A 53932-nucleotide genomic window follows, 5' to 3' on the forward strand; every position below is an offset into this window, starting at 1 on the left:
AGCTCACTTAAACAAATCCTTGCTGGTACTTTGCTGGGAGAATGCACGCTGTCCTATTCGGTACTGATGATTGCAGCTACGGAAATGCATGAGAGTTAGAAACCACATAACCACCACAGCCTGACCATATTAATAAAGGCCCTGGGAAGGCACACACACTAACGGGGAGAAGCAGTCAACTGAAGAAGGCATGGCCCCCGAGGCAACAGAAACCATCCTTATTCACATTAATAGATGTGAATTGTTAGGTGAAAACTACCTCATTGGTTCCAGTAGCCCCAGAATTATTGTCGTTTCACATTTTTAAAACTCAGCGCCTGAAAACTTTGTGTCATGTGGCCGTCAGTCTCTACATTCCACTCCTGAAAGGTTTCGTTTTGCTGTAAGAGACGATAGGTTTGTCCTGCCTCAGCAAACCTAAACTTACAGAAAAGCATAGTGATCGCTTCATTTTCGTGATCAGCACGTATTAGATGTTTGATGGCTGCAGTGTTTGTTCTTAGCCATTTCTTGTGGGTTTCTGGTCTCATTTGCATTCTTAAACTTTGAAAGCTAAGAGTTTCAAACATTTCAGGAACGCTGAGACATTCATGGGGGAGTAGGTGAAATACCATGAATGAGAAGGGTTTTGTAAGCTGAGATTATTCTTAGGCAAGATTTCAGCAAACAAATCTCACTTTTTGTGAAATACACAAAAAGTGACTTACACACCTCTTTTTTTCTTTTGCTCTCATGCTTGTACCTCCTAAATTAAAAGACTACAAAACATATCAGATTTTTTTAAACGACTTTATTGGATCCACCAAATGAGTGGATTTGAAAATTCACCCATTTCAAATGTACAATTCAGTGATTTTTCATCACCTCGCAGTGCAACCATCTCCATAAAACTGTGTTCGAATGTTTCATACCTCCCCCACAAGCAGCGTATCAGATTTAAATTCAGTCAGGTAGCCAGAGTGGGATTATTTGTAACAAACTCCAAATCTAGGACAATGCTGAACCGGTATCTAAGCAAACAGGCAGATGGTGCAGGCCTCCCGGGGTTATTCAGTAACCGCATTAAAACTTTGGCATTAAGTGGATCTGGGGCAAAAAGGGAACTTAGTGCACACTGAGGCCCACAGCGCTCAAGAGCATGGAATATTGCCCACTTGCCTGGAAACGGAACTACCAGTGAATCCCCAAAAGCCTGGCAACATCACACTCTGCTCCAGGGGAGTACTTTTCAGGGGTTTGCTCAAGTTTTGGTGGGGAGGGGAACTAGATCCAGTTCCTTCCAGGATTTCTTGGAAAGGCACCCAAGCTGCCTGCTATGCTCCATATTCCTCTTTGTAGCCCATTATCGTCTCCGGACAACGTAGCGCTTGAACAGGACACGGAGAAGCGAAAGCAGATTCCGCAGGGCCTGGGAATAACCATATCTTATTTTCAGGAGTGGAAGGTGCGTGCACAGCAGGGAGAATGAGCTATTAGGATTAGACCACGGGTCTGCTGGGCACACACACATTTAGCCATGGAGGGTGGCTGGAATGTCTGTTCCAGCCAATTATGTAGAACGGCTCGCCGATAGCCACAGGGCAGGGCAAAAGGGTGAGAGGTGTGTGTTCGGAGTCATTCTGAGAAAGCAGTTCCAGAGGCTGGGCTCGATCCAGGTTTTGTGGGGCCTGAAGCTTCCTCAATGTTGGAAACCCTCTTTAAGGAAAGAAAAACAAAACTACTAATACAAAACTAGGTAAAGTGAATATTTACTTGAACAACAAATTACAAAATTTAAGAAGCCAATCAGCACCACAAATATCACAAAATCCAGAAGAACAATGCAGGGATTTTACTAATTAATTGCCTGAGGCATTTCTAAATACTTTGTTCCCTTTATTTTCTGGCTGTATACGCCTCTTCACATAAGAATGATTCTGCAGTATAATCTTCTGTGGAGAGAAGAGAAAGATAATTCTTTCCTCAAACATGATTAATCAAATACTGTTTTTATTACCAAAGTTCAGGGGAGTTTCAGCTTCCTCACTTGGTAATGTTAGTCATGTAGATCTTTAAGATTCTTGTCCGTTTGGGAAAACTTCAATGAACTTTTCTTTCACTTACAATCCATAGCTTGTAGGGCATCTCAAGCTTTCTTGTGCAGTGCTGAATGTTAAGTGGTCTTTGAATCAAGGGCCCTCGTTACCCAGTTGGTTGTGATGTCCCTGTTGGGGTGTATTAAAATTTCAGGCTATCTTTATATGTCAGGTCCAGCCTGTTGGAAGGGAAAACAAAGGCCACAGTAAGAAAAAATGCAGGCCGGCACTTGGGGCCCCAGGCTGGGCCACACCCAGAGATTCATTTGCGTTTCTCCTGTGAGGCAGTGCATAGTGATGCTTTGTGCTTGGAGAGGGAAGCATGAGCTCCCGGCCCACGGTGCCAGGGAGCGGCCTCCACCATCAACCGTCTGGAGACCAGGGCAGGAGGGAGCGAAAGAGGAGGACAGAAGGCAAACTGAGGACCGTGCGGTGGGCAGGGCCGGGCCACGCGGTCAGGGATGGTAGGACGTCACCAGCAGAGGCCTGGATCTGGATGGATGCCTTCTAGAGTAGACAGAGAATTGAAACCTGGCACAAGAGTATTTAGCAGCAGATCCTAAACAAAATGCTTGCCAACTGGGCTCTTGAAGGGGGAAGCAGCACTGGGGAGAAGAATTCTAACAGCAGTCATGCCCGATCACTTGTCCTGAACTGAGGATAAGGAAACTAACAGTGTTCGTCTGCTCGGGCTGTCGTAACAAGGTACCAAAGAGTATGTGGCTTAAACAACAGAAACGGACTTTCTCACGGTCCCAGAGGCCAGGGGTCCACGGTGAGGACTCTTCCTGGCTTGTGGATGGTCACCTTCTTGCTGTGTCCTCACATGCCCGAGTGAAAGTAAGCTCTGGTGTTTCTTCTCATAAGGGCACTAATCCTACCATGAGAGCCCCACCCTCGTGACCTCTCCTAACCCAATTATCTCCCAAAGTCCCCAACTCCAAATACCATCACACTGGGGGTTGGGCTTTCGACACATGACTTTTGGGGGAGACAGCATTCAGTTCATAGCAGCATATAAATGAAGGAAAGGGTAAAGCCCAGGGAATCACAGGGCTCAAACGAGTTGGGGAGAAGTGGAGTCACACAGGCAGTGAGAGCCAGTCTGGGGAGCTAGCGGGTGGGTGAGCTGCCCCCCTCTGCCCATAGGAACAGCACAAAGCCACACCACAGCCACAGCGGCCCTGGCCCGTCCACCACATGCTGCCTCAGCGCATCTGGGTCATGGGAACAGCGCCAGCCTTCTGCTTGGACGAACTCAATGACCAAGCTTCAGAACAATCTCCCATGACGATGCAGTGAGAGCCCTCCACCAGAGGGCATGCAGCCTGAGCCACTGCCCGTCAGCTGAGTAGATGGCTGAGCCGCGTGGCTTTCTGGAGCACACGGAAGCCCCAGAGGAGGAAGAAGGACATTCGCAAGCCCAGCGCTAAGCTGCTGAGGCCAGAAATGGGTCACTCTGGAACCTGTGTGGGATGGACAAGTACCGTGCCTCACTGCTTTAAACATAGACTTGCTAGGGCGCCTGGGTGGCTCAGTTGGTTAAGCGTCTGACTCTTTTTTTTTTTTTTTTTTTTTTAATTTTTTTTTTTCAACGTTTTTTATTTATTTTTGGGACAGAGAGAGAGACAGAGCATGAACGGGGGAGGGGCAGAGAGAGAGGGAGACACAGAATCGGAAACAGGCTCCAGGCTCCGAGCCATCAGCCCAGAGCCTGACGCGGGGCTCGAACTCACGGACCGCGAGATCGTGACCTGGCTGAAGTCGGACGCTCAACCGACTGCGCCACCCAGGCGCCCCAAGCGTCTGACTCTTGATTTCAGTTCAGGTCACGATCTCACGGTTTGTGACTTAACGCGGACAGCACAGAGCCTGCTTGGGATTTTCTCTCTCTTTCTCTCTCTGCCCCTCTCCCCAGCTCATGCTCTCTCGGTCTCTGTCAAAATAAATAAATAAACTTTAATAAACATAGCCTTGCTGATAGCCATGGCTCTTCTGTCCAAACTAGGTGATCAACCCACAGGGCTACTGTGAAAAAGTGAAATAAACTATGCATATGAGCTCTTAGCCCTGTATCTAGAAGATTCCGCCAGTTGGGAGCAGTGAACGGTGCTGCTGTTGAAAGTTCCAGGGTGGTGATGGGGGACCGTCAGTGGTGAGAGGTGTGTTCCGCTCTGTCGGTCCCCTCCGACCTCATTCCCACTGTGATGGAAGTGACTCAGCCACACGTGCCCTGAAGCGAGCAGTCACATAGGAGACGTACGACCCCTCAGCTCCAGGGCTGAGAACCACAAGGTCAAGAGGGAAAGAGAAGGAAGTGCAGCATGAGGGAAGGCTCAGGGGACACGTAAGAACGAGGAGTGCACAGAACAAGGTTTGGCGGACGGAACAGAAGAGGGGTCCGGTCTCACAGGTCGTGTGGGCTGTTAGGGGGAATGGGAAGCAGCCCTGGGATCACCAGAGGAGGCTGGAACCTGAGAAGGCGGGGGGAGGAGGGCTGAGCATGGGAATTAAAAATGCTTGAGGAGAAGCAAACAGGCAAACAAACCAACAACGATCATCTCTAAGGTGTTAAAAGAAAACATTTTCAGGCATAGTATTTCATGCATTCCTAAGCATATTCCCGTTAATTTAACATACTGTTCTCTCTGGGTGATGAAAGGCTCAGAGAGGGTAGGAGAGTCCCTGAAGTCACACAGCTCACTGAGGGCAGAGCCGGCCCGGGAAGTCTCGCATTTAGCCTGAAATGCTGTACAGTTCTGCCCAAAAGCACAGTGATGATCACCCCCCCCCCACACACACACACACACCACCCCCCACCACCCCAGCACCAGGGCAGGTGACTTTATAAACTGTAACTTGCCCCACTTGGCCTGCTTCCTTTAATATGTAGCCACGTGCTGGACTCTGGTCAGCGCAGCAAGGGCAGCGAGCCCCCAGGCCAGGGGGCAGCCCAATCTGTCACGCTTCAGTAAGAGCTGCTCAAGTGACCACTTGGCAATGGCATTTTAACTATGAGCTGCTTTTCGGGCTCGGCCTCAGTCTGGATCCCACATGACTCTGCAACAGCAAGTTGTAGGAGACTCAAAACTGGCCTGTAGGCTGCATCTCTGTGAGCACTGGTGGGCTCCCAGGAGCTAACGGCCAAAGCACCACGGACGAGCCGGTCCCCAGCAGGCCCGCCCAGCTGGTCACCTGCAACACAGGCATCAGGCACTGAGGCAGGTTCTGAGAATGCAGAGGTATTTACTACACAGGCCTTGGCCTTGAGGAGCCCAAGGCAGAGATGCTCACAAATACCACGTAGCCGGGGAAGCTCAGAGGCGGGAGGTTCAGCCTGCGGGTGGGGAACTTGGGTGGACTCTCCAGCCGGGATGGCTTGGGGGGTGTCAGCAGGAACTTGCAGAGCTGAGGGTGGCGGTTTTGGTTGGAGAACCATCTGGGGGCTCAGAGGTGAAAGCAGACCCCCGTCTGGCCAGCCCATGGAGCGTCCCCTGCACTAGAGAGGGGGCAGCAGTGAGAGAGGAGCCTGGCCAGCAGCATTGACCAGGAGCTGCTGAGTTAGGATCATTCTGCAGAGACGGCATTAGTCAGGACGCTCTAAGTTGCGAACATCCCAAACCACGTCCAATGAACAGAGCTTAGGGGGGCAGAGGTGGGGTTGGCCTTCAGGGTGTTGGGGTGAAGCCTGGGCGGGCCCCCGGAGGTCCCCTCATCGCAGGTCAGCTTCTCCCCACAGCAGGGCTGTGGCTGCTGCTGTGCACACGCACCTTCTAAGAGTTGGCCGGGAAGATGGCTTCTGTCCCCAGGCACAGTGGGGACACATACTCCTCCCTCTCCCTTCTGGGCAGAAACTCCTTCACAGGTGGCTGGCGGAGCCTTGTGCCTCAGGGTGGTGTGGCGGCTGGCTCTAAAACACAAGACAAGGAACTTCTCTAGTTGGATACGTTTGACCCCTGAAACAAAGTCCCACAGGGTGGGTGGCTTCAACCATAGACGTTCGTTCCCTCACTTTTCTGGAGGCTGGAAGGAAGTCCACGAGCAAGGTGTCCACAGGGTTAGTTTCTTTCTGAGGCCTCTCTTCTCGGCTGGCAGATGGCCATTCGTCACTGTGTCCTCACATGGTCTTCCTCTGAGTTGTCTGTGTCCTGTTCTTTTAAGGACACGAGTCATACTGGATTACGACCATCCCACATGAGCTCATTTTACCTTAATTCCCTTTTAAAGATCCAACCTCCCAATACAGTTACATTCTAAGGTACAGGGGGTTAGGACTTCCACGTATGAATCTCGGGGGGGGGACAGGAATAACAGGGCATCCGAGGTGAATTGTGACTAGGAGGTAAGAATGCACATGATATCAATTTCTAGTGCTCACTGGGTTCTGTCTTTGTGCCAGACACTGTTGTAAGACTAAGACCTTTTCATGAAGTAACTAATTTTATCCTTGTAACAATCAATGAATTACGATTTCCCAATAAACTTCTGACATCCATTAAAAAACAAAAAGCAAGGGGTGCCTGGGTGGCCCAGTCGGTTGGGCGTCCAACTTCGGCTCAGGTCATGATCTAACGGTTCGTGAGTTCGAGCCCCACGTTGGGCTCTGTGCTGACAGCTCAGAGCCTGGAGCCTGCTTTGGATTCTCTATCTTCCTCTCTCTCTCTGCCCCTCCCCCACTCATCCTCTGTCTATGTCTCTCAAAAGTAAATAAACGTTAAAAAAAAATAAAAAACAAAAAGCAAAACCAAACAAAGGCTCAGATGTAGGCAATGGTCTTGGAAGAGAGCAGGAATGGTGCAGGCAGACTGTTCATTTTAATGGTCCATATTCAGCACGTACATTGACTGCCCTCCTTAAAGTACACTGCAAAGTCATATTCCTTCTTGCCCAATTTTTTTTGTTATAATACCTGTTAATCACTTTCATCAACAGATATCTATGGAAGATTTACTCAGTACTGGGCAGAGAGCAAGAAAGTTAGAAAACTTGCAGGTATAAGACATAATCCTGTGGGCGAAATATTTCCATGTTTGCTTGTATATGGATAAAGAAACTCTGGAATGCTATAAAAGAAACAAATAGCAATGGTTAGCTGAGGGTGGGATGGGGCCCATGGTAACAGGCCTGGAGGATTGTCACTGTATCCCTTTTTGTAGGTTTTGATATTTTCTGAACCATATATCTGGATGGCCTATTCACAAAAATTAGGTTAAAAAAAGTTAGATGTGGGGCGCCTGGGTGGCTCAGTCGGTTAAGCGGCTGACTTCGGCTCAGGTCATGATCTCGTGGTCCATGAGTTCAAGCCCCATGTCGGGCTCTGTGCTGACAGCTCAGAGCCTGGAGCCTGTTTCGGATTCTGTGTCTCCCTCTCCCTGACCCTCCCCCGTTCATGCTTTGTCTCTCTCTGTATCAAAAATAAAAACGTTAAAAAAAAAATTTTTTTTTAAATAAATAAATAAAAAAGAGTTAGATGTGAGCTCTGCACCCCCCCTGCCTCCCTCCGCATCCCACCAAGGCATCTATAATTTGTCACTTTTAGATCAGGCTTTAACTGGGGTGGCTTAGTCGGTGAAATGTCCAACTTGGGTCCAGGTCATGATCTCACAGCTCATGGGTTCGAGCCCTGTGTCGGGCTCTGCACTGACAGTTCAGAGCCTGGAGCCTGCTTCTGATTCTGTGTCTCCCTCTCTCTCTCTGCCCCTCCCCTGCTCGTGCTCTGTCTCTCTGTATCTCTCTCTCTTTCTTAAAAATAAATAAACATTTAAAAATTTTTAAAAAGTGATAATAAAAGATCAGGCTTTAACTAACAGTGAGGTAAATCTAAAATTATCCCACCTTCTTCACCCAGTAGCCTCAGAACGTGTGTGACTGGAACCATTATCCTTGCTTTGCAGGTAAAAAGCTGAGCCCAAGAGAGAGTGTGTGCACTGATCACTCAACACGGGGGTAACTGAGCCTAAACTGGGGGCCTGATTCTCCGATTTCTAATTTGGGCCCCTCCTCACCACATACCTAGTTGGTCCTTAGAGAAAGAAGATAATGAAAGATACCATCATCATTCATTCAACAACTACATTTTGAGTCTCTGGCAAACAAAATGTACACGGTCCCTGACTTTTGGGGGTTTATGTTCTAGGGGGAAAAACAGGCAGAGACTCAAGTGAGCATATCATTACATGTGGTGGTAAGTTCTACAAAGAAGAAAAGAGATGCACTGAGCAGGGGAGAAGATGGTGGAATGTAGGAGGATCCCAAGGTCACCTCAACCCACAGACACATCTGGAAAACACGCACATCAGTGCAACAAACTCAGGAAATGACCTGAATCCTGACAGAACAGACTTTCTACGGTTACTCGCAGAGAAGAGGTGAGAAGGGTAGAAGGGGCAGAAACATGGTCAGGAAGCAAACTTCTGAAAGGACTAACCACAAACAGGAGGGACGCCCCAAGCATGGAGAAAGATGAGGGGCCGACCCTACACCCAGCATCCCAGACACAGGGGACCTGCTCTGGGAACACAAGTCCCCATAACATCTGGCTTTGAAAACTGGTGGGACTTAGCTTTGCGAGATTTTACAATCAGTGGGGCTTAGCTCTAGAAGAGCTGGAGAGTGATAGGAAACTGAGTCCCTGCTCTTAAAGAAAAAGCATAACAAACAGCTCTACCACGATCCAGCATTAGAAGCACTGTTTGAAAAGCACTTGTGGTATATGTGAACACTGATTTATACTAATCTCAGAATGTGTGCTGGAAGGAAAGGGATCTTTTGGAGACTTCTCCAAGAACAAAAGAGCTGGCGGAGGTCATTTCTCCCCCATCCAACCCCCGCGTGGATAGACTGACACTTCCAGAAACCAGCGTGAACACCTGCCACCCATCTTGCCAACACCACAGCCCTGCCCCAGTGTTCTCCTCTGTGTCTGCTCTATCCAACTCACCTCACTCAGCAGGTGTCCCCCCAAAGTGGCTCCTGCTACAACACATCCTGAAAACAGCTCCGGTGGGGCTCAGTGCCACTCCAAAGCGACAGCTGCCCTGGGGACAGGGGAAGATGACCTCACACAACACTATGACTGCAGCCCCAGCAGACAGGTTAGGGGCAGGACTCTGGTCTGACTGCTGACATCACCCGACTACAAGCCCACAACAGCCCCAAGCTGGCCCCTTAACAGCACAGGCTCCAAACCTTGCCCAGTGTGCCTATGAAAGGCAAAGTGTGCCATGGCAGGCGACCAGCCTGAAGGCAAATGTGGCTCAGTCACAACAGCAGGGTGCACTCAACCCACACAGGAGACACCCCTGAAGCACGTGGTTCTGGTGAACAGGGGACATTGTGCTACAGGGCACCCCAGGACCTCTTCTTCATAAGGCCACTGCTTTCAAGATCAGGAGACACAGCTGATTTTCCTAACACATAGAAGCAAATACAGAAAGTTAGACAAAATGAGGAGACCAAGGAATGTGTCCCAAATGAAAGAACAGGACAAAACCATAGCAAAAGAGCTAAAGAAACAAAGATAGGCAACATGTCTGATAAAGAATTCAAAGTAATGGTCATAAAAATAGTCACTGGGAAAAAACAAAAAAGGTAATCACTGGACTTGAGTGGAGTGGACGATCCCAGTGAAACAAAGAGAAAGAAAATATAAAAAAGAATCAATCAGAGATGAAAATTTCAGAGATGAAATTAAATACATTAGAGGGAATCAAACAGACTAGAGGAGGTGGAAGAATGCATCAGTGAGCTGGAAGACAGTAATGGAAAGCAACCATGAACAGCAAAAAGAAAAAAAAATAATAAAAAATGAGAATAGGTTAAGAGAATTCAGAATCATGCATAATAACGTTTGTATTATAGGTATCCCAGGAGAAGAGAGAGAAAAGGGGGCAAGAAATTTATTTGAAGAAATAATGCTGACAAATTCCCACATCTGAGCAAGGAAATGGATATCCAGATCCAGGAGGCACAGAGAGCCCCCAACAAAATCAACCCAAGGGGATCCACACCAAGATAAACAGTAGTGATAAAGAGAGAATTTTTAAGTATCAAGAGAAAAGAAAACAGTTATGTACAAGGAAAATCCCATAAGGCTATTAGTGGATTTTTCAGCAGAAACTTTGAGGCTAGAAGGGAGTGGCATGATATATTCAAAGTGCTGAAAGGAAAGAAACCTGCAACCAAGAATACCTAGTAAGGCTATCATTTAGAATAGAAGGAGAAATAAAGAGTTTCCCAGACAAATGAAAGTTAAAGGAGTTTATGACCACTATACCAGCCATACAAGAAATGTTAAAGGGAATTCTTTGTGTGGAAAGAAAAGGTCATAATCAGGAGTAAGAAAATTAGGAAAAGAAAAAATATCACAGGTGTAGTAGATTAATCACTTACAATACCACTATGAAGGTTAAAGCACAAAAGCAGTAAAATCAATTATATCTGTAAGAATCAGCCAAGGAATTCACAAAAAAGCAGAATGTAAAGTACAGTATCATATACATAAAACATAAGATGGTGAGTAAAAATGTAGTGTTTTTAGGTGACCACCAATTTAATACAGACTGCTGTATGCATAAGATGTTATATATGAACCCAATGGTAACCACAAGTCAAACACTGTAATAGATGTACAAAAAATAAAGATCCAAGCATATCAATAAAAAAAGCCATCAAATCACAAAGGAAAAGAACAAGAGAAGAAAGGAATAAAGAACTAAAAATCAACCATAGAGCATGTTACAAAATACCTATAAGAACATACCAATCAACAATCACTTTGAATGTAAGTGGACTAAATGATCCAGTCAAAAGGCAGGGTGACTGGATAGATAAAAAAGCAAGACCCATCTATATGTTGCCTACAGGAGACTCACTTCGGACCTAAGGACACATGCAGCTTGAAAGTGAAGGGATGGGAAAACATTTATCATGCAAATGGAAGCAAAAAGAAAGGTGGGGTAGCAATATTTATATTGGACGAAATAGACCTTAAAACAAAGACTGTAACAAGAGACAAAGAAGGCCACTACCTAATGATAAAGGGAACAATCCAATAAGAAGATACAACAATTACAAAAATTCACGCACCCAACATGGAAACACCTAAATACATAAAGCAACTATTAACAGACATAAAGGAAGAAATTGACAGTAATATATAATAGTAAGGGACTTCAACACCCTACTTACATCAATGGATAGATCATCTAGACTGAAAATGAACAAGACAACAGTGGCTTTGGACACATTGGAACAGATGGACCTAACAGATATATTCAGAATATTCCATCTGAAAACAGTGGAATACACATTCTTTTCAAGTGCACATGGAACATTCTCCAGAACAGACCACACATTAGGCCATAAAACAAATCTCAGTGAATTCAAAAACACTGAATAAAGAATTCATCATGAAACTTTTCCAAATACAACAGTATGAAACCAGGTGTCAATTACAAGAAAAAATCTGGACAACACACAAATACATCAAGGCTAACTAACATGCTGCTAAACAATTTCTTTCTATGAGGAAATAAAAAAAAAACATACATAGAGCCAAATGAAAAAGAAAACACATCAGTCCAAAACCTCTGGGATGCAGCAAAGCTGTTCTAAGAGGGGAGGTTATGGCAATACAAGCCTACCTTAAGAAGCAAGAAGAATTTCAAACAACCTAACCTTATACCTAATGGAGCTAGAAAAAGAACAACAAACAAATCCCAAAGCCAGTAGATGGAAAGAGACAGTAAAGATTAGAGCAAAAATAAATGAAATCAGGATTTAAAAAACAACACAACAGATCAATAAAACCAGGAGCTGGTTCTTTGAAAAATTAAACAAAATTGATAAAACTTGGACTACACCCATCAGGAAAAAGAAAGGAGTAAATTAAATAAAATCAGAAATAAAGGAGGAGAAATAAAAACTGACAACACAGAAATACAAAGTGTTACAAGAGAATACTATGAAAAATTATATGCCAACAAATTGAAGAATCTAGAAGAAATGGATAAATTCCTAGAAATGTGTAACTTTCCAAAATTGAATCAAGAAGAAATAAAAAATTTTAACATACCAATTACTAGCAATGAAATCAAACCAGTAATCAAAAAACTCTCAACAAGCCAAAGTCCAGGACCAGATGCCTTCACAGGCGAATTCTACCAAACATTTAAGGAAGAGTTAATACCTATTCTTCTCAAACTATTCCAAAAACATAGAAGACGAAGAAAAGCTTCCAAATTCATTCTATGAGCATTACTCTGACAACAAAGCCAGATAAAGACTCTATGAAAAAAGAACTACAAGCCAGTATCTCTGATGAACATAGATAAAAAACCCTCAACAAAATATCAACAAGCCAAATTCAGCAATACATTGAAAAACTCATTCACCACAACCAAGTAGGATTTATTCTAGGGATGCAATAGTGGTTCAATATTCACAAGTCAATCAACCACATTAACAAGAGAAAGGATAAAAACAATATGATTTATATAAATAGATGTAGAAAAAGCATTTGACAAAGTACGACATCCACTTATGAAAAAACTCTCAACAAAGTAGTTTCAGAGAGACCACACCTCAACATAATAAAGGCCATATATGAAAAATCCACAGCTAACATGATATTCAATGATGAAAAACTGAGAGCTTTTCTTCTAAGATTAGGAACAAGACAAAGACATCCACTTTCACCATTTATTCATCATAATACTGGAAGTCCTAGCCACTGCAATCAGACAAGAAAAAGAAATAAAAGGCATCCAAACTGGATAGGAAGCAAAACTTTCACTATTTGCTGATGACATGCTACTATACACAGAAAACCCTAAAGACTCCACCAAGAAACTACTAGAATTGATAAATAAATTCAGCAAAGTTACAGGATATAAAATTAATGTACAGAAACCTGTTGCATTTCTATATACACTAATAATAAAGTTGCAGATAGAGAAATTAAAAAAAAAGTCCCATTTACAATTGTACCAAGAATAATAAAATATCTAGGAATAAACTTAACCAAGGAGGTGAAAGGCCTATATTCCGAAAACTATAAAACACTGATTTAAAAAAATTGAAGACAACACAAATAAATGGAAAGATATTCCAGGCTCATGGATTAGAATAATTAACATTGTTTAAAAGTCCATATTACCCAAAGCAATCTACAGATTTAATGCAATCTCTATCAGAATACCAATAGTATAAGGGCATCTGGCTGGCTCAGTCAGAAGAGCATGTGACTCCTGATTCTCTGGGTTGTGAGTTCAAGCCCCACATTGGGTGTAGAGATTACTTAAATAAATAAACATTTTTAAAAATGTTAAAAAATACTGAGCACATACACCACAAAACTAAAATGAATGATACTAAAATCTGTATGGAACCACAAAAGACTGAATAGCCAAAGCAATTTTGGAAAAGAATGAAGCTGGAGGTATGACAATCCCAGACTATAAGATATACTACAAATGTGTAGTAATCCAAACAGTATGGTACCGGCACAAAAATAGACACATAGATCAACAGAACCGAGAACTCAGAAATAAATCCACAATTATATGGTCAATTAATCTATGATAAAGAGGCAAGACTACGCAATGAAGAAAAGACAGTCTCTTCAGCAAACGGTGTTCGGAAAACTGGATAGCTACATACAGAAGAATGAATCTAGACCACTTTCTGACACCATACACAAAAATAAACTCAAAATGGATTAAAGACCTAATGTGAGAGCTGGAAATATAAAGTTCCTAGAAGAAAACATAGGCAGTAATTTCTTGGACATTAGCTGTAGAAACATTTTTCTAGGTATGTCTCCTTTGGCAAGGGAAAGTAAAGCAAAATTAAACTATAGACACTGCACCAAAATGAAAACTTCTGCATAGTGAAGGAAACCACCAACAAAAGTGCACCCTACTGAGAGAAGATATTTGCAAATGATATATCTGGTAAGAGGTTAATATGCAAAATATCTAAAGAATTTATACAACTCCACACCAAAAAAGCCAACAACAACAACAACTAAGCAATCTGATTAAAAAATGGGCAGAGGATGTGAATAGGAGACATTTTTCCCAAGAAGACATAAAGATGGCCAACAGACACATGAAAAGATGCTCAACATCATTAATCATTAGGGAAATGCAAATTAAAACCACAGTGAAAATCACTTTTTTTCTCTAGTCAGAATGGCTAGAATAAAAAATATAAGGAATAACAAGTGTTGGTGAGGATGTGAGAAAAAGGAACCCTCACGCACTGTTGGTGGGAATGCAAATTGGTGTAGCCCCTGTGGAAAACAGTCTAGAATCTCCTCAAAAAATTAAAAATAGAATTACCATACGATCCACTACTGGTTATTTACCCAAAGAAAATAAAAACATTAATTAGAAAAGATATATGCCCCCTATATTTATTGCAGTGTTATTTACAATAGTCAAGATGGGGAAGCAATCCAAGTGTCCATCGGTACATGAATGGATAAAGAAGTGGTGTAATACATACAATGGAATACTACTCGGCCATAGAAGAGAATAAAATCTTGCCATTTGCAACAACATGGATGGACCGAGAATCTTCTAGGAGTCTAATTCTAATGCTAAGTGAAATAAATCAGTAAGAGAAAGACAAATACCATATAATTTCACTCATGTGGAATTTAAAGAGACAAAACAAACAAACAAAAAAAGAGAAACGACAAAAACCGGACTCTTAAATATGCAGAACAAACTTGTGATTGCCAGAGAGGAGGTAGGAGGAGTTACGAGTAAAATAGATAAAGGGAATTAAGAGTACGTTTATCTTGATGAGCACTAAGAACTCTATGGAATTGTTGAATCATTATATTGTACACCTGAACTAATATAGCACTGTGTTAATTATACTTGAATAAAAACATAATTTATTATGTTGAGATGCCTTGAAAAAATAGCAAAGCAAATCTATGTCCAATGCAGTAATCTAGATGCAGGTCATGGTCACAGGTGAGTGAAGCAATGGGGCTGGCATCCTGATCTGTGACAACTGGTTTTAAGGAAGAGACTTTTAGCATGTCAACAGACAGTGACACTTAATAGGCCTAAACACATTTCTTGGGAGATTTTTTTTTTCCAAGCAGAAAATTCAAAGTTTTTTTTGTACTTATTAGCAATACTGCAGTGGACCCCAGCACTCTACGGTTGAAACCTATCAACACTAGAAAGGGAGGCTGTTGTTACAGCAGAGGCCATTCGGGACAACCAGGAGCTTATCAAGTAAATACACAAATGAAAAAAAAAAAAAAAAAACAATCGGGACACACAGTAGGGAAAGAATTTTCTTCTACTCATCATAGATTTCAGATGACATTGTATAATAAAAGCAAGATTAACAAGGCAAAAACAAATAAAACTCCCCAAACCCAAGTTTATTAACATGTATATCTCACATCTCACATGTACATGGGACAGAATAATTCAAAGATGTGGCTTAGAACTTTGGGTTCTATAACATAAACAAAGAACAATACATTTATAGAGAAATTAAAGACAGAGAGAGAGAGAGAGACAGAGGGAGACCATGAAAGGGAATAACCAGGGTAAAACTTGAAATCCAGTGGTCAGGGAAGACTCTGGTGGAATGACATTATGGTTGACATCCGAAGAGCTGCAGGGGTCTGTGAAACACAAACAAGATTGTGGGAGAGAAAAAAGTTGAGGACACAAAGGGACGGGTCATTCCATGAGTCAAAAATCTGTGGTCTTTGAACATGTCATTTGTGGGTTCTGTGTTGCCCCATTGACCATCAAATGTGCCCAGCTTGCTATCTAGTAATTTGGGATGAAAAACGAAGTAGGAGCCATGCTCCTTGGCCTCAGGAAACTTACCAGGTGGTAAGTAACCCATGAAACAATCAGAGTCAGAGAGAATCATGAGATTGGGGAGACAGAAGGAGGGATGTAAGTGGCTGTATTCGTTTGGTAGATGGTGAAATGCAGAAAACCTAGCAGGCAGGGAAAGGAAGCAGGTGGATCAGGCTATTAGAGAGGCAGAGTATGGTCTTAGGGTCAGGAATGGTTTTGAATCCCCAGTTGTGTAATGTTGGGTGAGTTCTTTTTTCTCTCTGACCCTCAGTTTCCTAATCTGGCGATTAAATCTTGTATTTTCTACCCCTTTTGTGGTTGTGAATATTAAGTAACGTAAGATACATGTAGGACTTTGGACAATGAAATGCCTGAACCCCATGGCCGTCTAGGACATGGAGGTGGACCATCTCCCCCGGGGCAGCACTTGGTGAATTTCCAGTGTTTGCTGCAGCCACGAGCTCAGCCTCCTGGTTAATAACCAGCTTGGGGGGTACAGACAGCAGTCCAAATCTGTGCCCCCTAATTAACAGTCTTGACTAAATGATAGGTGGGTTTTGTGGAAACCGCTCACAACCACTAAGGAAACCAACTGGGTTTGTAAGAGGTAATCTGTCTCTCTCTGTTTTTCTCTCTCCTTTCCCTCTCAGCAGTGGCGCTGGCCAGATCTCTCATTCAGTACAGCCATCTTTCAAAGAACTCTGAGCAGGTTCTATATCACACAGATGAATCAATTATGTCATTTATCCCAACTCATAACATGTGAAAATAGTTAAAACCAAGAGTGCAGTGAAAGTCCTTTCTTCCCAAGAAGCACCTCAAATAAATTGGGCATTTACATAAGCAACAGTAATCAAGACTCGGGTCGTAGTCATGGGCGAGTGGAGAGAAGTCTGTGACTACCCGCACCCTAAGAGGATTCAGCCATTCCTTTGATAGTTTGGAAAATGTGAATCAGTTCAACTTTAAAAGTACTGAACAATCTTTAACTGCCAATATTTTCCTCTTTCTGAATGTCAGAGTTGAAAGATCTCTAAATATCCCTTTGGTGTACACATGAAGAAGGCTCCTGGGCATTATGAGGTCATGCAGCCAGTTAGTGGCCGATCTAGAAAAGAAGACTTGAGGACCCTGATGTAGCTAAGATCTCTTTCAGCTATAGCACTCTGCCTTTCTGTCTTGTGTGAGCTCATATGCAGCCACAAGCTCTTGTAGGCTGTGATCGGGGACAAGCAGACCCCCTAGTCTGGGGGAGGACAGAGTGACATCCTCTGCTGAAGCACAGTGCTGGCTCTTGTTCCAGAACATACAGCAGGAGGTGGGAGAGGGGCTCCCACCAGATGCTGGTCTTCTTCACTGTTGTGGTGTGGCTTTATAATACCAGCTATAATAAAACTCCTCAATTTGGGCTGTCTATAAAATGATTTCTGGTAGTAAGTCTTTCTACCCTAGTCTAGGGCTGCAGCACTTACTCTGTTTTCTTATTTTCCTAGGACCGTGCAGGAACTGCATCCATTTCCTCTCGGCATCTTGTCCCTGGACCAGGTCGCTCAGTACTAAGAATATTTATAGTGGAAGGGCGGGACTTTTGAAGACTTGGCTTTCAGTCCTAGCTGTACCCTTTAATGATTTTGAGATCTCCATCAAGACATCAATCTATTTTCTAGAGCTGCTTACATTTATTAACTTTTTGTCCAACTATAAGGTATCATACTAAACACTGAGATATAAGAGGGCAAGCAAGATCCCTGCCCTCCAGGAGATTGCCCTGTGGTGGGAGACAGCCACACAAGCAATCATAACTTACATTCTAGAGTAGAGGGACTACACGTATGCTGACGATGTATAAGCAGCCTAGTTCTCCAACACTGGAACTACAAATGGTTCTATGCTGCAGACTTTAAAGGGGTGCTACTGAGGACGGTGTTTGAGGTCATGGACAGCCAGGTTAGAAGGAGCATTCTATATCTAAGTAAGGAGCTTGGGTTTTATCCCGTCAACTCACGTCACATTTGTAGACTTGAGGCAGGATCCGATTTCCCTCTAAGAAACATCATACTGGTTGGCAGGGCAGGCCTAGAGGCAGGGAAACCAGACAGGTGGTTCTGGGAGTGGAGGTGAGTTCCTGAGCCAGGACGAGAAGTCAGAAGAAAGATCCAAGAGGTAAGAGGAAACCTAGGAGAGAGGGTGTTAAAGAAATTTCAGAAGGAGAAAATTTCCAGGAGGGGTTAGAAAACAGATTTTCCAATCCTGCAGACCAGAAGTAAGCAGCCCAGGACATTCTGCCACCAGGACATGCTGACAGCCCTGTGATGGGACCAGTTCCAGGGCAGCTGTGGGCAGAAGCCAGACTGCAGGTGTTGAGAAGAAAATGGGAAAGGCAAGGCAAGGACAGCTAGAAGATCTCGGTTTCTTTACCTGACCATTAGGACAGGAGTAAAATGTGTTATGTGACTGTCCATTCAGAACCCTTTACGATCCCTTGGCTGTGGACGAAAATGTCCTGGGGGTGGATGGAGGCGACAGCTGCATAACAGTGTGAATGCACTTAATGCCACTGAAATGTACACTTTAAAAAATGGTGAAAATGGTAAATTTTATGTTGTATCTATTTCGATCTTTAACAGGTTAAAAAAAACCCAGCTTACAGAAAACTGAAGCATTCCGTACAATTTTGTTTACTTATGTAGAAGGCTTAGAAGCAGCATGCACCGGCCTTTGGCTGCAGATTTGGACATGTCCTGTAGGACATGCTGGCTGGGCAACCGGCACAGGGAGGCAGCATCTTTTCAGAGCCACACGGTTGTTTTCACCTGTTCAGACTTCCTTTGAGGTCAAGTGAGAAGCTATACACGAAAACACTGGATAACACAGTGCGTGTCAAACGATCATGAGGTACGTTATTATTAGTGTTCCCCTGATCTTACTATTTTGTATTGCAGTAACTGATACAGTTTAAGCTCATTTTTATTTTCACTGAGTATTTGAAAATATAGAAAGCAATCAAATAAGATAAAAATTAACCATTGCTTTACAACCTGAAAATACTGAATTTTATAACATGACTTTTAATAACTTTTCTTACAGTTGATATATTTATATCCATTGTTGAAAATCTGGGAAATACAGGAAATTCAGATCTCCCATAATCCCACTGTCTAGAGATCATTTGGCATATTAATGATAGTTTGTCTTTTCAATGCTCTTTAAACTATTGGGGCGCCTGGTGGTTCAGTCAGTTAAGCATCCAACTTGGGCTCAAGTCATGATCTCGCAGTTCTCACGCTCTGCCTCTCTCTTTCTCTCTCTCAAAAATAAACATTGAAAAATTTTAATTAAGCTATATTATTTTGTAAGCTGTTTATTTTACTAAATATGTTTTCTCATATTATGAAATATTCTTTTAAAAATTTATTATTATTATTATTATTTTTAATGTTCATATTTTGAGAGAGACAGAGTGTGAATGGGGGAAGGGCAGAGAGAGAGGGAGACACAGAATCCAAAGCAGGCTCCAGCTCTGAGCTGTCATCATAGAGCCCGACGAGGGGCTTGAACTCACTGAGCCATGAGATCATGACCTGAGCCGAAGTGAGCTGCTTAACTGAGTCACCTAAACATTTTAAATGACAATATATCCCACTGATGTGTGTAAAATTCTACTTTTAGACATTTAAGTTTTTAATTTTCAGAAAAAATGAATTATTTTTGTTTTTTAAAATTAATTATGATGGTTCTGTGCATAAAACATAGAAAAACAGAAACAGACAAAAAGCCTCCTGGAATCCTACCACCTAGATAGTCACTGTTAGCAGTTAAAATTTTTTTCAGTCTTTTCCTCTGTATGTGTGTGCATGCATGTGTGTGTATATTCACTCGCCAATAACAATTCTTTCTTGTTGGATACTTCAATCATCTATCATTTTTCAATATTATAAGTTATATCCCAAAGGATACTATGTAATCATTAAAATAATTTTTTTTTCCAATATATGAAATTTATCGTCAAATTGGTTGCCATACAACACCCAGTGCTCATCCCAAAAGGTGCCCTCCTCAATACCCATCACCCACCCTACCCTCCCTCCCACCCCCCATCAACCCTCAGTTTGTTCTCAGTTTTTAAGAGTCTCTTATGCTTTGGCTCTCTCCCACTCTAACCTCTTTTTTTTTTTTCCTTCCGCTCCCCCATGGGTTTCTGTTAAGTTTCTCAGGATCCACATAAGAGTGAAACCATATGGTATCTGTCTTTCTCTGTATGACTTATTTCACTTAGCATCACACTCTCCAGTTCCATCCACGTTGCTACAAAAGGCCATATTTCATTCTTTCTCATTGCCACGTAGTATTCCATTGTGTATATACACCACAATTTCTTTATCCATTCATCAGTTGATGGACATTTAGGCTCTTTCCATAATTTGGCTATTGTTGAGAGTGCTGCTATAAACATTGGGGTACAAGTGCCCCTATGCATCAGTACTCCTGTATCCCTTGGGTAAATTCCTAGCAGTGCTATTGCTGGGTCATAGGGTAGGTCTATTTTTAATTTTCTGAGGAACCTCCACACTGCTTTCCAGAGCGGCTGCACCAATTTGCATTCCCACCAACAGTGCAAGAGGGTTCCCGTTTCTCCACATCCTCTCCAGCATCTACAGTCTCCTGATTTGTTCATTTTGGCCACTCTGACTGGAGTGAGGTGATATCTGAGTGTGGTTTTGATTTGTATTTCCCTGATAAGGAGCGACGTTGAGCATCTTTTCATGTGCCTGTTGGCCATCCGGATGTCTTCTTTAGAGAAGTGTCTACTCATGTTTTCTGCCCATTTCTTCACTGGGTTATTTGTTTTTCGGGTGTGGAGTTTGGTGAGCTCTTTATAGATTTTGGATACTAGCCCTTTGTCCGATATGTCATTTGCAAATATCTTTTCCCATTCCGTTGGTTGCCTTTTAGTTTTGTTGGTTGTTTCCTTTGCTGTGCAGAAGCTTTTTATCTTCATAAGGTCCCAGTAATTCATTTTTGCTTTTAGTTCCCTTGCCTTTGGGGATGTGTCGAGTAAGAGATTGCTACGGCTGAGGTCAGAGAGGTCTTTTCCTGCTTTCTCTTCTAGGGTTTTGATGGTTTCCTGTCTCACATTCAGGCCCTTTATCCATTTTGAGTTTATTTTTGTGAATGGTGTGAGAAAGTGGTCTAGTTTCAACCTTCTGCATGTTGATGTCCAGTTCTCCCAGCACCATTTGTTAAAGAGACTGTCTTTTTTCCATTGGATGTTCTTTCCTGCTTTGTCAAAGATGAGTTGGCCATACGTTTGTGGGTCTAGTTCTGGGGTTTCTATTCTATTCCATTGGTCTATGTGTCTGTTTTTGTGCCAATACCATGCTGTCTTGATGATTACAGCTTTGTAGTAGAGGCTAAAGTCTGGGATTGTGATGCCTCCTGCTTTGGTCTTCTTCTTCAAAATTACTTTGGCTATTCGGGGCCTTTTGTGGTTCCATATGAATTTTAGGATTGCTTGCTCTAGTTTCGAGAAGAATGCTGGTGCAATTGTGATTGGGATTGCATTGAATGTGTAGATAGCTTTGGGTAGTATTGACATTTTGACAATATTGATTCTTCCAATCCATGAGCAGGGAATGTCTTTCCATTTCTTTATATCTTCTTCAATTCCCTTCATAAGCTTTCTATAGTTTTCAGCATACAGATCTTTTCCATCTTTGGTTAGATTTATTCCTAGGTATTTTATGCTTCTTGGTGCAATTGTGAATGGGATCAGTTTCTTTATTTGTCTTTCTGTTGCTTCATTGTTAGTGTATAAGAATGCAACTGATTTCTGTACATTGATTTTGTATCCTGCAACTTTGCTGAATTCATGTATCAGTTCTAGCAGACTTTTGGTGGAGTCTATCGGATTTTCCATGTATAATATCATGTCATCTGCAAAAAGTGAAAGCCTGACTTCATCTTTGCCAATTTTGATGCCTTTGATTTCCTTTTGTTGTCTGATTGCTGATGCTAGAACTTCCAGCACTATATTGAACAACAGCGGTGAGAGTGGGCATCCCTGTTGTGTTCCTGATCTCAGGGAAAAAGCTCTCAGTTTTTTCCCATTGAGGATGATGTTACCTGTGGGCTTTTCATAAATGGCTTTTATGATCTTTAAGTATGTTCCTTCTATCCCGACTTTCTCAAGGGTTTTTATTAAGAAAGGGTGCTGGATTTTGTCAAAGGCCTTTTCTGCATCGATTGACAGGATCATATGGTTCTTCTCTTTTTTTTTATTAATATGATGTATCACGTTGATTGATTTGCGAATGTTGAACCAGCCCTGCATCCCAGGAATGAATCCCACTTGATCATGGTGAATAATTCTTTTTATATGTTGTTGAATTCGATTTGCTAGTATCTTATTGAGAATTTTTGCATCCATATTCATCAGGGATATTGGCCTGTAGTTCTCTTTTTTTACTGGGTCTCTGTCTGGTTTAGGAACCAAAGTAATACTGGCTTCATAGAATGAGTCTGGAAGTTTTCCTTCCCTTTCTATTTCTTGGAATAGCTTGAGAAGGATAGGTATTATCTTTGCTTTAAACGTCTGGTAGAACTCCCCTGGGAAGCCATCTGGTCCTGGACTCTTATTTGTTGGGAGATTTTTGATAACCAATTCAATTTCTTCGCTGGTTATGGGTCTGTTCAAGCTTTCTATTTCCTCCTGATTGAGTTTTGGAAGAGTGTGAGTGTTTAGGAATTTGTCCATTTCTTCCAGGTTGTCCAGTTTGTTGGCATATAATGTTTCATAGTATTCCCTGATAATTGTTTGTATCTCTGAGGGATTGGTTGTAATAATTCCATTTTCATTCATGATTTTATCTATTTGGGTCATCTCCCTTTTCTTTTTGAGAAGCCTGGCTAGAGGTTTGTCAATTTTGTTTATTTTTTCAAAAAACCAACTCTTGGTTTCGTTGATCTGCTCTACAGTTTTTTTAGATTCTATATTGTTTATTTCTGCTCTGATCTTTATTATTTCTCTTCTTCTGCTGGGTTTAGGCTGCCTTTGCTGTTCTGCTTCTATTTCCTTTAGGTGTGCTGTTAGATTTTGTATTTGGGATTTTTCTTGTTTCTTGAGATAGGCCTGGATTGCAATGTATTTTCCTCTCAGGACTGCCTTCGCTGCATCCCAAAGCGTTTGGATTGTTGTATTTTCATTTTCGTTTGTTTCCATATATTTTTTAATTTCTTCTCTAATTGCCTGGTTGACCCACTCATTCGTTAGTAGGGTGTTCTTTAACCTCCACGCTTTTGGAGGTTTTCCAGACTTTTTCCTGTGGTTGATTTCAAGCTTCATAGCATTGTGGTCTGAAAGTATGCATGGTATAATTTCAATTCTTGTAAACTTATGAAGGGCTGTTTTGTGACCCAGTATATGATCTATCTTGGAGAATGTTCCATGTGCACTCGAGAAGAAAGTATATTCTGTTGCTTTGGGATGCAGAGTTCTAAATACATCTGTCAAGTCCATCTGATCCAATGTAGCATTCAGGGCCCTTGTTTCTTTATTGACCGTATGTCTAGATGATCTATCCATTTCTGTAAGTGGAGTGTTAAAGTCCCCTGCAATTACCACATTCTTATCAATAAGGTTGCTTATGTTTATGAGTAATTGTTTTATATATTTGGGGGCTCTGGTATTCGGCGCATAGACATTTATAATTGTTAGCTCTTCCTGATGGATAGACCCTGTGATTATTATATAATGCCCTTCTTCATCTCTTGTTACAGCCTTTAATGTAAAGTCTAGTTTGTCTGATATAAGTATGGCTACTCCAGCTTTCTTTTGGCTTCCAGTAGCATGATAAATAGTTCTCCATCCCCTCACTCTCAATCTAAAGGTGTCCTCAGGTCTAAAATGAGTCTCTTGTAGACAGCAAATAGATGGGTCTTGTTTTTTTATCCATTCTGATACCCTATGTCTTTTGGTTGGCGCATTTAATCCATTTACATTCAGTGTTATTATAGAAAGATACGGGTTTAGAGTCATTGTGATGTCTGTATGTTTTATGCTTGTAGTGATGTCTCTGGTACTTTGTCTCACAGGATCCCCCTTAGGATCTCTTGTAGGGCTGGTTTAGTGGTGACAAATTCCTTCAGTTTTTGTTTGTTTGGGAAGACCTTTATCTCTCCTTCTATTCTAAATGACAGACTTGCTGGATAAAGGATTCTCGGCTGCATATTTTTTCTGTTTAGCATACTGAAGATATCATGCCAGTCCTTTCTGGCCTGCCAAGTTTCAAAAGAGAGATCAGTCACGAGTCTTATAGGTCTCCCTTTATATGTGAGGGCACGTTTATCCCTTGCTGCTTTCAGAATTTTCTCTTTATCCTTGTATTTTGCCAGTTTCACTATGATATGTCGTGCAGAAGATCGATTCAAGTTACGTCTGAAGGGAGTTCTCTGTGCCTCTTGGATTTCAGTGCCTTTTTCCTTCCCCAGTTCAGGGACGTTCTCAGCTATAATTTCTTCAAGTACCCCTTCAGCACCTTTCCCTCTCTCTTCCTCCTCTGGGATACCAATTATGCGTATATTATTTCTTTTTAGTGTATCACTTAGTTCTCTAATTTTCCCCTCATACTCCTAGATTTTTTTATCTCTTTTTCTCAGCTTCCTCTTTTTCCATAACTTTATCTTCTAGTTCACTTATTCTCTCCTCTGCCTCTTCAAGCCAAGACGTCGTGGTTTCCATTTTGTTTTGCATTTCGTTTAAAGTGCTTTTCAGCTCCTCGTGACTGTTCCTTAGTCCCTTGATCTCTGTAGCAAGAGATTCTCTGCTGTCCTCTATGCTGTTTTCAAGCCCAGCGATTAATTTTATGACTATTATTCTAAATTCACTTTCTGTTATATTATTTAAATCCTTTTTTGATCAGTTCATTAGCTGTTGTTATTTCCTGGAGATTCTTCTGAGGGGAATTCTTCCGTTTGGTCATTTTGGATAGTCCCTGGAGTGGTGAGGACCTGCAGGGCACTTCCCCTGTGCTGTGGTGTATAACTGGAGTTGGTGGGCGGGGCCGCAGTCCGACCTGATGTCTGCCCCCAGCCCACCGCTGGGGCCACAGTCAGACTGGTGTGTGCCTTCTCTTCCCCTCTCCTAGGGGCGGGATTCACTGTGGGGTGGCGTGGCCCGTCTGGGCTACTTGCACACTGCCAGGCTTGTGGTGCTGGGGATCTGGCGTATTAGCTGGGGTGGGTAGGCAAGGTGCACGGGGGCAGGAGAGGCAGGCTTAGCTCACTTCTCCTTAGGTGATCCACTTCAGGAGGGGCCCTGTGGCAGTAAGGGAGTCAGATCCGATGCCAGAGGTTTGGCTCCGCAGAAGCACAGAGTTGGGTGTTTGCGCGAAGCGAGCAAGTTCCCTGGCAGGAACTGGTTCCCTTTGGGATTTTGGCTGGGGGATGGGCGGGGGAGATGGTGCTGGCGAGCGCCTTTGTTCCCCACCAAAGTGAGCTCTGCCGTCCGGGGGCTCAGCAGCTCTCCCTCCCTTTGTCCTCCAGCCTTCCCGCTTTCCGAGCAGAGCTGTTAACTTCTGACCTCCCAGACGCTAAGTCGCGCTAGCTGTCGGAACACAGTCCGTCCGGCCCCTCCGCTTTTGCCAGCCCGACTCGGGGGCTCCGCTTGGCCGGCGAGCCGCCCCTCCGCCCGGGCTCCCTCCCGCCGGTCCGTGGAGCGCGCACCGCCTCGCCGCCCTTCCTCCCCTCTTCCGTGGGCCTCTTGTCTGCGCTTGGCTCCGGAGACTCCGTTCTGCTAATCCTCTGGCGGTTTTCTGGGTTCTTTAGGCAGGTGTAGGTGGAATCTAAGTGATCAGCAGGACGCACCGTGAGCCCAGCGTCCTCCTACGCCGCCATCTTCCTATCCATCTAAAATAATTTTCTAAAATAATATTTCATAACTTGACAAAATGCACATTCTACGTTATAAAATAGTGGACAAAAATAAGTTACAAAATGTTATCATAATGATGAGTTTATTCATGTGCCAGGATTTATCAAACCGTATGCTTTAAATATGTGCAGTTTACTTCATGTCAATTATAGCCTAATAAAGCTGTTTTATTTAAAAGAAAGATAAAGTACACTTCCTAAAAAAGTTTTATATTGACATGGAAAACATCTTAATGAACATATCTTTATCCTCAGAGCAGGTCCCCAGACTGAAATTCCTGCCTCCAAGTTTCTTGATATCTCCTGACAAATTGCAGGGAAGGATTAGCAATGTATATTCTGAAAGCTAACTCACTTTTTTCATGCACCAGATAGCTAGAGAAGAGGGCATGATGATTTTTTTCAGCAAGTACAAAAATATTTTAAAATATATTCGACTCCATGTTGGGTGATATTAAAAAGAGTGACAGGGGCGCCTGGGTGGCTCAGTCGGTTGAGTGTCCGACTTCGGCTCAGGTCATGATCTCGCGATTTGTGAGTTCGAGCCCCACGTCGGGCTCTGTGCTGACAGCTCGGAGCCTGGAACCTGCTTCAGATCCTGTGTCTCCCTCTCCCTCTGCCCCTCCCCTGGTCACGTTCTCTCTCTGTCTTTCAAAAAAAAAATTAAGAAAAAAAAAAAGAGGGAGAGAAGGCAGAACTAAGTGTAAACAGGACACAGGAGAGGAAGAACAGGAGCCGCCATGTTCCTCCACCTGTGCGAGCCTCTGCACCCACACCTGCTAATGGGATGCAGGTGCACCCTTTGCAGCCGGCGCTGCAAGCCAAGAATGCTGGGTCGCCAGCCACCACGAGAAGCTGGAAGAGGCAGGGAAGGATTGTCCCCTAGAGCCTTCAGAGGGAGCATGGCTGTGGATGCCTTGATTTCAGACTTCCAGCCTCCAGAGCTGGGAGAAAACCTTTCTGTTGTATCAAGCAACCCAGTTTGTGGTACTTTGTTACCACAGCCCTGGCAAACTACACTGAGCACGTTTCTTCACTTCTAACTAGAGCACAGTTCTCCCCTGAAACACTGGCCACAGTTGTACTTTACATATTGTTTGTATCATTTAACTAACCTCAGTCATGGGACAGGTATCCTGTACCTGGCTACATGCCAAGGTGCATGTGACACAGGAAGTGACTTGGGAAGACCGTGTGCTGCCATCCACCCATGGTCCTAGATGCTTGGCCGTGTCACTGCTTTGGTAACAGTGACACCATCGGGCACGCTTGATTCAGCCTTGGCCAGGTACCAGCTACTCTGCTAAACATTTGGCCACTACTGTTTCACTTAATCCTCACAAGAGCTCTACCGGGTTAGTCCCTGTGTGGTTCCCACTTTACAGATGTAGAAATTGAGTCTTGGCGGAGGTGGCACAGCTAGAGAATAGCAAAGCCAGGACTTGAGTTTAGATTTGTCTGGCCCCAAATCCTGGCATGAACATCAAGCACCTCCCAGAGTTCTTGCTTCATTCTGTTGATCGGGCAGGTCCTAACCTCTGGGGGTTACCCCCTTTGGTTAGACTTGAAATTTAAATTTACAAAAGAAACGTACAAGTGGGATCATACCCAGGCAGGGTCCCTCGTTCACCCTCCATTCTGTGTCCGGGGTGTGGGGCCATGTAAGTCAAATCCCTTCAATATCAATCACATGCTTAAAACCCCATAGCCGTTGGGGGGGTAAAATCCCTTGGTTCTATACCCTTCACTGACTTCTCTGCTTTCAGCCCATGTATCTGCCACAGCACATGGAGGCCCTGTTCTAGCCACCTGGAGACATCTGCGGTCCCCAAAGAGCCACCCTTGACACCTTCCTGCAGCAGCTCTCTGAGGTGGCCTTTCCCTCAGCCCCGTCACCCTCAGCAGACTCAGTAGGTTTCAAGAAGCTGTTCCTGACCCAGTCTGAGCTGGATGCCCTTTCTTAGTGTTCTCACACTGGCCTTGAGCAACCTTACCACACTTGGTTACTTGCTTGTCTCCCACCAGATATCCAGGACATCTGTGTGCTTGGAACGCTGAGGGTGTGGGGGAGGGAAAACCTCTGCGCTCTGGCACTACAAAGACCTGGGCTTGTATCCTGCCTCCTCCAGTTGCTTGCTGGGGCACCTTTCGGTAGCCATCTAGACTAGCTGAGTTTCATTTTCCTCACTTGTAAAGTAAGCATTCTCTACTCGTCTTATACGGTTGTTGGGAGTTTTGATTTATACACAAAAATAACTGCATATATTCATAATGCCAGGTATGTAGTAAAACTTCATTCCCTGTATCCAATTCCACAGAGGGGACACCTTTAATAAGATTAAATGCACTTGGAAGTCCCATTTTATATTCTTCTCCATCTTACAAACCTTGGCAATTCATATAGATACACCTCCAAACTGTGTTCTCCAATGTGTAGCCACTAACCACGTGTGCCTAATGAACACTTAAAATGTCCGAATTGAGAGGTACTCTCAATGTGGAATGAACACTGGATTTCAAAGACTTGGTAGGAACAAGAGAATGTAAACTATCTTGATTATATATTTTTTTACTATTCATTACATGTGACAATGATAATATTTAGGATATACTGGGTTAAATAAAGTGTATTACTAAAATTACTGTCACATCTCATTTTCCTTTTTTTTTAACAAGGCTGCTAAAAAAAACTTGAAATTACATATGCGGCTTACCTTTGTGGTTTGCATACATAGTATGTAAATATAAATGTTAATTTAATATATGTTAATTATATAGATTCATTACACATTATATATATTAAATATATATAATATCTATAATATAAACACCTACATATTCTCTATATAACATATATACAGAATATACAGAAATATATTTGTACTTGACACTGTCACCCTTGACTCTCAGAGAAAACCTGAAAGCTTACATCAATTCATTTACTCTGTGTCTGTGTGTGTGTGTGTGTGTGTGTGTGTGTGTGTGTGTGTGTGTGTGTTTTAAGTCTCATGAATGGCCACAGAAAAGGGAGCAAACTGTAGTCACAGGTGGCCTGAGCAGGGTAAGTGGGTGTGGGACATCAGTCAGAGAAGAGGCTTTAGTTAAAAAAAAAAAAAAAGTCGAATTCAAATTCACTTGCTCTGACCCTGGCTGTGGCCCTTTGGGCTTCCCCCACGTACAGTCCAAGCTTCCCCATCTTGAGAGGCAGCTCTGATTCTTTAGCTTCCATCACAACCCCTGGCCCAGATCCATTCACTCAGATGCCATCTAAGGAGTCAAGTGTCTGTCAGTTGAAGCTGGAGGGGCTTCAGATTTTCCAAGATGTTTTCAGTAAGAAATAGTCATCAAGTGAGTAGAGAAAATATCCACTTAGCAGATGGAAACTGAGGCCCAGAAGGCAAAAACCTTTGTATTAATAATACAAGAACTCTTACTTGAGCCTACATCAGATAAAGAAAAAAATATTCTGATTCCAGGAATGATGGCTTTGAGGAATTATGATTCATCCTTGGAAATTTCTGAGAAAATTAGTTGGTAGAGACCAAAGGGCAAATGTGAGAAGATATAATTAAAGAGGCTACTGATTAGGATAAAATGCTTATTTACCTCAGGAGTCTTTCAAAGACAAAAGTCAAAGAAACCAAGCAGCCACTTGAACATTATTAAAAAAAAAAAAAAAAAAAAAAAGAAAGAAAGAAAGAAAGAAAGAAAGAAAAGAAAGAAACAAGTCAAAGAAAAACTACCATACTAGGGTAAGGAGAGACATCAAAAAGTCAGAAAGATAATTAAAGATGAGAATCTAATTACAAAGTGCATAGATTCAGACTAATAATCAAGAGCTCTGCAAACACATTTGGAAAGAGGGGAGAGAAAATGTCCAATTTAGAGAAGGAAGTCCAACTAGTTCAGTTCTCATCTCCCTGGACCTCAGTTTCCTTGTCTGTAAAGATCTCTAAGGCTCCTTTCAAATCTAAATTTAATATTTTATAAAACAAATAGCTAAATGAAAATTTTTTATGTTTTTCTTCATCTTTAACTCAAAAATTACATGGGTAATTTTTGTAGAAAAAGTAAAATTACATCTAAGCAAGGAAGAAAAATCAAAATCATCAATCTCACCACCTAGAGAAAGCTACTGTGAATATTTTAATGTATATTCTCTTGGGTTCATATATACACGTAGAGATAATTTGGTACAAATTTTGTTATTACGTATTTCCAGTCAATGAAATACTTCAAGGATATTTTCTTGGCTCAGTTTTGTCTCCATACCATTGTTCTTGATGGCTGCCATGTGTTGTAGTGTAAATGAAGGCATCAGAGTACAATGAGTTGCAGGATGTGTCATAGGGCAAACTTGAGTGTATCCAGACTGGGAGACATGAAGAAAGCGGAGGAAAAAAAATCATGTATGACACCTTCTAGTTTATAAAGGATTTTGTACAAAAGCCTTATAATCTACAAAGTATTTTTATGTTTTATGACTGCCCAGGTAGCACAATGTCTGGCATATAGGAAAAATCAATGAACATTATTGAATAATTGAAAAAATAAATGTTCATTATCGTCTGTATTTCTCATAAAACTGGGATGAGACATGCATCATTTCACAAATTTTACAAGGTCACCCCTGTCACCTTGGTAATGAGCATGGGATTTTAGTCCCAAAGACAGATAGAAACTGAGGCTAGGGTCAGATTGTCAACAAGTGGGAGAGCTTGACCTTGAATGCAAACCCACAACACTCTCCATTGTTTCCCAGCCTTGGCATGTCCCGCTCCCCCTTTATTTAAGCAGTTTGTGCTGTGGGACAAATAATCTGTGTGCTGGTAAATGGTTAACATTCAGCTCTGGGTGAGGGGGAGCCATGATTTGTGGTGTTTACTGATTTCCCTGGTGTAAATACTCCCACCACCGCTGATATGAAGCTACTGACGCGGTATTACTGAACACAGATGTCCACACTTAGCACACAGGTGCCAGCTAGCTTTAACGTACTCCTGGATGGAATAATCTTTCCTTCCCCCTAATTATTAATTCCTGGAGGCCAGGGACTGCATCTCTTTTCCGTTTTCATAATGCCACGTACCTAGATAGCAATTAACAGATGCTTAGGCTTGGTGTCAATGTTTAGTTAGCCTGGCTTTGCAATTTCTCACTCTCTTTGGTTTCCTCACCTGCACAGCCCTTTTCCCCAGACTTGAGGGAATGCATAGAGACAATCCTGTCACTTGGATGGTTTCCCTTTCTTTCATCTCCATTTGTGTCCTTGCCGTGGCCTGGGACAGAGTCATGAGCCTGAAGACAGCAGTGGCAGCCACTGGGGCTCAGGATCTCCTGTCTTACATTTATAGTCTCTTACTCTCAAATTTAGAGCCTTCTTCTGCCCTGGGGTCCCAGTACCTCACTGTTAAGCAAAACATCTGACCTCCCTGAGGTCGGTGGGAGGCAGAGGTGGCAGATGGGAAGCGAGGCTGACCTTCACCCGCTGGTACATTTCTTCAAACCTAAATTGGCACAAAATCCATCAACAATCGGGAAACCTGGAAGTTCTTAGCCGTGTCAACCACGGCTACGCCTCTTGAGGCTATTTTTCCCCCCTCAACATCTTCTGCTGTGGATCTCTCACTAGAGCTGGGCTGTGCTGATACAGAAACTTCATTTTCTTGAGAGTGAAATGTGCAGACTGAAACTAAAGAGTGAGGAAGGAGGTGGAGAAAAGGCAGACTTTGGCACCACCTTCTGGAAGCTCCTGTTTTTACATGCCATGTATGAATTTACTAAAGTTGATATGATGGATATTTTGTATTCTGTTCTCTGATAAATGGCCAATTTTGAAAATGTCCTATAAGAAAAAATATGGGAGGGGCGCCTGGGCGGCTCAGTCAGTTAAGCATCAGACTTTAGCTCAGGTCATGATCTCGAGGTTCGTGGGTTCCAGCCCTGCATGTGCTGACAACTCAGAGCCTGGAGCTGCTTCAGATTTGTGTCTCCCTCTCTCCCCCTCCCCTGCTCATGGTCTGTCTCTCTCTCTCAAAATTAAACATTAAAAATAAGAGACTCTTAAAAATTGAGAACGGAGGGTTGATGGGGGGTGAGAGGGAGGGGAGGGGTGGGTGATGGGCATTGAGGAGGGCACCTGTTGGGATGAGCACTGGGTGTTGTATGGAAACCAGTTTGACAATAAATTTCATTTAAAAAAATAGAAAAAAATTAAACATTAAAAATTTTTTTTAAAAAAAGAAAAAATATGGGAAACAAATTTAATAAAACATTAGTTAAATACTAACTTCTCCCCTACTAAAACATTTATCAAATCCACTGTCAGATGTAATTTTAACTCTACTTACGTTCCCCTCCAATCTACCCTCCCTTCAAATACTAACATCTAGTAGAATAGCCAAAGACTAGAGAAAGAAAAATGGGAAAAGGAAAGGCCACTGGTCTGGAGAAACTGAGAAGTGATTCTACATGCAAAGCCAGCATAACCTTCCCTCTCAGGAGAGAGAGAAATGTACTTTCAGCAACTTCTAACATGAGATAACCACAGCAAAAAAAAAAAAAAAAAATGACAACAAGAAAAGATATGCCAGCTGCGTGTACCAACAAGCCAGACACCCAGCAGCAGCTTTGCTGGAAAGTTTCTCCCCACGATAGTCCGGGCCTCCTGGGTCAGGGACAGACCTTCACCATTGGTCTGGGCAAGTCACACCTGGGGAGCCTGATCTGTTAATGCTAAGTGTCTTGGCTTCATTTCCACACCAAGGAGCAGCTTCAGAAAGGCTCAGGATTCTTTTCTCTTCTTCCTCTTTTGAGTTTTACTTCATTCACATTCATTTTCAATGGCTTATTTGTAGGACACTGATAACTACACTTTTCTCTCCCCAAAAAGGTCAGACCAAAATTATTTTCATCGTAATATTACTTGATATTAGTGCATCACTTGATGCTTTTTATTTTTACATTTTTTATAACGTTTATTTATTTTTGAGAGAGAGAGAGAGTGCACACAGGAGAGGGGCAGAGAGAGAAGGAGACACAGAATCCGAAGCAGGCTCCAGGCTCCCAGCTGTCAGCACAGAACCCAGCATGGGGCTCAAACCCATGAACCATGAGATCATGACCTGAGCCGAAGTTAGACGCTTAACCGACTGACCCACCCAGATGCCCCTCGCTTAATGCTTTTTAAAAGCTGCCATTGCTGTCACCTCCCAATACCCTGTGAGGAAGGTAGAAAGGGGCTGATCTTCTAGCCACCAAAGAGAAACTAAGGCTCCAGGAGGGCTGATATGTTGTCCAGACCCCACAGACCAGCACCTCTGGCTCCCAGGCTGGGCCTTCAGTCACCCGGTGCCCTGTAAGCCCCCGGGCCAGGTGGGGCTTCCGTTGTGTGGAGTGGTAAGGACAAAGCCTGGGCCAGCTGCTGTTCCCATCCCCGTGCCAGGCTGCCTGAGCAGGTGCTCTCTGGAGCTGAAGGGACGGATGTAGGGAGAGAAAACTCTCCAAGTCTGTACTGAAGAACACTGGCAGCTGAGCATGGGATTGATTCAAGTGTCATGACATACTCGTCAAATACCTACTATGTGCTGGGAGCCCTAAGCCAGACTGGATCTCGTACGGTCTTCAGGGGGCTTTCAGTCAGGTCAGGCAGAGAAGTTAAATGACCACAACGCATAGCAGGAAATGGTCGCTATCACAGGACAAAGTGTGCTAGGAGACACAGAGGAGAGACGTCCCTTTGGTTGGCAGGGGAGGGACAGAGGAGTGCTCAGGTGGCCTTTAATAGGGCCTCTAAGTGGAAGAGCAGACGTGAGGGATGATTTGGGATCAGAAAGTTATACCCACACACACACTTACCCTCAGTCACACACAAACATACACACTCACAGAGGAAGACCCTCAGACCCTCTCCATCCTCAGTTTTCCTGGGGCTGCTCCAGAGGCCTGCCTCCACCTGAGACCTGAGGAGCAAGTCACATTGCTACTGACGATGCTGAGATTCATGAAGGTTTTCTCCAAAACTGAGGGATGACAAAGGACCGTCTCTTCCTACTTTTCCATACTCTAGCCTTGTTTGAGCTTTGCTAGGACCAAGCCTGGGGCTATCCGGTGTCACTGGCTTGGACCAGTGTGGCAGCTCTGCCTAGTTTCTGGAACCAAGGGGCTTGATGAATTATAGTCCTGGGAGTTATTTCTATGTTTCCTGGGGTTTCCCAACCTTCTTGGAGATGGGACAGTGGACACTGAAATTGCTCCATGGTGATGGCAGAAACTCCTGGCTTAATCTCTTTTTTTTTTTTTTTTTTTTTTTTTTTTTTTTTTTTAAGAGAGAGAGAGTACGAGTAGGGGAGGGGCAGAGAGAGAGAGGGAAACACAGAATCAGAAGCAGGCTCCAAGCCCTGAGCTGTCAGCACAGAGCCCGACGTGGGGCTCAAACTCACGAACTGTGAGATCATGACCTGAGCCAAAGTCGGGAGCTTAACTGACTGAGCCACCCAGGTGCCCCTCAACTGGCTTAATCTAGAGGACACTCTGCTTGTGACCCACACTGTCATCCTCATGTACCCTTCTTTTTCTTCCTCTGACAATGACTGTTTATCTTGATAATGACCCACAAATACCAATGAGTAATTCCTTTTGGGTTTTTAGAACATGAGAACCAAGGCAGTAATTTCAGGGGTTGGAAGTAAACTGCAGGTCCATTTTTTCCAAAGTTTACTTGTTTATTGTGAGAGACAGAACAAGTCGGGGAGGAGCAGAGAGGGAGGGAGAGAGAGAATCCCAAGCAGACTCCATGCTGAGCATGGAGCCCAATGCAGGGCTGAAATTCACGAACCATGAGATCATGACCTGCGCTGAAATCAGGAGTCAGACACTTAACCACTGAGCCATCCAGGGACCCCATGCAGGTCCCATTTTTATGTTAAAGGCTTCACTAAGGTTGATATGTTCTAGACACAGGAGAAAACAAAATCCTACCCTTCCATGGTTTATGAAAGTCCTATCCATTAGCATCATGATCACAATAATTTTATCTGGGCCTCGAGCCAGGGGCCCCTACATGGATCATGTGGGTGGGGTCCATGCTGCAAGTGCTGGTTCTGGAAGTGTGCTTTGGGTTTTTGGAATCCTCTGAGGATGTTCATTGGAAAGCAAGATGTCAGGCTCTGGAGAGAGATTTTATCCTTAATCCTCACTTCTGTTTTTAATCCATAAGTTGGAACAGAAGTAGAGTTCAGGTTCATTCATTCATTTGACAAACATTTACTTGCCCTGAGCACACCTTATATTAGGAATTGGAAACACATGTATGATTAGAACCTGGTCCCTGCCCTAAGAGATAAGGTACATAATAATGAAAGTGTACTAACGAGCTAAGAGCTCTTTAATGCATGGTTCCCGGTCTTACTAATTTTCTACCTCCTGTACTTAGCACTGAGATTTAAGTGAACGAGCTCAGTAAGACTTTATTGAATGAATAAATGGCCAATGATTAAGAATCCACTTGTAACGATGGCAATGCGTCCTCTTTAGACGGGACATGGCAACGGTATGTTCTCAGCAAGGACTCTGTGGTAACATGCAAATAAAGGAGTTATTGCTGCAGCTTATTAAAGAAATAAGAGGAACATAGCACAGAGGAAAGAACATTTCATTGTGCCTAGGAGGGCTGTGATGTCGAAAGGGAGGAACTCATTGTTTCTCCTCTATTTACCATTCTACTGTCAATAATTCTGACATCAAACATGTGTGTGTGTTGGGGGGGGGGGGGCGGTTCTCACACCAAGCAATTCTCCAACACCAGCTAGGTGTCCTACAATTCACTCAGTCCTGACACTATCTACCTGAAGATAATGTCAGATCCCACAGGTTAAGGGTTCAGTCCCACAGGACTGTCCTCACTTCAGATACCAATTGCAAGCCCCGGTTGTCACCTGTGCTTCTGACCAGCTATAAAATCAGAGGTTCCTCCCACCTCCCCCGTCTCAAGTTTGATAGTTTTCTAGAATAGCTTGAAGAACAGGAAAACAGGCTGCTTAATATATATGTGCACCAGGTATGCAGGAAGGGACACACAGCACCAGGTATGGAGGAAGGGACATGATGCTCCCACACCCTTCCAACACCTCCCTATGTCCACCAACCCAGAAGCTCTCCAAATGCCTAGTGTAAGACATGTTCAGAGCAAGTGTTAAATGTTTATCAGATGAATGAATGAACTCTAAATTAGGAATTTTTATGGAGGCTTCATTATGTTGACATGATTGATTATATCACTGGCCATTGGTGATTGATCCAACCTCCAGTCCCACTGGAGTCCCCAAAGGTCTGGAGGTGGGACTGAAAGTTCCAAATCTAGTTATATTTGGCATCCAGCCCCCATCCTCAGGGTCTTTCAAAAAGTCACCTTATTAACATAAACCCAGTGTGGTTGAAAAGAGCTTGTTATGAATAACAAAGAGATCTTTATGACTCTTATCACTTAGGAAATTCCAAGGGTTTAAGGAGCTCTGTGCCAGAAAAAGGACAAAGACTAAGTAATATATTTCTTATTATAAAGCACAATATCACAGATGTCTTTATAGGGAAGTTACCATTTGAGCTGAATTTTAAGGGGCAAGTAGAATTCACAGATGTGTAGGTAAAAAGGTCAGTCCACAAAAAAGAACAAAGGGGGCAAAGTCCCTAAGAAATGAAAGATCATGACCCATCATGGAGTAGATGGAAATACAGGACATGTGTGGGCAAGCAGAGAGATGATGGCAAAAATCTGGGTGAAGAGCTCTGTTTTCCTTTTGCCACTCTTAGGAGGTCAGGCTGTCTCCTACAGGCAATGCCAAACCACTGAAAAGTTTTAGAACTCTGCATTAGCCATATGGAAGTGCAGGCTGGAAGCTGCAGACATTAATAGAAGGTGGCATTAGTCCACATGAGAAATGATGCAAGTATCAAGAAGGCCAGCCCAGGGCAGGGGTTGGAGAGAGAGATGCAGATGTGAGGAGGGTTTAGGACATGTGATCAAAGGTGGTGCACAGTGGCAATGATGAACTCAAGTTTTAGAATTAAACAGATCCAAGTTTCAGTTCAGCTATTATTCACTCTGTGACCTTGAGCAAGCAATCTGTGCCTCAGTTTCCTCACCTATAAAATGATGCTAAGAGTACCTACCTCATATAGTTAGTGTACTAAATTAAAATATTAGGGATTAGTATAATGTCTGACACATAGGATGTGCTCAATCAATATTAGCTACAATTATGACTACTGATTAGGCGTGGGGAGTGGAGATGGAAAAGGAGAAATCGAAGACTTAGGTTTCTAGACAAAGCATCTTTACCTACTCCCTTTAAGTAGGGAAAGATGGTGTCACGGACCCAGATGAAGAATCAGGTGGAAGAACACACTTGAGGGAAAGAATTTTAATTTCCAGTTTTGGAAATGTTGAATTTAAGATGTCTATGGGACAGCAATGGAAATGTCCACTGGGCATTCAGTAGAGAGATCGGGGCTGGAGAGGAAGATTTAGAGGATTCACAGCACAAACAAGGACATTTAAATCAGTAGAAGATGTATAATCAGTTGAAAAGGGGTATTAGAGTAGTAAGAGGAGGAAACTCAGAGAACACCAACATGCAGAGGGGGTACAAAGAAGAGCGCTGGACAAGGATCCTGGGGATTGTCGCAGATGGAAGAGGGAGACTGTCCACTCGCAGTGCTTCCAAGGGAGAAGACAGTTCACCCAGAACCCACTGTGTGCCTGCTTTCTGCTGAGCAGCTCATAAAGAGAAGTAAGACACCAGCCTGGCCCTCACAGAACTTACAAGAAAGCTCCAGGAGCTTCAAAAACTACATTGTAATGGACTGCAATTCTGTTTTAGTTGCCTCTTTTCCATCTTCTCTCTTCTTTATGAATAAATAATTTTCACTTGCAATTTCTCTGCCCATCTCTGTCTTTGCTTATAGGGTAGCTACACACGGGCTCAGCCCTCGTGTAGACAGCAGGTCTCCGGAAAGCATTATGTGGTGGGGCCAGGCCAGACCAGATGTCCTGTGTTGCCTTCCGGTTCTGTAGAGCTTCCTCCCAGTCTACTGTGGCACACTGCCCCACACAGCCAGTGCTTTGAGAAGGGAGTCAAATACTCTGGCCAGGAAGGAAGTAAGTGTTGCAGGTCTGTGGGAATGTAATGTAGCTACTTTAACAACAATCTTGTGCATTGAAAAAGATACATGGATTTCAAATTAACTTTAAAGCATGTCTAGTTTTGCAACAATGTGCTATACATGTCTAGGGTATGCAAAAAGCTGGATTCATGTAATTTAATCAAAGAGAGCCACATGTTCTGAGATTGAGTGGGAACTAGTGGATGGGGACACTTAATACTTGCTCACTAACTCAGCAGGTTAGTGTAGAGCTATAACTCTCCTGAACCTTTGTCAAATCCCACCCCCCCCCCCCCCACTGTGATGAAAGGGCATATTAGTGCAAATCTGCAAAAAATGCTCCCAATAGCTCCCTCTATGGATTAGACAACTTTGTCCCAGAATCAAAGGCTGGGGTAGCTGCCTTACGATAGCCCTTGTCCCCCATTTTCCTGAGGCTGCCTCCTCTGTATAATCCAGACAGTTATATTTGGTACTGGGCAAGGAAATCTCAGAGTGCCAATGAAACCAAGTTTAGTTAACTTACAGGTACACAGTAACAAGTGATAAGGATGATCATGAAAGAAGAATACCAAACACATCCTTAATGCTTAAAGGATCAGGCATTGTTTTAAGTACTTTATATGGAATAACTTAATCCTTGCAAACACCATAGAAGGTAGGCGCTATTATTAGCCAATTTAACAAAAGAGGAAACTGAGATGGAGAAGTGGCTGGGTGGAAGACAGGGACTGACTGTAAAACAAAAACAAAAACCACAAAGGATCTTTTTGGCGTGATGGAAATGTTCCATAGCATAATTGTGATGGTGGTTACATGACTGTATCTATTTGTTAAAATTTGCCAAACTGCATATTTAAGGTTACTGAACTGTACTGCATGTAAGTAATACATCAATAAAGCTAATTTAAGAGGAGAAAACATAAAGAAAGCTTCCCAAAAAGAGGTAGCAAAGAGAGGGGAGCAAAGCCTTACTAGGTAGGTGAAGTAGGCAAGCTACATAACAGCTCTGTGTCTCTATTTCCATATATATAATAATAATACCTAGTCCTCAATAAATGTCAGGTTTCTTCCTCTTGTCTTTTGTCCCTTTTCTGTACCATAAGACTGAGCCAGCTATAAATCAGGACTATCATTTACGGGTGGGGTGGGGGTTCTTACCACAGTCCCTCCAGACAAGGCTGTCAGATAGAAATGGTTGTCTCTCTAAAGGGGAGTTCTCTCCTCTATAGATAAGAAGACTATCATACGTTGTTGGAAAAGCTCAAATTGACACAATAATTTCAGAGTAGAATTTTATAGTATGTAACAAAATTTTAAGCCCATATACACTTCTACAAACCTATGTTAAAGAAGTGCCAGCAAAAAACCTGCAAAAAATATCTACGTAGAAGGATGCACATGGAAACTCCATAAGAGTAAGAATTGAAAACAGTCTTAATGCCCATCAATAAGGCTTGGTTCAGTGAGTTAAGAGACCTCTGCTCCCGGAATACAATGAACTGACAGGCAACATAAATATTTACATACTGACATAGGGAGACCTGCCCAACATATTGCTAAGAGAAAAATCTATGTGTAGAGCAATATGCGTGAAATGATACCATTAAAAAAACAAAGCTTGTGGGGCAGAGCTTGCTAATTGTTTTTCAGCATCCCTGCTTTATTTCATTTAGTAATAGAATTCTGGTCTCCTGCCAATCCTGTACGTTTTAAATGGGCATCTAAAGACTACATTAGCTTGGGTGGGTATAGAGATCCCAGGGGGCAATGTAGCCCAATCCTACATGTACATGGATGACCAAAGCCTCCTTCTTTAGCCAGGTTTGGCAGAGGGTCTAAATTCGGGCCAAAGGGACGTGAGCAGAAATGATGCATGCAAGTAAAGGTCACATCCTTCAAAAGGAAGCTGGTTGTCTTTCACTTCCTTTGTTTCTTCCTGCAGCTGGACCCAGAGATAACCCTTTGATGCAGACAAGGACCCCTTCTTGGAACAGAGGCAACTACCTGCTCACTCCTCCAAATGCTTCTAGAAAGAGGAGGAAACCTCTATAGTGTTTGAGCCACTGTAGTTTGGAGTCTCTGTTACAGCAGCTAATCCTGTATCCTAAGTAACACAGAACACGTTGACAGTATTACCACTACTGAGAACTGTAACTCACACATCCAGTGCTTATTGTGTGCCAAGCACTGTTCCAGGTACTTCACATGTAATAACGAATTTAACCCTCACAACAACCCTATGAGTTGAGTTCCGTAACTGTCCCTATTCTACAGATGAGAAAACTAAGACACAAGGAGGCCAAGGAACTTGCCAAAGGTCTCCCAATAAGAGTGGCAGAGTTGGGACACGCACTCCAGAGGCTATGTTCCTAATACAAATCCCAAATTACCTCTGGATATGGAATATATGGAGGGAAAAGGAAAAAGTCTCCTTTTTACGCTTTTCTGAATGTTTGAATTTTTTTATAACAGCCTTGCATTATTTTTGTAATTTATAAAAGTTTTTTTTCTAAATCTAGATATTTTGGTAAAAAATAACCACAATGTAGTGGTGTCATTAACTTAAAATAAAACTTATAAAAAGAAGAAAAAATTCACTTTTCAGGCCTAATTGCTCAGGCTCAAAGACAGCAGGAAAGCTGATCTGTGCTGAGCCCTAATATCACAAGACACTGGTAAAGGATGGATCTGATGCAAAGACAGCAGAATAAGTCTGAAAATGCTCCACAGATGGGCCAAACCAGCCAGCTGATGCTGCTGTTGTCCAAACAAGCAGTTGGACACATTTCTCATTTTTCATCATTTGTTTTGCTATGATATATCTTCAACGTAAACCTAGAAAGGGGAAAAAAAAAGACCCTCTCAGTCAACCACTCCTCCCTTGAGAGGGTCTCAGACATACAGTCTCTCTTTGCATTTGTAAATATTTAGCCCTCTAGTGCCTGGAAGAAGATGAGTCTTGCCTTTTGTAAACCCTCCTGTGCTGCATAACAACTCTGCGGGGGGTGTGCCGAGACAAAATGTCACACCATATATGAACTGAAAAGAGTGGCTTGCTGATTGTTTTAGTTTCAGATCTTCTAACTGGAATGAAGGATATTAAGTCCACACAGTTACTGGATTTGCAAGACTAACAGCACTTAGGAGTTTCTGTGCATTTATTTATCTGCAGGGCTTCCTGGCTGACAGGAAATGCGTACGCACTACACAGAAGCCCATGTAAGCCCTAAGCCAGCAGGTTTTAAGTGAAAACTACAGTTTGCACCTAGGTTAGACTACTTATAGAAAATGATATTTTCTTTTTAGGTTTTCACGTTAGGTTAAAAAACTCTACCCATAACACATTATGTCCTTTAAAGATGATGCTAGCAACAGTTTCATGATCGCTGTTTTACTCATTTGCTTTCCCCTCCCCCAACAATATGACAATCAGCTGTGTTTTATTTCTTAGCATTATCTATGGAATATCATCTTACCAAATGATTCTATTTTGTGGGCAACAATTTAAAATTATATATTTTTAAAATTTTTTTAAAACTTTATTTATTTTGAGAGAGAGAAAGTGTATTACAGAGCCAGAGAGGGGCAGAGAGAGAGGGAGAATCCCAAGCGGATGCGGGGCTCAAACCCCACAAACCGTGAGATGATGACCTGAGCCAAAATCAAGAGTTGGAGTTGACCAACTGAGCTACCAAGGCACCCTAAAACTGTATTTGCTTTTAGCCTGTATGGACACCTATCATTTTTTCCCAGGACCGTTCTGGATGGAGAATAGTTACTTAGTCTCTCATGTAGGATTTGATGTTAATACCCCAGGGAGGTGGTTTTGTTATCTAATGGACTCATGTCTGAGTCATTCTCATTAAGGAAACTTTGCTTTGAGCAGGATAATTTTTGCTCAAAATCAGTTCAGTTTAGTATGAATTTCATGAGCACCCACTATGCTCCTTCTGTGACAGGACCTAGAAATAAACCTGGAATGTTGAGTCTAGTCAGGGAAAAGGACTCTCTTTTTCTATCAACATGATAACAAAGATATAAAAATGATACTATTCTAGGGCATGAATTAAAAAAAAAATCTTTTTTTCCTGTCTTTTAATTAATTTACTCATATAATTTAACATAGATGCTGATGGTTTTCAAACTACCATTAAATTTAGATTTATCTCAATATTTTTCAAAGAGTGGTATAACATTTTAAAATGCCAACATTTATGATACTCTGAATGTTACATACTTTGCTAATGTTTAGATTTTTTTTAACGTTTATTTATTTATCTTGAGTGGGGGGACACTCACGAGCAAGGCAGGGGCAGGGAGAGGGAGGGAGAGAGAGAATCCCAAGCAGTCTCTGGCATGGTCAGCACAGAGCCCCATGCAAAGCTCTATCTCAGAAACCACGAGGTTGTGGCCTGAGCCGAAATCAAGTTAACTGACTGAGCCACCCAGGCACCCCACTGTTTAGACATATTACCAAAGTTTTATGTTTTGGGTTTGTTTTGTTTTTTGTGGGTTTTTTTTTTTTTTTTTTACAGAAAAGGTAAACTTGTATGTATTCTGTGCAAAGAGGGGGATAGAAATCACCTTAATATAACATTGCCTTTCCTTTGTTGCAGTCACAGTCCCATCAACAGGCCAGGAAAGCCATCCCATTCCTGTAGTAAGCACTTGTGAATGGGGAAAGGGAACCCACACTATGGTTGTAGCATCCAACGGCCGCTCTGATGTGGCAGCGCTGGCTCGCATCGCCGTAAGCCTCAACACCACACAGGCTTGAAGCACTCTTTTTTCTTTTCCTTTGCTTGGCTTTAGTGGAGTCTTACCCAGCACTCTCATTCCCTTGGGATCCTGATGCAGTTTTCCTTGAGTGCTGTGATCCAGATGATGGAGCTGTTGATGTAGGATGAGGTGTGTTCTCAGGAGACTCTGGGTAGGACTTCACGCAAGACCCCTCAGCAGTTGTGATACTGGATGAAGATTGCAGAAGTGGTGTGGCTACAGGGGTCTCCCGCCTTGGTTACCATGTCCTGCCTCACAAGAAGAGTCAGGTCTGCTAACTGTGGTTTCCACTAACCCGGGTCCACTAACCCGGTTTCTTAAGCTAAATATACAAAACAATGTGCAATGAGGCATGCAGTCTTGTGTAATTATTTATAGAAAAATACATGCAGGGGTTCCTACGTGGCTCAATCAGTTGAGCGTCCAACTCTTCATTTCGGCTCTGGTCTTGATCTCATGGTTGTGGGACAGAGCCCCATCATGGGATCGAGCCCCACATCAGGCTCCATGGTGATTGTGGAGCCTGCTTGGGATTCTCTCTCTCTCTCTCTCTCTCTCTCTCTCTCTCTCTCTCTCTGCTTCTCTCCCACTTGCACATGCACTTGTGCATGCTCTCTCTCTCTCTTAAAATAAATAAACATTAAAAAAAAAAGAAACATGGGGGTGCCTGGGTGGCTCAGTCAGTTAAGCGTCCCACCAGCTCAGGTCACCATCTTGCGGTCTGTGGGTTCACGTGCCTGTGTCTGTACTGACAGCTCATCGAGCCTGGATCCTGCTTCAGATTCTGTGTTTCCTTCTCCCTCTGCCCCTCCCCGGCTTGTGCTCTCTCTCAAAAGTAAATAAACGTTAAAAAAATTTTTTTTTAAATATGCATGCATACCATTACTTCTAGGTTGTGATATACAATAGGTTCCAAATATGCATTTTTTTAGGCAAAGAAATGATACTTCAAAAAGTAGTCATGTTGCAGAAAAGCACTTTTTTTCCTAACATATTGGAATAGTGTAATACTCCTATAACGGTCTTTCCGTGGAGTTGCCAGGCTTTCTAATTAATGCTCTCTGTTCAGTACACAAGCAGGAGTACATAGCTATTTTCCAAACACCTTTTAATCAGTGCTATAAAAGATATATCCTTATGCTGTTATACAGAAGAAATATTCACACTTTTAGAACCAGAAAACAGAAGGCCTTTGGGATCACACCTGAGTTGGGTCCAGGTTCTACCCTTTAAATACGCTCCAACCCCTGGTTGAACCTCCGGGGACTCAAAAGCAGGACCCAAGGTAGGAGGGGATAGCCTTGCCTTGTCTTCAACGACTTCCTCAGTTGATTTAAGGGCGTCAGGCTATTTTCCTTCTTCCTGTGTATAAAAGATGCCAGTGCCCACTTCACAGAGTTCACTGCTACACAACACGAGGTCAACGAGTGCTACTCAAGATTGCCAGTGGATTTGGACTCCTATGGTCCGGTCAAGCAAGCCGGTGCCAGAAAGTTAAACACCAGTAGATCCTACTAGAAGTGTTTGGCTTGCATCACCCCACCACAGTCGTTCTCCGGGGAAGGGGCAATTGGTGACAGCTGGCAAAATTGGGGGCATTTGTGGTTGCCCGGCATCTAGCGGGTGGTGACCATGTTTGCTGCTAACCATTCTAGACCGCGCGGGGCCGCCCCTCACAGAACCTTGCCTGACAGCAACAGCACGTTGGCTAAGAGACCCTGAGTCTCTGAAGGGAAGCTGGTCCAAAGGGCCCTCGCTTTCCAAGGTCTGGCAGGCACCCAGCCCTCCCTCTGCCTCCTTAGCTGGTGATTAGGACTATACCTTACCTTGCGACGCGGCCTCTGGCGCGCACAGCTGGCCAGGGCTCCTCACGCGCAAGTGTAAGCAGGACAAGTCCCCCGCCGCCGCGCGGGGCCCGCCGGGAGCACGCGGCCGCCGCGCGGGGCCCGCCGGGAGCACGCGGCCGCCGCGCGGGGCCCGCCGGGAGCACGCGGCCGCCGCGCGGGGCCCGCCGGGAGCACGCGGCCGCCGCGCGGGGCCCGCCGGGAGCACGCGGCCGCCGCGCGGGGCCCGCCGGGAGCACGCGGCCGCCGCGCGGGGCCCGCCGGGAGCACGCGGCCGCCGCGCGGGGCCCGCCGGGAGCACGCGGCCGCCGCGCGGGGCCCGCCGGGAGCACGCGGCCGCCGCGCGGGGCCCGCCGGGAGCACGCGGCCGCCGCGCGGGGCCCGCCGGGAGCACGCGGCCGCCGCGCGGGGCCCGCCGGGAGCACGCGGCCGCCGCGCGGGGCCCGCCGGGAGCACGCCGAGCACCTGCCCAATCAAGTCTGTTTTCTAAGAGGCAGAAACAAAGAAAACCCAATAAGGTAACTGAGCAGGGTTTGAGAGACGAGCAGGAGCTTACCCAAAGGCTGGGAGGAGAAAGGGTGAAGCTCAGGAACCTGGCAGGCAGGGGTGCAGAATAGCTGGTGCGTCTAGCGTGACGGGTGGGTCGTGAGGGCTGGGGGAGGGCCTCGTGGGCTGTCACGGAGCTCACGCTGGGCTTAGTGCTCACAGGCACTGTTCTGGGGCCGGCCTTGTTCGGGTCTTGGTTGTTGGATTTCCCAGGAAAGGTTTATGTGACATCCACGCCCAAGTAAAGACAACCAGAAAGAAGGTGGCAAGCACAAAGCAGTTTATTAAGGACAGTACATTCTCAAGGTGGGAGAGCGGGCAGGCCCAGAGGTGGCGTCCGCACCGGGTTATATGTTTGCACAGGTTATGGGTCATAGCTAGGTTGTTTCCAATCATCTCAGGGACGCCTCCCCACCAGTTGGGTGGGGGAGCTTTAGGCCCTACAAGGTCCTTGTCCAAAGTGTCATGGCCAACTTCCCCTTCTGGGGGCGGGGGAAGATCGAAACCCAAGTAAATATAATGAAGCTATAGGTTACCCTGGGACAAAGGTTGAGGAGGAGGGTACATGTTCTGCATCTGTGGCTCCTGGTCCTTTAGCACTGAGGTCTTGGAAGCCTCAAAATCAGGATGTTGTGTCCCCAGGCTTCTAATGTGTAACTTATCACGATCCTAGCCTCTAGCTCATGTCTAACTGCCTACTCTATCTGTAAGATTGTCTAAAATTACATGCATTATCATTGCATATTATATGTGTATAATCACATAGTTATCCATATAAATAGGTGAATTTTATGTAAGTAAAGCAAGTTTATATAAAGCCAATGTTTCGTGGTTAACCATATTCAATTAAAAAAGACTCTTTTTTTATTTTGAGATTACATCATTCCTCTATTTTGGTGGTAAAATGGCCCATCAGTAAGCAATAGTAACAATAAAAAATTGGCAATTCAACATTGGCCCCCTCAATTTTTGCTTAAACTTTCACAGGCTTAGGAATTCTATAATTCTGGGAGTCACTAAAAGAGATAGGAGGGGACAATTGAAGAATCGTGGGAACTGGATTGTCTTGTCTGAAAGCTCACGCTGGCAGTGGTATGGAGGATGGGTGGTAGTGGGCCCACTGGGGATAACTTAGGATCAAGACCAGAGTTAACGAGGGTCCCAATTCCCAAAGTCCATTTCTGTTTGTATTTCAGCGTAAGAGCGCGCCCTCTTAAGCCTGAATTCTGGCAAGCCAAGTCACAGCTGGCCTGGATATGCCTAAGGATGCCCTAAACCAGAGCCACCTGCGTTCCCTTCCTCATGATGCACATTGATTGGGGGGTGGAGGGGAGGTCTTTCCTTTCCTAGGAAGTGGTTTATTTTCTCTCCTCCAGTAAAGATCCTGTAAACAACCACCCAAAACACCCAGTCCTTTCCGATGTGGTCCTTTCAAAGCCAGAACCTTTCAACTCTAACAGGAAATCCTTTATTTTTTCCCTTCATTTCAAATCTGAGAGGTTACCTGAATGTTCTAGTGGAGTTTTCAGTTCTCCCTTAGAACCGAGGCCCTGTTCAGCAGCTTGTACTCCCACCGCTGGCCCGGGTTCAGCCATGACAGAGAATCAGGTGGAATGACTCTGGACAGGGGCTGATATCAGATCCTTTCTGATTTAATTGGGAGGAGCAAACTGGGATCAGGCTCAGGATGTAAGACAGAGTTCAGGGACCAGGAGGTGCTCCTGAGCATCCCTTTTTCAACAACTGCTCCTCTGCTCACATCCCAAACACCACACAAGCACATGCACACATACAACACATGACTATACACACTGACCTCACCTACCACTCTCCTCTCTCATTCTTTCTCTGGCTCCTCTGGCCACTTCCCATACCAGGCATACTCTAACCTCAGGACCTTTGTACTGACTGTTTCTCTGCCTGGTATACGCTTCCTCTGCACAGCCTCATGGATCATTCCTTGACTTTCTTTTAGTCTTTGCTCAATTGACACTTTTTCATTGAAGCTTTTCCTCACCACCTTATTTAAAATTCATAGTTCCCTCCTGTCACATTCCCAGTGTTTCCACTTTTCTCTATTTTCCCCATAGCACTAAGCATTTCTTACATATTATTTAATTTATTATATTTATTTCCTGTCTCCCTCAACCATAATGTAAGTTCCATGACAGAAGTCGTGTTCATCTATCCCATTCAATGTTGTATCGCCAGTGTCTAAAACCAGGGGTCAGCAAACAATAGCCCAGGGTCAAATCCAGCCCAACCCTAGTATTTATGTAGCCAGCAAGCTAAGAATGGTTTTTACAGGGGCGCCTGGGTGGCGCAGTCGGTTAAGCGTCCGACTTCAGCCAGGTCACGGTCTCACGGTCCGTGAGTTCGAGCCCCGCGTCAGGCTCTGGGCTGATGGCTCGGAGCCTGGAGCCTGTTTCCGATTCTGTGTCTCCCTCTCTCTCTGCCCCTCCCCCGTTCATGCTCTGTCTCTCTCTGTCCCAAAAATAAAAAAAAATAAAAAAACGTTGAAAAAAAAAATTAAAAAAAAAAAAAGAATGGTTTTTACATTTTAAAATCTGAAAAAAACAAAACAAAACAAAAAACACAAAAAAAACACACATACACACAAAAACAAAACCACTACTGGCTTTTTGGTGAGAGAAGCTGCTTCAGGAATCGAGGACATTACTGGGGCACCTGGCTGGCTCAGTAGAGCATGCAGCTCTTGATCTTGGGGTTGTAGATCAGAACCATCCCCCCCCCACATCATGTTGGGTGGAGAGATTACTTAAAAATAAAAATCTTGAAAAAAAAAAGAGTTGAGGACATTGCTTCTTGGCCTGCAAAGCCTAAAATATTTACTCTCTGGCCCTTTACAGATAGATTTTATCTACCCCTGCCTGAAACCATGTCCAGCACATAGTAGATGCTGAAAGAACAAATGAATGAATGAGTGAATGACTGAATGACTACGATTTTACTTTCAGTTGAACTCAAACAGGAACTGTGTGGCTGTGTTTAGGAGGAATTTGATTTTCAGAATTACCTGGATCAAAGGGGAAGTACGTGGGTATGTCTCTTGTTTATTAGAGAATATGAGAGGAAAGAGAAGGTACATGTCAAACAAAGTAAAAGTAAAAAGGTAATAGTGTAAAGGGAAATTAGAAGGAGAATTGAAAGAGGGCAAGGAAAAGTGAGAAGAGATTATGAAACCAAGGCATCATGGATGTGCGACAAAAGCATCACTATTCCTCATGGAGGCTGGGGTGAACAGCTTGAGCAAAGAAAAGTGCCTTACTCCATCCAGCCTAAAGACATTCATGGACCACCTGATATGTGTGCAGGGCCCTGCACCAGAGGAGAATTCTAGAGGATAATTCGGAGATGGCTGTGTAAATGCCAGCTGATGAGTCTTATGGACTTACATAGTGGGTCTCAGGCTTTAGCCAGCATCGGAATGCCCTGGAAGGTTTCTTAAAACACAGATATGGGGCTCACTCCTAGGGTGTCTGATTCGTTAGGTCTAGGTTAGGGCCCTGAGAATGTGCATTTTAATAAGTTCCCAAATGCTGCTGATGCTGCTGGTCCCACATTTCGAAAACCACTGGGCTAGTGTCCCCTCATTAGGGGTTCCTTCCTCAATGCCCCTATCCAACTAGCATGGTCTTCCTCACGCCCCTATCCAACTAGCATGCCTTCTTACCCACACCTCCCTCTCTCTGGCTTCTCACCCTGCTCCATTATTCTTCACAGCCTGGGTCACTACTGGACACTGTAGGTTTTCGTTTGTTTATTATCTGTCTTCCCACCTGTAAGAAGCATCATCAGAGGAGGGACTTTGTTTTGTTCCCTATTTCCTCAGATCCATGCTTATACATAGTAGCTACTCAGCAAACATTTGTGCAATGAAGAGAGCACAAAAACATAGAGAACTAAGTATGATACAAATCAGAGTAATCACACTATAAAAGACAGGTAGGACAAGGTAGGACTATTCATTGCCGGGTTGGGGGAGATCAAGACTCATGGGATTCAGAGCGTAAGATCTAGACCTAGAATGAGCAAGATGCTGACAACAGGTGAAAGTGGCTGGACAAGCAGTCCAAGTGGTTATTATCAGATGGATGCAGAATGGGATGTAAAGAGTAAATGGGTCAAAATGGGTCAAATAAGTTATGTAATCGGCAGGGCCTCCAACTGGGGTTTGTGTCGGGTATACCCTCCAAGGCCTACACAAACTTGGGTGGTTTCAAAGGAATCCATGCTAGATCCTCCAGTTCCATCGCATTCCTTTTTAAAAATGATCCACCTATGGGGCTCCTGGGTGGCTCGGTCGGTTGAGCGTCCGACTTCGGCTCAGGTCATGATCTCACGGTCTGTGGGTTCGAGCCCCGTGTCGGGCTCTGTGCTGACAGCTCAGAGCCTGGAGCCTGTTTCAGATTCTGTGTCTCCCTCTCTCTGTGACCCTCCCCCGTTCACGCTCTGTCTCTCTCTGTCTCAAAAATAAATAAACGTTAAAAAAAAATTAAAAAAAAAATGATCCACCTATTTGTGAGTTTTAAGCAGTTTCGAAATAAGTTATTTTTAAAGCAGGAAAAAGAATACAACTATGTCACATTTTTAAAAATAGAAGATATAAAAATAATTTGTGTACGTATATACATCCTAATGCATACGTCGTTAGCATGTGGCTGATTTCTTTCCAGTCTTTTTTGTCTTGGTATATGTTCTTACATAGTCATAATGCACAGACTTAAAAAGAAAGATGTGACTGAGAAAACTCAGAAAGTTGAGGTGTCACACTGTGTCTTAGTTCGCTAGCACACTTGGGAGCTTAAACAGCGGACATTTATTTCTGGAAATGTGGGAGGAAATGTTCAAGGCGTTAGCAAGTTTAGTTTCCCACGAGGGCTCTCTCTGGCTTAAAGATGGCTGCCATCGTGATGCCTTTCCACATGGTCTTTCCTCTGTGCACTCCTGGTATTTCCTTAGGTGTCCGAATTTCCTCTTATAAGGACATTAGTCATTATTAGGGTCCATCCTAATGGCCACATGTTAACTTAATTATTTCTTTAAAGGCCCTATCTCCAAATATAGTCATATCTGATATACTGGGGCTTAGGCCTTCAACGTATGAAGTTTGGGGGAGATACAGTTCAGCCCATACACACTAGTTTTCCTTTTCTAGCAATCTTTTCAAAACTACTATCCTCTCACTTTACAAAAGGAAGGCATTCTCTTCACCTTTGCCAAAGCCTGCTTTGGTGTATCGACTTGGGAGTGTGAACACCTTCTGGGCTTCAAGTAAATACTTAAAATACTAGTATGGTATTAAGAACGCCTGCAGCTTAAAAACAATTTTTTTAATGTTTATTTATTTTTGAGGTGGGGGTGGGGGAGGGTATGCAAAGCATGAGCAGGGGAGGGGCAGAGAGAGAGGGAGGCACAGAATCTGAAACAGGCCTCAGGCTCTGAGCTATCAGTACAGAGCCCAACGTGGGGCTCGAACTCACGAACCACAAGATCATGACCTGAGCCGAAGTTGGACACCTAACTGACTGAGCTACCCAGGCATCCCAAGGGGGCCTACAGCTTTAACTGTAGGTAACAAATCCATTTGCCCATCAGATGGTTTCCAATTCTTTGGTAGAGGACCTGCTTAAGTTGTCACCTGACATCTATTTTCCATCCCCCTTCCATCACCAAAAATCATCCCTTTGCCCTCCCCACACCCTTAAGGATGGCTTATGTTTATGAATTATTTTTTGTTCAAACCTGCCCTTGAATTTCATAGTAATCTGATTTAATCTGTAGTCAGAAATTGAAAAGAGGGTTAGCAGGTTTGATCTGAGGAGCTTTACAATTAAAATTACAACAAATTTGAAAATTGAGAATGAGAATAATATAGATGGGAGTGGAAGATCAAGATGGGAGAAATGCTAAAGGAGCTAATACGTAGGGTCTGCAGTTATAAATATAAGGTCTGCACCTTATATTTTGCCCTCATAGTTCCTTGAGCAGATGGAACAAAAAAGAAAATAGTTAAATTTCTGGAAGAAAACCCATATTAGTACCTTAGGGAAGATGAAGATTTTCCTGGCATTTGGATTTAATGGCAATCTAAGGCTCTGGGTAATATTGTAAGCCATATCCTCAACAAGGTACAGGTGATAAATGTGAGTGATTCCTACAGGTGTCTCTTCCAGAATCCCCTTTTGTGAGCCAGAGACAACTATATCTAAGCCAAGTCACAACACAGTGGGAACAACCATGTATGGGTCCAAACAACCTGATCAAAGTGTACAGCTTTCTGATGTTCCAGAATGTTCCAAGGTTATCAGAAGAATGAGTAGGAAAACCCAGCCTTAAAACCACAACTTTCAACCAGGCTCCTGACTATTAACCAGCAAACCTCTCTCTTTGAGAGAGACTATAAGCAGACCTTTAGTGCTACCGACTGAGGGCATGGCCACATTATTTAAGGATCAGCATATGGACTGAAGGTCAGCATCCAGAACTTGTAAGAAGTTTTGCCTACGAGTAAATGAAACCCCTACTCAAAATGGCTTGAGCCAAAAGGTAATTTATATTATCTCACATAACCAGAAAGCTGGAGGCAGGGCGGGTGGATTCATTGGCCCAACAATGTGTTTAGCTATGGGAGTCTAAGACCTTTAGTGAATTGTCTTTCACTCACTTCACTGCCTCCAACAAGCTGGTGAAAACTAACCAGTGGTGACCTTGTCAGATTACTTACATTTATTATAGCATTGTTCAGTATAAAAATGATCTAACATAGGATTATTCACTCTATCTTGATGAGACATTTCAATTAATATACATCACACACACACACACACACACACACACACACACACACACACACGGTATTCCTTTTGGGTATAGGTTAAAAGGTCCATGCTATCCAAAGTGTGGTCTACAGACCAGAATTAGTCTGTGGATTGTGACCAGTACTCAGCGAGACAAGTACACAACCTGAGAGCATCTGTGATTAGAAAGTTTTATAGCAATTTGATAGAGTAATTTTATATCTGTTCAATCTAGTAATTAAAAGTATGAGTTTTAGCACTTAAAAATTTTTTCATTTTTCATTTTCTTTGTTTTTTATAAAAGTATCAGTCCACTACAGATCAGGCATTTAAAAACTAATCCTTGGGGCACCTGCGTGTCTTAGTTGGTTGAGCGTCTGGCTTCAGCTCAGGTCATGATCTCATGGTTCGTAGGTTTGAACGCCGCGTTGGGGTCTGTGCTGACAGCTAAGAGCCTAGAGCCTCCTTCTGAGTCTCTCTCTCTCTCTCTCTCTCTCTCTCTCTCTCTCTGTCTTTCCTCTGCTGGCATTCTGTGTCTCTCTCTCTAAAAATAAATAAATATTTTTAAAAAATAAAAAGAAAATAAAATGAAAGCTAATCCTTCCCCATGCGCAGATTGAAAAGCTCTCCTCCAGGCAGGCACCTGCACTAATACGTTAGTGACCATGTAGGTGTTGTTTCCTCTCTACCATACCCTCTACCATACCCTCATTCCAGACCGGATCCTGTACAAGGCCTCCTATCAGACCAAAGTCCAGCTCCAACCTGCAAGCATTGGAAAAGATGAGAATCAGGATGTACCCGGCAGAGGAAGCTTGTGCCATCAGCTATGAGGAGTTGGGGTACACTCTGCAAGAGACTCTCTGTGATTGATCCCCTTTGTTGGACTTGGCTCTTCACTCTGATTCTTTTCTCACATGAGAGAAGTCCAGGGGTCACCAGTGCAGGCAGTGGGGGTCCATGCAGTCAGTCCTTGGGGTCCTTGCAGCTTGCAGCACTCTCCCTCATGGTTTCACACCTCATGGTTTCAATCAACTGCTGAGCTCCAGCTAACACATCTGCATCCCAGGCAGCAGATGAAGGAAGGAAGAGGAACTTCCCAGCAGGCTTTCACTAGGTAGATATAGAGAATACTTTTAACAACCCATTGGTTTTCATGTTCATTGGCACTCATGATTTCTAGGCCAGCCCTTTGCCCCCTGGGCCACTCAGCCATTAGTAGGACACATTTCTTCCCAGGATTATAATGAAGAGGGGTTGAAATGCCCTTCCTTGATGTGCTCCCATTGTATTGGTTCAAGTGTTCTTTATTCTTACACCTTTGTGTGTGTGTGTGTGTAGGAATAGTTTGTAATCAGAATTAAATGGTCCATAAGCAGGAAATCCCATTGTGATGGGAATGTCCCGAATGGAACCAGGTGAGAAACGATCCCGTGGACAGTTGGCAGATCTTAAGTTCTGATTGACTATGGTCCATCTAGGCTGCTTACCAGATTCTCTTTGTAAGCTGCACTGGTCTCCCCACCCCCTTCCCAGATCCTGGCACACCCCCAGGTTATCAGAATCTGTGGAAGGTGATTCTGACTCTTACCCTCCTTTCTGCTTCCCACCTCTCAGTCCACCCTGCCAGGAATCACTGTTCTGAAGACAGCTGGATGTGCTTTCTTGTCCCTGGTGGAGTTTCGAAAAACTGAGAGGCTGCCCAACCTCTTGGAGAGGCTGCATGGAGAAATCAGCATTATTTCAAAAGCCAAAATGAAAAGTTCACCATTAATATGAGTTGTCCTTTCATATCTCTGTAATGGAAAGGACCCTGTGTTTAAAGACCTGGCATTGCCTCTGGATCATTAGGTGTCCTTGGGAAGGCATTTAATCTGAGTCCCAGTTTCCTTATCTGTAAAATGAGGCTAAACACTGCAGAAGAAATG

The 53932-nt window shown here is 43.5% G+C and overlaps 1 long non-coding RNA gene across 1 annotated transcript; it reads right to left on the minus strand.

Moving 5' to 3' along the window:
• Positions 1-831: 831 nt before the first annotated feature.
• Positions 832-44693, minus strand: LOC122232070. Its single transcript, XR_006209394.1, has 3 exons — positions 44620-44693; positions 17928-18097; positions 832-2254 (listed from the first exon to the last, which is right to left on the minus strand). It is a non-coding gene; the product is annotated as an uncharacterized LOC122232070 (long non-coding RNA).
• Between the last annotated feature and the right edge of the window lie 9239 nt (positions 44694-53932).

This window comes from Panthera tigris, chromosome D2 (assembly GCF_018350195.1).
Source record: "Panthera tigris isolate Pti1 chromosome D2, P.tigris_Pti1_mat1.1, whole genome shotgun sequence".
In the NCBI taxonomy this organism is placed as follows: domain Eukaryota; kingdom Metazoa; phylum Chordata; class Mammalia; order Carnivora; family Felidae; genus Panthera; species Panthera tigris.